The sequence below is a fragment of the Anopheles marshallii genome, chromosome 2 (assembly GCF_943734725.1).
Source record: "Anopheles marshallii chromosome 2, idAnoMarsDA_429_01, whole genome shotgun sequence".
Taxonomy (NCBI): domain Eukaryota; kingdom Metazoa; phylum Arthropoda; class Insecta; order Diptera; family Culicidae; genus Anopheles; species Anopheles marshallii.
In genome coordinates, this window is record NC_071326.1 from 64,405,439 (window position 1) to 64,477,527 (window position 72,089).

General features: G+C 42.8%; 1 protein-coding gene across 1 annotated transcript; it reads right to left on the reverse strand.

The window, feature by feature from the left end:
• Positions 1-994: 994 nt before the first annotated feature.
• LOC128718401 (uncharacterized) lies at positions 995-28,795 on the reverse strand. The gene is made up of 8 exons (XM_053812028.1): positions 28,738-28,795; positions 6,148-6,643; positions 3,221-6,083; positions 2,996-3,124; positions 2,717-2,927; positions 2,542-2,634; positions 1,221-1,364; positions 995-1,143 (listed from the first exon to the last, which is right to left on the reverse strand). The coding sequence occupies exons 1-8, from the start codon at positions 28,793-28,795 to the stop codon at positions 995-997; spliced, it is 4,143 nt and encodes a 1,380-aa protein (XP_053668003.1).
• Positions 28,796-72,089: the final 43,294 nt, after the last annotated feature.

Consider the following 72,089-nt stretch of genomic DNA (forward strand, 5'->3'; position numbering starts at 1 on the left):
ATTAAAACTAACTTCTAGTGCACAACAGTGTGTGTGGACTGTTTTCTTGATAGTACGATGGTTTTTCCTTCATGTTTTACTTCGCTCCATGTATCCCTATGTGTGTTGTGTGTGTATGTGTGTCAGTGTATGTTTGCTAACTATCTTAACAGGAACAGGAAGCGAACGACACTAAAACAAGACACAAAAGTGCAAAAAAATTGGATGGTGCAGACTTATGGTCACCATATGATCTAATCACTTGTTGGAGTTTATGGTTCTCACTGCTATAACCTAACACGATTTAAATAATAATCAGATTAATGTTAATCAGTATGCTCCCCTGTCTTCTTTCGCTGTTTTTGAATTGAATTGAATTTACACTATTATATGGAAACAAAAAATAATACGGCACTTCTATGAACTGTGCTCTCTGGTTAATATGGAAGGGTTTTTCTTTTTTTTATTAGATCCCAACAATGCTACTTTTTGCGATGAAGAAAAACAATTCACAGCATCAAATAGCCCCTTTTCTGGCGCTTTTGAAATACTGCGCGTTCCTTTTGTGTGCGAGTACATTATGCAATTTCCGTATGCGTTCAACCTTCGTTCGATAGGTTACAACCTGCCTTTAAATGCATCATGACGTGGACAATGATTTGCGTTGCCTCTTTGTTCGGTTTCCTAAGCCTGCGTGTGTGTTAGCTCTCCACTATTATTATGATATTATGCGGGTTAAAAAGAAGCAAAGAAAGAGGGAATAAAAACAAAACATAACAAGCATTTCGCTTAAGTTTACAAATAAAATTAAGAGTAATTATATGTATATATGTATATACGTATATGTATGCATATGTATAAGGATATGCGCCGTATGCTACTACAACCAGCGCACGGGTACAGTAAATAAAATAAGCTGTTTACAGGGGTTTAGTTAGCAATCCGCTTGGAGGACACGTCTTCACACACTTCCCATACACTCCCTCATCGCCCGGGGCAGGATGTCTGTTTTTGTTCACTTGAGCGTAATGCGTACGCCTCCGTTCGGGAGCTTCTTCATCATGTTCCACACCTGTATTCGCGTCATCTTCGCGATCGAGATATCATTAATGGCAACAATCTCTTCGCCGGCACGTAACAGGCCGGATTTTTCAGCGGCACCACCTGTAACAAAAATGGACGCAAAAAGACGTTAGTAAGAGAGACCGTACGTTTTCTTTTAACGACTTAAAAACACATACCCATGAAGATTTTCTTGATTATTAACGGCTTGTTGCCGGTCGGTGAATCGTAACCACCCTCGATGGAGAACCCGAGACCGGCACCGTCCTTGTTGATTTCTACCATGCGACAGCCTTCCGGTACATCCGCGGTAGAAAAGGAAGCTGTAGAATACAAAAGAAAAAAATGATCAAATTTTTTTTTCAATTGATACTGGTTTCGGTAAATCCTATACAATGGGACGCTACCGAAAGATATCGACACACGTTATAAAGATGTGCGCTCACCAGAACAAAAAACATCTGCAAGCGACAGGAAACCTTTGACTGCCTATATTAAAACCTATTTGACAGCGGGTATCCTTCAGATACCTGTATAACATTAATTTGGTAATAAGATTAGTTGCTGATTCTGACAAGTGAAAAAAGAACGATTTCGAGAAAACAGCCTGGAGGTATGCAATGTACGTTACAAGAAATTTACTCTTTTCTGTAAAGGAAGAAACTCACATTCTAAAACATTATCTAAAAATATCTATTTAGGTCCTTGTTTTGGAATATGCTATATTCCAGCGGCACAGTCTATAGGACCTATACTAGTTTTTCTTGGCCTAGTACCATCCTGTCAGTACAGCATAAATAGAGGTGTTTATTGCAGTTTATTACTCTATTTGGCAATATTTCAGAATATGCAAGCTCTGCTACTCCCTTTCCCAACCCTTTCCCTGTGTAAGTACTCCCTTGGATAACCACGAGGAGGAGGTACACTCTTTCAGGAGTTGTATGCATTGTTTTCTGCTAGAGGTCGCGTCCGACGAGCTGTCTCGTCACATCCATTGCAGTTATGCCGATATCGATACATATGTACACTTATTTGCAGTGAGTGTCATTTTACGCTCTAACCTGGGTTCAGAAGGTCCCTGAAGAGCCTCCACAGAGGTGAAAGAGTGCAATATTCCACACCCGTCATCCCACCTCCATCTGGAGATCCACGTCGTTCTAACTTACAATCGTTACATACAGAATTGTATTACTCCTCTCGTATGCCTTATCCTTGTCTATTCGAAGATCTGTTACACACTTTAAACCTGACCAGAAAAATATGTGCTATGTAAATTTATAGTTTCATTTACCTTTCGTTTATTTATGTTATTTCATAACATTGTTACCTAATGTCAAATTTCTTTGGGATGATAGTCAATTACGTATTAGAAGAATCTAGCGTTGAAAGGAAATGAAAACATTGCTTCCGCTGAATTTCTTGTGGTTACTGATCATTTTAAACGGCAAACGAAACAGATTCGCAACAGCATGACATGATTTGTGCAAAGTAATTACGTACCATTGTCGGTAGCATTGCTAGAGGAACATTTCGACACATCATCCGCCGACAGCAGACCATCCTCGGATGCGGTACCATCGAATACACTTTCAGCTGAAATTAAATCCATAAAGACGTACAGGGTAAGTGTAGATTGTTGCACCATTACAACCAACCGAATCAGCGCGATGCTTACCTTCATTCGATGCCACATCCAGATGATCGAGATCCAACGAACGGGACGCTTTGTGTTGGATCTTAAGCTTACGCTCGTACTCCGTAGCAAGTTCACTCTTCTCCGCCAGCGAGCTAAGCGATCCCATCGAGGGTCGCTTAAGCTTCGTTAGCGTATCGAGTACGAGCGACTTGGATCGTGTGATAACCATGACCACTTCTGGTCGTGGCGTCTAAAAGAAATGATAAAAAGCTTTGATTAGTCAAGGCTCAACCTTCGTAAATGTGTGTGGTTACTAACCTTAAGTACGCTGAGTGACTCGCGATGGGTGAGGCCTCGCATGCTGAGCCCATTGATCGAAAGGATACGATCGCCCTTCTTCAACCGCCCGTCCCGGTCCGCGGGTGAGTTGGTGAGAATCTTGTGAATCTGAAGAATATATTGAAAGGATATTATTACATGTTAGTGACATTAAGATATATCGCAAGAATATTAAAGATTCAGGGCATCACCATAATTACGTACCGTAATTTCCTTTGCCTCATAGTCGGAACCTCCGGCCAGTGTAATACCGATGCTACTTTCTGGTGTTTCGCGCTGCAGCACAACCACAAAAGCTTCCGGCGTTGCCAACGGTGGATCTGCCTCTTCAATAATTAGTTGCAAGTCTTGCGGTGTGATCAAACTGTGACTGCTGCCAAGTGACGAGAAGCTACCATAATCTGACGGTGTGCTCTGAAGCGTTTGGGACGAGCCGGTACAGTTCGGGGCGACACTACCCAGTCCGAGACTGTTGGTTTGCAGCGAGGACACTCCGGACGACGAGGAAGCCAACGAGTCCCAGGACGAGAACCGATCGTGACCGTTGGTGTGGTGGGTGTTGGTTTTTGGTGTGGCATGTACCGGTGGTGATGTGGCCGTCGGTACGGCAGACGTCACCTGTGCTACCGGTGTCGGTGCAATCGTATGCTCCTTCGGTGTTTGCTTAACCGGCGTCGGGATGACCGTACTGTTGGCGGACTTCGATTCGAATGGTTTACGAATTTCCGCCAAATTTAGCTTCTTCGTTTCAACCGATGAACGTAACTCGCGCCGCACCGGAACGGGCACGGCTGGTTCCGTTGGCACTGTACGGGCTAAACTGAGAGGTGATAGTTTCTTCTCGGCACGCAACCCACGAACCGTGGCGACGCTGACCGTTTCGGGTTCCTTGTGGGAGATGGTACGGGCAGCCTCGTGACGTACCCATTTGGCAAGATCCGACATTGAACCATCGTGAGAGATTTTCTTCGACTGAAGATCGGGTACGACGGTCGGTAAGGGTATTTCCGCCGTTGGGAGCGGTACCGCGGAAGCAACGATCGGTTCCTCAACGACCGCGTTATCCTCCAGATCAGAAACGACCTCCACGTACGATGCAACCTTTATCACCTTATCGACAATGCTATCCACACTGTCTACCACCTTGTAGTGGGTCAGTTCCGGCTTCTTTTCAGGCTCGTAACCAACCGATTTACCGCTGGTGGTAGGTGAACCGTTCATAAGCGAGCTTCGAGGTTTGGATTTAGATTTGCGACGTTCTTCCTCCTCGTACCCGTCGGTACTGTCACCGTCCTCGTACCGCTTCGATTTCGCTCCATTGCCGAACGTACCGACATCTTCAATCTTAAGATCACCACCCCGTCCATTACGACACTTGGCGGAGGCGAGCACATTCTTGCGATTCATAGACGCCTCGGACGAGGAAGATTTGGAGAGCTTTCGACTAATGTCGACGGTCGGTGTACTGCCGACCGAGCTGCAACTAGCCTGCGAACCGGAGCTGGACGTAAGTGTTGAGTTGGAACTTGTGATGGACGTGTTCGTCTCCGAGCTGAGTGTACGGGTGAGTGCGTACTTCTCGACCGGAGCTACCTGTGCGACGGGCGATACCGGTGGTGAAGACACGCGTGAACTCAACACCGAATCACTGTCATCGCTTTCGTCCTCCGTGCTGCGCAAACAATCCGTTGATCCACTTTTAGGTGGATAGACGAGTGACGTCCGGGGTGGCTTCACCGGTGGCATTGGTGGAAGTGGTTTCCGGAACGTTGGCACCATCTCCGACTCCGATTCCGATTGCTTTGAATCGGATGCGGCCTGCAAACGTGTGGTGGACGCACGGAACGTCCCATCCTGACCATTGCCCGATCTAAGTTGAACCGTCGACGATGGACCGGTCACCGAACTGATACTCGATTTCGGTGGCATCGGAAGTGTGTTGGTTTTGCGGCTGTAAGAAAGTGCCACCGCTGGTGGTTCAATAGCCGTTTTAGAAATGACACCGGATGATAGGATAATTTCCGAGTCCTTGCTCTTGATGATCGGCAGCCCGATAATACGCGTTTCGGGCAACACTTCCGTCTCCGGTACCTTCTCCGGGATGACGAGTCCGCGCAGTTTCGACATTGACTTTTTGCGCTGTTCCAGCAGGTTCGAGATGGATGATTTCCATCGCTCGTCCGTACCCGCCGCACCGTTGTTGGCGATGGTTGACGATACGAGCGAGCTGCTGCTACCGAGGTTTCCGGGTGTGTTCGCGATCGTTGCCAGGCTGTGTCCATTCGAGTAGCCCGAGAAGCTTGTCGTGCGGGCGAGAACTTTCGTACCATCCACACCTCCATTGGAACTGAGCGGTTTGACCGATTCGGTTCTATTCATCGGATTCAGATTCTCCACACTGTACGCCTTCCCCAGCACGACCGGTTTCGATGTTTCCAGGCTAAACTTGGCTTTGTACGGTGTTTCACTGGTGGTGGACGTTGTCATCGTGACACCCCGATCTACCTCATCCAGATGCTCGACACTGTGTGCCTTCTTGCGCAGCGTTGCGTACGTTTCGATCGCTTCGACAGCCTTCTTCGCGGTGGAAATGTCCCGCGAAGATCCGAGCAAGTTTTCCGAGCTCTTGGTGAAATCTTTGCTAAACTTCCGTGCGGCCGTTAACAGTGTCGTATGCTGTGGAGGCGGTGGTACGGCACCTTCGGCATCTGCCGCACTCGAGAACATTGCAATCTTGTCCCTTACGCTCTTTTCCGACTTTTCATCCTTACGCCAGTTTGATCCGACCAGGGCTATCCGGCCCGTAGATTGTGGTAGTGGTGGCGGTTTGCCGTGTTGGTGATGATCAGGCACATCCACTGATCGACGGCGCTGCTCGAACACATTCTGCAGCGATTGGTACGCTTGCGGTAGCTCCTTACGGCTGAGCAGCGACTCTGCGATCGAGGAACTGCGGGTTGGGAACGGTGGTGGTTTGCGGAAGCCATCCCCGGTGGATGTGTGTGACATCTTACGGGGCACCGGTGGTGGATGGCTCTTAGGCAAATCGGGTAGATCATCATTAAAACTGAAAAAGAAAAGCGTTCTTTTATCGAAAGGAATCAAGTTTTGTTAAAAATCAATTACCGCACCTGGAATGTTTGTCGTTCGATTTGGCGAGTACCGGCGCCATGATGCCACCGTTCATAATCGTCATCGCGGCTCCCGGTCCCATATTCGGGATGGCAACGTTCCCGTTGACACTGGTGCTGCCGCCGTTGGGTACGGTCGTTGTCGTCGTCGTGTTGGCAGCGGAAGGTTCGGTAAAGTTCGGCGGGAACTCATGCCCATCCGGTGGTAGTCGTGAGAATGCCGGTGGCGCTACTTTGCCACCATTCGTTGCTGCTGTGGAGGCGGCGGCGGACGGTGTGGACGGTGAAGGTAACAGCTGATGCACGGTGCTGGCAATGGCGGTCACGGTGGTAGTCGACGTCACTACATTGTTCATCGAGTCCATGCTCGTGACACTGCCCGGGGCGGCCTGTTTGTCTGCCTCGGGGTTGATTATGGGAAGGTTGTTGGCGTAGGCGGTGCCTTCGCTGCTATCCGTGCCTGCCTTTAGCCCGGACGAAGCGATGTGGCTGGACTCTGGAATGGGCGTGAATAAATGCAAAATGTCATTAGAATGTGACAGGGTGCTCTTAAAATATCTAACATCATTCTAATAAGATTATGCAATCCATTCTCGTATGATGCATTGGTTGTTCCGTCTAAAGCTAACTAGGTAAAGAGGTAAATAGAATGAACATGGAGGCAATGCAATGTGCACTTTAGTTATCAATCATACTCCGTTATCATACTCTTGTAAGTAAGTAAGTAAGTAAGTAAGTAAGTAAGTAAGTAAGTAAGTAAGTAAGGAAGTAAGGAAGTAAGTAAGTAAGTAAGTAAGTAAGTAAGTAAGTAAGTAAGTAAGTAAGTAAGTAAGTAAGTAAGTAAGTAAGTAAGTAAGTAAGTGAGTAAGTAAGTAAGTAAGTAAGTAAGTAAGTAAGTAAGTAAGTAAGTAAGTAAGTAAGTAAGTAAGTAAGTAAGTAAGTAAGTAAGTAAGTAAGTAAGTAAGTAAGTAAGTAAGTAAGTAAGTAAGTAAGTAAGTAAGTAAGTAAGTAAGTAAGTAAGTAAGTAAGTAAGTAAGTAAGTAAGTAAGTAAGTAAGTAAGTAAGTAGTTGAGTAAATAGATATTTGTGCAAATTGTATTTATTTTCGTTTTATTATTTGTTGGATTTTGCTAATGAGAGATTTTAAAAAAATTAAAATTGGTTCTGTATATTTTTGTGTTTGTTTAGTTACTTGTTTATGTTTATATTATGATATAATAATATAACTATATATTAATAAATAGTATCAATATCAAAACATTTCAATTTTTTGTAGTTCCTGATGATTGTTCAATTATTGTTCAATTCATGATTTATACATTTAATAACATTCCAGCAATACTATTACATCTATGACTTTTGCTTTTTTTTCATCCACAAGAACGGCGAGGCCGTATTGCTTATAACTATAGGTAGTTATTTTAAGATACAATTCACATTCGTTTGATGACAATTCCTTCTCAGAACAGTGAAATGTCACCTTTTCCCGAGTGTACTCGGCCGTTTGACTTATACTTTTAACTGCACAAACTAGTTATAAATTATGAACCAAAGCAAGTAGTTACATCGCAATCATTTAGTAATGTTAAAAAATATAAAACTCCATATGTGTTAGAATTAACGAATAAGACTTCATAAGTAAACCCCCAACCCCAGTAAAACATTGACGCTTGTTTAAAGTAGCGACAAATAATATTTTTGATTTGTTCTGTTATTTGTTTTACATTCCATACCGAAAGCTTCCGATATACGCAGAGCAGCACAAATCACGCCAATGATAAATGTCGTCGCTGCGATAAATTATCTGACAAATTGCTGGAACACCCATAAACAATACCGCCACAGGACTAACGGGGCATAGTGGTTCCGCTGTTTATCGCATACACAAATACACCAGACACATTCCTTCCGGAGCAAACAAACAAAATAATCAAAACGTTGTGCTGTGTTGCTTAACTTTTTTTGTATGCCACTGCTGCTGCTTGTTTCAACCCAGCAACTTCACGGTCACCCTTGGGCATTTCGTTCGAATTGCACCCCTCGAGTTGGTAAAGGTTAAGTAGTTCGCGCGCTGTAAATTGTTCATGCATGACTCAAATGTGCCGGCAAATGCGAAGCACGGAATGCGTACCAGCAATGCTGTTTGCCCGACAATCGGCGACTCCGTCGTGGGTGGGTGCGGTAGATACTGCACAACCCAGCACCAATGTAGAATTGGTGGCCCGGATGTCAATTTTCGGTTATAAATTGTTAAACCCAGTCAATCGAACGGGGCGCGTCCTCGAGTAGAAACAGCAAGATGATGATGATCGTTTATTGACAGTTATGCGACGAATGGGGCGGAGAGTGCTGTGTATGGTGAATTATAGCAGATCACATCCGTTCCGGTTATGAGAGGAAGCCGAACACACACCCAAACACACCGAAATACGAGACATAAAGACGCCTTTCCAGTGGAGTTGATTGTAGGGGAAGATCGCCTCAATTCGGTCCTGGTCGATCGGGCCTTTTCGCTTTGATCAATTATCGATGTCTAATAATGGACATCGTCCCCATGCCGACGAGAAGAACTATCGATCTTCTAGCATCTTGGGACCTCTGACTAGAAATCTCCAATAACGGACCGAGTCTCAATGGCAAAGTGTGCGGTCGCTTCTTGCCCACGTTGTCGATAAATAAATCAATAATTGTTTCATTCAACTTCCTCCACTTCTCGACCCAACCCTCCCGCGTGCAGTAGTACTCGATGGAAGAGGCAAAGTAAAGTTTGGGGTTTGGAAGGATGTGGTCTCTTGGGGTGAACATTTTCCCGCTCGGTTCACAAATCACAACTACCGTGCAGATATTTCCTCTCCATCAAGATCAAGGTATTTTTCACCGCTGGAATGTTGGGCCTGTGAGAACTATTATCTCAAGATATCTGCCCTTCCTACTTTGCCCGCCACTAAAACTTCCATTTGTTTCAATCATCTCAATGGCGATAGATCCCGCTTACTTCCGCCATTGTTGCGATCCAGTGAGCCCGAGTTGGAACTAAGTGGGTCATAACGGACGTCACCCTACCGTTCCTAAACGAAACGTGACCCTCGGGCGGGGTCACTCGGTCGGGTTTTATTAATCGTGCGCTCGGGTAAGCGGCATGGCTGCGTCACAGTGTTGGGAGTTAACGGCGACGAAAAGAAGATACCAGTTCCTAGTCCAGTGGATCATCGCTAGAGAGCATTCGGGAGTTGTGTAATATTCATTACGGAACGGATTTAGCGACGGTAATTTTAGACCATGGTCTATGGGACCATTATATGTCTTCCTTCTAATTTTTTTTTCTTTCAAAGTGACTTGTTTTATCGTTTTTCTTGTTTTATTATAATTAATGAGTGTGGGTGCTCATGCGCAACAGCTGTAAACCCACGGCGTACTCATTTGCATGTAACCTAACGAAGAAGTTCGGTACGATGGAGGAAATCAAACATTTCTATGAAAAATACATAATTTTGTTATATACAATGGATGCATTCTGATGATAAATATCATTTGTAAGCATGATTAGTTTAATACGTAAGTATTAGTTAATAATTACAAAATATTAATAAAATATATCAGGATCTCCCTATGGGTAAACGACATCAACAACTAATTATATGTTTATGTATAATAATTTTTAATTAACAATAATTCACATTTGAAAAACAAATATAAAGATAAGAAAATAATATTCATTTTCCAATTATAACAAATTATTAGAATATTTTAGCTATGGAGCAATTTGATAGGTCCAAATTTAGTCGGGCTGCGCCTTCAGTATGTTGTATGTAACTTGATGAAATATATCTAAATATTTGATTTTTCAACCTTGCCAAAATTTTACTTTATAAAACTGAGGGATTTCCACGAATTATGAATATTCTAAGGTTGAAAACATTGACGATCATTAGTAAAACTCAATAGACTACTATGTAGCAGCAATTGCATACTTTTAGGCGTTTTCAAAAAGCGCTGCTGAATTAGCGTAAAGGAGTGTTATGACTTTAGTAACATTGAAAAAAACCAATTCCAGGAATTTAAGTTCCTACAAAAGCACATCCTGCACCTAAAATGTAGTACCGAAAAGTTAAAATGACCCGTTTGGCCAATATTTAGCTCACCGTGTTTGGTGGGCATACAACGGCGACATCGGTGAAGCCAGAATTTTCCAGAACTGTGCACATGTAACGTAACACAACTGCCCTCATAAGGAAAAAATAACCTTTTTTTTTCGGCAGTGCGTTGTAGTTGGAACATGATTTACCACCGCTAGATATGCAAACTGGTTCTTCCGGTCGGGTTCAAGCTTACGCAGTTCAGCGCAAACGAACGAGAGAAGAAACCGAACGGAATAAATCCTACCTAGTGTCCTCAGAATGGTATCGAGACAACAAAAAGAAGCAACAAGACAGAGTGAATGGCAAGCAATGAAAGAAACTTAAATCCGAAACGGTAAAACATATCGGTATGACCCATGTCTCTTCGTTCCACTACCTTTACCGCACGGGCCAATATTAATCCGGGGGATGCATCATTCGAGGTGAGATCCTGGTCCGGTGATTCGATTGTCAAGCGCGACATCCTCCTAAACTGGCACCAGTACACGGGCTGCGATAAATGTCGCGACAGACCTGAGGTGACTTTTTCTTCTTGCACTGTTGATCGTCTCTTGCTGCGCACAACACTACAATAACGTGGCTTGTACTCCTGAATGTGTCGAAGAAAGGGTGAACATGTAAGAATGTTGCAACAGTCTCGTCCACCGTGCAGCAACTGACCAATAAAAGGGCATATCGGGAGACTCAACCACGAAGAGCCTGGCGGGCTTTTCACACTGGTTCCGGCATCACAAGAAACACCTCCGTTACACCATTTCTAGGTGAAGGTGCGACTCCGCGTTCTACGATCCCACTGCTCGATAGCCATTTGTGGTATTGCATCTAATTTCTTCGTCTAGCTTCGGTGTCGGTACCGATGTTTGTGGTTGCGGATGGACTACGTACAGGCACACCAACGAACGCAACTCCTATTTTGGGCTCAGAAGTCACCACCTTCCAAGTGCACCGAAACTTTAACCTCACGCTCACGTGAGCCCCACAGAGGAGACCACGCTCATATGGCAATCCACCGTCTTATGTAATCCGGTTCTGGACCAAGTTTTCCCGCCCTCTCTCTCTCGCTCTGTGTGATGTCTGCTGTTCAGCAACCTATGCCCGCTATTGCAGAAGTCCGCAGGAAAATCTCAACTCACAGAGTCGATGCAATCCGTTTGCGTTGTTTGAGTTACGCTAAGTGGAATGCACATGCGGAAGTTTGTGCAGTGTATCGATCTCCATCCGATGCACGCGCGCACAGCTGTCCCAAAAACCCCTCGCTTCTTGTATATGTGTGCGCTGTAGCCCATTTTCGCTGGAAATATTCTACTCGCGCCGTTCCATCTTGCCATATTTCTAACACAAGCCGGTGGCGGGTTGTGCGGTGCTGTTCTGTTATTTTTAATCTAGAAAATGCAACTTCAACGTGAAACGGCGGTGTGCGCGCGTGTTAACGTGCGCGTGGATTCCGTACGGTCTCCATCTCGTGTGAGTTTTTTTTTGTTTGTTTCAGTGTTGGTTTCCAAAGAGCATAAATATACGACCGATCGGTCGGTTGATTCGCGCGCCCAGCCCGGCAGGAGGCCGAAACCCGCGGAACGGTGTTGGGATTCCACAGCGATTCTGCCACGAGAAGTTCTCGCTACGAAAGGAATGGCGTGTGTGTGCAGAACAGTCCCACCGTTGCCATCTTACACCATTGCTTTCCACCCTGGCATGGCAAGGCGTACGAATCGGGTTCCAAATGTGCCTGCAACCCTCGCTTTCCTCGATACGGTTATGGAAGATCAGAGATCAGGTTGAGGAGGCACGAACAAACAGCGAACAAAACGGATGGGAAAAGCGCTACAAAAAAAAAACGTAAAACCGGGTTCATTGACTCGGTTGTGGTGATGTGTGATGAACACATTTGGCAAATGCGAAACGATTTAATGCTTTCTCGTGAAAGTTGGAAAAAAGTAAATTTTTACTTTCTGTATTTCATCGATGTTTCGGTACAAGAACATTTTCCTTTTTATAATGCAGTAGATTATAGCAAAATGATCATCAGAATTCCTCTTCTTCGGCTAACTATTAGAAAGCAGCTGATTGGAACTTGTTTTCGGATGACGTCCTTAATCGATTTTTTTTCTAACCCATCGTCACGATCAGCAACGGAACCGACACGTCGAGTTATCACTCACGCCGTCCTGCTTCAAGTTTAATCTTCACAGTCCAGGTTAAGCTTAATCTTGCTCAGAACAAGCCGAAATAATAACCAACGTAACGCAGCCTGACGGGACTTTATAAAGAGCAATGGAGCTTAAATGACTATTTCTTGCTGCACTGTTCCATTTACCAGTATGGAAGGACTTTGTAGTAAATGTACGTATTCAAAATGTGGATTGGTAACAACAAAAAAGTATGGCAGTTGCTAGTTGTGTTTTCAGTTCATCACCTAATTCAACAGCCCGTCCGTCATAAGAAGAAGTAGGGCCAAAAGTGGGTCACAAGTGACAATTTGTTCGTTTTCTGCTGATTTATGGGTTCGCTAAAACACAACCCCAGCGCTGGTCACACGAATACCAAATTTGCTGCCGTCGGGAGTAGACGCTGGGAATTTTCTTCTTGTTTTCGGGAATTCAAGAAACAACGTGACAAGAATGGAGGCCATGGAGGTCGCATTGCTGCGTGGGGTTTTTAAAATCATTCCACCCGTATGCAGTAATTCGTCGCGAGAGATTTCTATCCTAATAATGAATGAATATAACCAGTGCGTGTGATGGTGACTGCCACAAGAAACAACCGACACAAAATAAGAGCTTTTGTTTTCGGGGTGATGAACAGGCAAGTTTAATAATTTATAAGTAAAGATGCATCTGTGTGTTAACATAATGGAAAGATAATAGTACGGTGTACGACCGTTAAGATAAAGCTTTGACAACAATGGCCGTAACGATTAAGCGAAGGGCAGTTTTGATAAGTTTTATTGCATTATTTTCCCCCCTTACCGTGAGTGGGTTAATGGTGGGATATTTATTTCTGGAAGAATAAGGCTTCTAGCCATTTTTTCTCCTCTATTAGCAAATGACATGTTTGTTAATGCATTTAATGCATTAGCGAATTGTGATACATCATTTCAGTACTTTTACATGTATTGCTATTTGAGTACTTTGTCGATTATTAAAAGGTTTAATTACAATTACTATTATGGTTGTGTTGAAAAATCGAAATAATAATGAAGTGTATTGTTTGAAAAATAGTGTATCGAAAAACATATGGAATTGTAAGTGAAAGACATTTTAATATCCCATTTCAAAATCAATTTGTTTTAATGTTCCAATGTTTGTTAATAATACTCGTTAATAATGATAATTTTCATTTCTTTTGATTCTATAACGTTTTACGGCTTTGGACCTGCCATGCCATTGGGTTTTGGGTCACTTGATTTAAACGATTTTAGTCTGTACATTACACTTTGTTGAGTTATTATGGATTACGGATTTCAATAGTCAATATGATATAGTCGACAACTTAAGATAAAAATATTAGCAGTGTATCGTTTTTTTTACCGGCACTACATCCTCAAGAAAGCCTGTCCTGTTATTTTTGGCTTTATTTTCTGACTACATTTTCCGGATTTAGTCGGTTAGTTAGTTTAACGCACGGGAGATTAGTCCAGATCTGATTTTTCGGTCCTATTGTGTGCTGTGGCGCCGTTACCAAATGCACCACTGGTTAGCCCAGTATATCGTTTAGGAATATCTAAATTATGATGCCGGCTTGAATCAGAATGTGGCTGGTTAAACTGCTACTCATTAAATCAGATTTATTTGACTAATTGGAGCAATTTTATGTGAATGCAACACATAAACACATTAAGCAAATTTTATACTTTTATAACTATTTATACTGCAATCCTATTCAATAATAAAGTACCGTGCCGAAATTCATATTACTTTATCGGATGTAAACGAACTTTGTTGCAATATTGATCAAATTTGTTAGTGTTTGTTACTGTCTCTTTTAGGTTGATGTCTTTTTGCGCATCTTGTTCCTTACCAGACACTAGTGAATCATATCGAGTTTATCTAACCGAGTTTTAAATAATCCCAAGGTTTTGAAAATTATTTTACCGTAACAATTATTTCAAGAACATAATAAGAGAAAATGAAAGCTAACTAATAAATTGCTTAAATCATGAAAATGGCACGTTTCAAAGTGACGCCCCGATGAAGTAAAATTCCAACACACCGAACACACCATTTGGAAAGTGTTTGCGAACGATAAGACAAAGCTACAAATCTTGCATTTCGCTTTTGGAAATCGTGCAAGGTTTTATGACCCAGTCATGCGATGATCCGCGAACGTTCCGAGCAACTCTTGCTTATCTCGTCGCATATGCACACGACCGCACGCCTTCCGATAATCGATCGAACACACCGCGAACGGAATGGAAATAAGACCAAAATCGTGATTGTTTTGGCACAAATCTACACCAACCGGGCAGAGATGATAGAGATAATTGCGCACACTGATGTCCGATTTCCTGACAATCCATTCCAACCCCAATTTCAGAGCCCTTCCTTCCTTACGAGGATTGGCTTGATTGGCTCAGAAACCGGCTGAGAGTGAACCGAACCGATCGGAACGGAAGCTTTCTTTCCGGGCACGGGTTGACTTTCCGGTCAGGACGCCCTTGAACTTGCCTCGTTCAGCAAAAGCACCTGACGTTTTACAATCCACTCTCCCCGAAGGTGAATATGCCCGGTGGCATTTTTGCTTCCAGCACGAACAAGTTTATTAGCCGGCCTGATTAGGCCGCCTCCTCGGCAATGGACTAATTGGGTTGGAAATTTTCCAAATATTTTACCCATTCTTCGCTTCCTACTACTTGCCGGGTGGGACCATCGTAGGTGCAAATACCTGCCTGCCATGCCATTCTTATGCGCAGCGTCATCCCGTATGCTGCACACATAGTTGGGAGCTGGAAATAACAAATTTCGTTCATTCCATCCGGAGGTGTTTGGTTTGGCTTGTTTGTCTGAAACCAAGAGCTAAAAGCGTGAGTAACACAAATTCTGATCCAAAAAGTGCAGTAAACTCAGGGGAGAATTTTGAAGACAGCTTTAAAGCAAGGGGATCCATTGTATGAATAATCTGTGAGAATATCTCTGAAGCATTTCGAGTTAAATTTGAAAATATGTTTTAAAAACTATCACCCTAAAGGAACACTTTTGCCGGAATGAATTGTTGCATATGTAGTAAGGAAACCATGGTGAGCTAATGCTGGCGGATGATGAGAAATGTTTGCCCCTGTGTGATTAATTAAATTCTAAGTTTGAAATGATGAAACGGACCGTAAGCCATGTAAACCATAGAGCTCTAAACTAGTGATGGTGTGATTGGAATTTGTAAGATTCAAAGATTCGATCCCTTAACGGATTTGAATCAGATCGGATTCCAATGGACGGATTCGGATGGGATTCGAATACGATTCGATCCGATTGTGATTCGATAAGGATTCGATATGATTGCGATTCGCTAGAGATTCAATCCGATAAGGATTCGATAGAGATTGTGCTGGGAATAGATTCCAAATAACAAGACCAACAATCAAATATGTCTAAGCACGAAAACTTGTTATTTGGGATCTATTCCCAACAGAATCCCAATTGAGTCTCAATCGGATCGAGCTACAACATAATCTCGATCAAATTTTACCCATTTCAAATCCTAATCGGATCGAATCCGTAACGAATCCTCATCGAATCCCAATAGGATTGAATTCTATATTAATATCCTGCAATTGGGTTCCAATGTGATTCAAATCCATCCAGTGAGATCGTGTCTTCATATCTTCCGTAATCCAATCTTCCCATCACTACTGCAATGATAGCCTTTTAATCGACATAAGACACAAAGTACACGAATTTAAATAATTAATAGGACTCGGTATGTCTATGTAGAACCCAATATGTTGCTAATGGTCGGCTACATTTTAGTAAAAAACATTCATTGCTTTAACTGTGTGCATTAAATACATCCCACAACAAAATTTTATCTAACACTGCTTCATAAATTGGATTGCATCTTTCAAGTAAGAAAGGTATCCATTACTGCTTTGAAGCGGTACCTTTTTCTGATTGTGCATTCAAAGGCTAAAGCATCATTTAAAATAACACTCGCTTTACTGGTTAAGCGTAGGCAAAATAGTCAATTTTATACGATCACTTCAAAGGTATCTCTTTGATGTAGTTATGTTTGTAGCTTTGTAGGGGGAAAACCAATCAACCGAGGAGCCCCATTAAAAGTGAACTTTCTACTAACCATGTTTGGTGTTCTATTTCCCTTTATCACTTAAAGGCACGTTTGTGTGAGTTTGTGCTCGAAACGAAACCACAAAAAAGGCACATTTTTAAATATAAAGAGCACACATTCTAGTGTAAGTAATTGAATTACCTGTCTGTTCGTTTTACTGCTGTTGCAAACGATTATGATGTTTGTTTGTTTGATTTATGATCAATCAAATTGAATTTGATGTCAAATGATGATTTTGCCGTCTCGGTCAATTAAACACTGTATCAGTAAGTGGTGTTTAATGAGTGTTGTTACTGATGCTACTGCATCACTTTAAATTAATCAGTGACATCTGTTTTTTTTGCCCTCCAACTGCAGGCAGATTTTATTTTCTAATTACCACACCACACCGCACACGCACACACATCAGCAAGTATAGGTTAGCCCCGTTGTCGAAAGTTTTTTTTGCATCTTTTTCAGTGCATTCATAAAGGTCAAAGTGGGTGAAAAATATGTATGCCGCATATGCATTATCCATTACCCGACATACAGAAAGCGCCAGATACACAGATGAGATTGATTTATGCAACCAACTACTCAACACACGTGCTCTGACAACATAATGCAACGTGTCCAGCAAACGTGCGAAATGATTGACCAAACGGAGAGTGGTCGAGCATTGCTCACAAAAAGAATCACCCTTCGCCTCGCGTTTGAAACATCACACAGCGCGTTTCGCAAAGCATAAATCAACCCACCGGCACACACAACCACCGACGGCGCTAATCAAACTTTTAATCGTTCAGTTTGTGACGCATTACACATTTTATGTTTGTATTTTCCGTGCCGAATTTTCCCAACCCTTCGTTTTGGGTGGAAATAAAAGCGTCAAAGGCGCGTCAGTGGTTTGGCGATAACGATCGTTTACCCAACAATCAGACAAACACCTCAGTATTTTTGCTTTGCTGTTTCTTTTACGGGAGTTAAAAAAACCTGACCGAATGTTTTTCCCTCACTAGAGGGGCAAAACAGGAAATAAAATCACTCTAGCACGGTGGAGTAGTGGATGATAATTTGTAAGCTGCCATCCCGTTTCGCACACACTGAAAATGTTAACCCAGAACCTTCCTATTTTGGACGAATGGAAGATTACCAAACTTCGTCTATTTAAAAGCAGGCGAATTGAGGGTGTTGAACCTTTTTTTTGTGTCGAGGACTTTATATTCTCTCGAGCTTTTCACTTATAAAATTCCGATCTTAGCGCTTTGCTTTTTAAGCATGGAAGATGAGCACGATACCGGCCCGATTCTATTGCTAGATGAGGGACTATTTTCATTTTATGGCTAGTCTTGCCCCAGATCACAACTACTCAGACGTTGGAACGTCGCTTGAAAAACAAAGGACACCCACAGTGTGCCAGATGGGATGGACCAAGCGCACGGTACTTTAAAGAAACATTAAAAACCCCCAAAGCTTCGGCTAATAATTGCTGCTGAGCACATTTGTCCACCCGGGGAAAACCCATCTCATCGTGAACGTGTTTTTTGGCTCATTTTGGCATCACTGGCAGCGTATACACACACACACCCACACAACACACACACTAAACCCCTGAAAACCTTGCAGAAGCCCCATGGCGTCGCATCCGGGAGCTTTGATGCACAATCACAACGCAATGGAAAGATGGTGGGGTTTAGCAAAAAAATTGTAAATGTAGCTTCGTTGCATTAGTCGGTAACGATCCGCACAAAAAAGGGACAATGTTGCACTGCCAAAGACGGGCCTCCCCTTCTTGTCTAATGACAGACTCTCGAGGGGGGAAGGTCAAGTACACCGTTGATGGTACAATCGTACTATCAAACCCTGCCCAAGATAACGAAATGAAAGTTTCGTGTCGGATCGTTAAGCAGCGTGGGCAAACACATTAGAGTGTGCCGGATCGAGTCCGTTTCTTTTTCTTGCCCGGAACCTTCCTTAATGGACGCTTGTTACCGTGTGCGGAAGCAGGAAAATGGTAATTCGAAATTGTTTTAAAGTACTTCACTACACCCAAGGGACGCTGGTTGCATTTTCTGTTGATTGTCTACGAAAACTTTGGATCTCATTCTGCTGCGGTTTGGTGCAAAAATTTAAACCCATTTCCTTGCTATTACTCCTTTAAAGGAGCTCTCTTTGTTGGCTGTTGGTAGGTCCGATATAAAGGGAAATTCACTGTAACGCCAGGAACACAAAAAAGTGGATGACTATCAATTTGATTAAAATTGATTATCGACTGATGGAAACGATCGTTACGGTGGTAGAGAGCGCAAACTGCTGCTTTTTGTTTGCTGGCGTTCTGCATCGATCTAAAGATCGAACTTCTAGCGCGTCCGGCACGCCCGGGGTAAGCGAGTGTGCCGCAAACAGCATTAGAGCGGGCGATTGATGCTGATGCTGCCGGGCTTACACCGGGAGCTGACCTATATTTTAATGTGATAAATTTTCTCTTTTCTTCCCGCGATTTTCTGCCCACATTCCGGGGGGCACCCTAAAATGGTTCACCACCATTTGGCCCGGAACCGCAACGAGCGATATCTAACTAACGCTGATTCGGTGCTAGATAGCGTTCTTCGATGAATCGTTCAGGAATTTGCAGCCGTATGTGCGCGTGTGTGCGCTGGTGTGGTGGTGAAAGGGCGATCGACCAATGCCGCGCAGCCGGCAGCCCAGGGCAGCAAAACAAATGGATTAAGAAATCGGCCAAAGATAACGAAGATGTGTGTTAAATTAAATTAAATGAGTGTGTAACTTTGCATCGATTTTCTAGGTCACCCAAAGCAGCAGCAGTCCGACGGTCTGGGCGCCCGCGAGATTTAGCAGCGAAAGCATCGGAGCGGTCGCGATTGAGTGACGCCCGTTGGCCATACCACGGGTAAGGGTGCGCTCGTTCGTTGATCTACCACCTCTCCGGAAGGCAACTGGTTTTCTGTTGTAAGTTTATAGCAGTTCCCCATTCTTTTCCCTATTTTTTATGCTGAATGTTTAAGGTTTCCTCTTGCTCGCCAAGCGCTTCATAATTAGTTGCACTGAGCTGGTACAATGGGGCTGGCAAAAGAAAGTACCACCTTTTATTCGATCGTCCATTGGGGGAGAATGCTTGGAGTAGATATCGCTTAATAGAATTAAGCAACAGAATAGAAATCGTTTGTGTTTGTGGCTCGGTGAGGAATTTGAATTGTTGAGGTACATTGAAGAATTGTTGCGTTTAATGAAATGAACTGCCTAGTCTAGCTAATTATTGAAAGCTTAAAATGATTAGATTGTAACGTCTTGTCACACTTTATCGGTCTAGCTTACATCTACTATTGGTTATTTAATTTATAGGGCGATACGACCAATCTTTTCTTTTTCCAGACGCAAATTTGTACTATTTGGATTTGACGCAGTGTAGTGTCTTAGTCATTTTGATTCCTCTGATCCATTCTAACTCAAGTGCCATGAATTTAACGCAGTTATTCAACGTTACGAAAGTTGCTTCCATGGAATACCCTAAGTTGTATTCGTACTTTCCCGCCAACTTCTTATAAATTAGTAAACTTTTGTTTTTTGTATAAAATTGTAAAAACAAAACGAAAACGACTGAAGGGTACCACATAAGGTCCATTGAATTTAAGTATTATTAACGAATGCTGCCTGCGGTATGATACAGTAAAGGAAAATGACATACATGGCAGATTACAAGTCCAAGTGAGGCAATAATTTTGAAGAAGAAGAAGAAGAAGAAGAAGAAACTTCTATAACATGTATGTGACCCAATTATGGACTTGAGCAGTTTATTTTCGTGATTGCTCATCTGATGTAACTAAACTTCTGAGTTCACTACAATGCTCCATTCTTTGAGACAACTGTTGATCTTGACGCTTCCCATTCATTAAAACCTTTCGTTTTACATACCAACCCAAAGGAAAAATAAATTAAACTATAACCTTGATTTCGCACAGGCCAACGTGTCTTCATCTTGTCAAAGCGTCCAAAGATATGCAATTGCTCAATTAAGAATCAACTCATATCTCCAATAGGACATAAGCAGATGATTTTGGCCACTGCTCTGCTCTTCAAACTTTTTGAAAAAGTATGTTTCCTACCAACAGACACCACCAGTCCCACAATGATGAATCGTCAATGCAAAAAAAAAGTTGCTCCCACTCATTTGTTTATGTACCTAGATCGGGTTTACTAAGTAGATGGTTGAAATTAATTCCGTACAGAAAAAACAGAAAGAATATTCCCAGATGATTATAAAGATATTCGAATAAAATCTCCAATCTGCACGGTTAATGAACCCATATCCTGTCAACCCGCCCCACGGGTCAGTCGGATAGATTCAAAGTAGTGCTTCTTCTAGTTCTAATGAACCTATCAAATCGTACATTTATCAAGCATCTCACCTCCCCAAACGAACCGTTCTCGAAGATCTTTTCTTGTGGGTTTTTTTGTTGGTTACCTGGAGCTTTACGACCGCTGGAGATGGTTCTGAACGTGCGAAAAGTCCCAAACGAAAAACTCGCCAACAGTGTAGCGTAGAATGCTAAACTTCACATAAAGCACTTAAGCGGTGGTCCTAAACGGTCGGGTCGGTCGCAGATTGGTTTGATTGGGTGCGATATCCCGCTCCGTATGGGAGTGGAACACACAACAATGCTGTGCCGTGTCGTCGCCGTTTCTGAACGCTATAATCTGTACAAATTATTTGTGTTGCCACGAAAAAAAAACCCCTCAGCGACCACAACTCGAATTGGCTGTTATGCTGCGTTTCGTATATGGTAATAAACAAAAATAGCTAAGCATCGTCGCATTATTTTCCCCCCGTTAAGTAGCTGCCGAAGATTCCGGACGGGGTTTCGGAGCGTGTATAGGGCTGTGCGTTTCAGACACCGGTAAATGCGCCCATTGTCCCAACGTGCTATTAGTACGCTGTGTGAACATGGTTGAACATCGATAAATTAATTAAGATCTCTTATTCCACATTCGTGAAAATAAAGGGTTTTTTTTTCTTTAGGCGAGCCGGGTGGATTTTTATTTCGTCATATATCACACGACCAGCGGCAGTAGATTCGGCTATCTCCCCTGCTATGCGTGTATACATCTTTTCTCCGCGAGTACCTACCAAAAGAGTATTCTTGGAACGCTTGAAAAAGAAACTCCTTTACCCCGGTCAAACATTCGGCGACCACACCAAGCAAAGATGGAGGGCAAATAAATAAAATAGCCAATAGCCATAAAAAGTTGGAACTAATTTGTACTTGTGGTTTTTTGGGGATCCGATGTGACGACGAAACCATTGGAACATGGGTCGTTGTGCCGAAAAACAAAACCTCCCCGTCGGCTAGGGCTTTTCGGCAAACCGGTAGGACAAACCGGAGTGTGTACGCGCGACGACCTTCGTTAAAGGAGCCCAGGAAGAAACTAACCAAACCCGGCTAGAGGCGAAGGCTCGATTAATGAGGTGATTTCCCGTGTCGTTTTTGCGGTGCAGAAATCTTGAATCTTTCGCTTAATTATCGGTAGCCCCGAAACCATTTGTCTTTTGGGCACATATTTCGACGTGAAATGCCTTTTCTCCATCCAGTGCCGTGTGTTGTGGAGTTTGGTTAGAAATGTGGTGCCGGAACATCACGGGTAGGAAGTGGGCAAACAACCCGGCACACATGGACACGACTCGGTAGCCGGAAAACGGTAACCCCCATTACTTCTAGACCCACCTGGGTCGGTATGTTCCCGCAGGGTTCATTCATCTTTGGTTCGGAATCGCGCCCAGGAGCTTAAGCGGGGAGCCAAATGGGTTGCGTTTTTCGGTTGGTTTTATGTTACAACTGTTAATGTTTGTTACGTTTGGTGAAATAGAACTAATGACCGGAGCGTATGAGTGGATGTTGCGTTTGAATAACATCCTACACGTACGTTCTATTGGAATATTAACCGCAAAGAAGGTTTTTCTATTTGAAACAAAACGCATGCATTTGAAAAATGCACAAAACTCTATGAAATTCGATTGAATCCTTTGTTTAAAACCCTTCAAGAATAATGCGTAATAGCCAATAGTCAGCAAACTCCCGGGAATAAATAGCATAATATAAAATGCATATGGAATGGGTTACATATATCAACACTATGAAATTTGGTAAATAAATATAAATATATAAATAAATTTCAATACTATGGAGCGAAACAACAGCGTATATTGAACATTGTGAAGATGACCACCAAATCAGTACTTGGTGCAAGACTTTGCAACACCGGAGTTGACGAATAATCACATTGGTAAAGTGTAAAACAGCAAGAGCAAGTCCACCAGAATTTAAATCTATTCTTGAGTAGGTCGTACTTTCTTGCTCTCTGCGTCATCTCCTGCACGATAAATGACCAAATAAAGTAATTTGCTTGCTGGTTTCATCCAGGTTCGGTCATTCCTTTATGTTAGAAAGGTTAGCTATTTTTTTTTCTAATTAATTATATAAAGTCAATGAATGGATAGTGGTTCAATATGGTATGAGCTTTACATATAAATTTGCCCGAAAATACGCCGTACATTCGTTTATGATACCATCAAAACAAAAGGTCGGAATTGCCATACCACTTACAGTAAAACGTCGATTATCCGTGCAATTACGGACCGGCCGCATTCCGGCCAATCGAATTCCACGGATAACAGGTCCTTCAGCTTTGTACGTGCTATAAATGAATGTGAAGATGATAGGTCAACGTTACAAGTATTCAGATGTGTATAACATTAGAAGTTATTGTTTGTTGACAATATGAAACATTTTCCAGCGAGTTTGACTTGATCAACTCTTCACAGAAAACTCTCAAGTCTGGGAATGTCTTGTATTCCCAACAATGAATGCATAATTCACTTCTATGCCTCATCAAAGATATCAAATGTGATGCATCAACTGCTCTTACGTAGCATCATTGGCAATGAAACTAAACTGTAATTTAAAATGCCTAGAACAGTGGTCCAAAAGATCTTACCAATTTGCATTACATGAAATCTATTAACATTTAAACTCTGGCGCTAAAAGCTCAACTGAAGGATGGAAGGACTACTCTAAACAAGTTACCAAAAACGGCAAAGAACCATTTTCGCTCGGACGCATTTCTTCCTCCACACCCGGGGATGGATTTGCGACGGCTTCCGATATCGATTTCCATTTGCATAATTAATCCTATTAACGAACAGTTCTTATCTCACGCACCCGTTGACAGCGGTTGGTGGTGGTGGGTAGTGTGGGAAGCTGAGCCGGTGTCAGCTGTTCACTTATTATGGTGATTGGAAACTTATCAGTGGAATGCTTTTCGCGTCTCCAAATGGCCCCAGCAGCGGTTTGTGCCAGTTGAGACGATTTAGTTGAGTGTGCCACCCGGTGGATGAGGCTCGCCTGTGCTCGTGTTTGACGCTGATAATGGTGATACCGATGCCCATCGGATTTTGCGCCCTCCATGCAAGCCGCCGGCGTGATCGATCAACTTTGAACTGGACTGGCACAACAGCAATGATTATTTTGCATATCATTCGCCGGTGCGGTTTGATAGCCCCCCGCTGGTAGCGGATTGGGTCAGGCTTCAGTAGATGATTGCTCGTTTTATGTCCGAATTTTTACAGCAACGCTCTTTCTAGTTCGGGTGCGAACTTGTAACTGTATCACCGGTTTTCTGACCGGCAAAGCCAGGTTTAGCTTTGTTTTTTCTCTTATGTTAGGATTATAATTCATTTTCATTCTCGTTTATCTCGCCACAAAGCAACAAAACCAAACAAAAACAAAAAACACGTTATTTACGATCATCGACCATCGACGTAACAATGTTGATTTTACGGGCACCGCATGAAACGCCACGCGAATCCACCACCGGCCGGGGACCGATAACGGAAGTTTGTAATTAATTATCAATTAAGGGATATCATCGACCGGCTAGTGACCCACCTTTTGCCCTTCTGCCGCCAGCGTCTTCCAGCGAAGGTATAGCAGTCGCGCGTTTTGTTCGACGATCAAACGAAACCACCATAAAATAGTCGTAAGGTTAGGCGCGGCAATGAACGTTTTAAATCATTAATGCTTTTATTTTCTTGTTTAATTTGATTATTAGCCTTTATTTGCATCACGCAACCGACGAATTGGCGGTGAAACCGGTTCCGGGTTCCGTGCGGCCAAAAGGTCATTGAACGGGATTACAGTGAGCATCCGGTGCAGTTCTTTTTCTGGATTAAGAGCGAATACACGATCATGGAGTCAGAACGCGAACAAAAGTGCATTCTTCGTAATGGGGCTTGTCGGGTTTGCTAAATTTGTCTTCTCCCGGTTTTGCAATAAAATGCAGGATTGAGTTTCGGCAATCGGCCATAACATGATTTTTATGATGATCGTGTTTCACAAATGTGCGATCGTACATAACGTGAGACAATCTGGAAGGGAAATGTACATGCCAAAAGGTCAATTTTGCGACGCAAATGTTCCAAGGCGTAGTTGGAAAGCACGGCGATGGCTTAATCAGCCAATTTTCTCAACAGATCACTTCACACACACACACACACACACTCGTCTCGGAATGCAAATGCTGCGGCCCGTTTGCGATCGGATTGGGATTGGACTGACCTAAATTCATTTTGAAAAGTTGTCCTCCAAATCGTGTGCATGCGAAAACCCGTTCCCAATGCAAAAACCCCGAATGCACTCACACAGCCGGTTGGCGCAGTTTTGCTGTAAAACTGTTGATCGAAAATGAGAACTGTCATTAAAATCAGTTGTAACCAGCATCGGAAGATGGAAGAAGAGTTGTAGCTCTGGGGTGCGAAAGAACGAGTGTTTGCAAATAAAACGTAGTCTAATTTCGCTGTTTCGCGACAGTGTGGTAGGTCCTGCTTGGTACAATCGAATGGTGACGGTGTGGCGTTTGGAAAAATACCCCTTCCACGCGGTGAAGAGATGAAGCGCAATGCGTTAAAAATTTACCGACCATAAATATTCACCCTATTTTTCGTCCCTGCTCATGCGAATCAACCTTTCACTTCTGGAGTACCCCAACTACCTGGCAGTAGTGGAGATTTGTGCGTTGTTTTTTTATTTTTCTGCAGCTTTTTATCGCGCGCAGTGGACTTGCGCAGCTGCCAAATAGAGCTTCTCATCGGGCAAAGGTAACGGGGCAAAGCCAAAATCACCCCTTGAAGGTGCAAAAATCGGGCGGAAAAATTGAGCGTGAGAGAGAAACTTCACCGTGCAACTGGATGCACAACTCCCCCGGGACGGTCACGGGTAACTGGAGTGGTCGTCGAAGTTTGTAACGTTCACGTGCATCGCCACGAAACACCCGAATACGCTACGCGAAGTGACCCCTATTTTTCAGCTGCCCGTGTGCGATGTGTTTCATCGTGGAAGTGTACATCTGCACCTTGGGACATTTGGAATTCCAAGATATTCACCAACCCAAATCTGCCTTTTTTTGGGGGAAGATCTTGAAAATACGCGATCAGCATTCGAAGCTTCAATGTAAAACGGAAAAAGCGAATTGGCACAGAGCTGTAGAGTGGAGCAGGAGACGTGGTAAAAATTGTGGTTCGAGATAATATTTTGACAGCATTAATTACAAACCCGCTCCGTAGAATTGTTGTGGCTGTTCCAATTACTAAAAAAAATGTAAAGAGGTGACATTCTTTAAGCCTCTTACTTGTGCTTTTGGAACACACAAATAATTGGCGGGGTGGGGGTGGGGGAATCACATTGATCACAGCATGCATAGCTGCACGTTCCTCTCCGGTCACAGAATGGCATCAGAATGGACGTGCTTTACTGGGCAATCGCGGTAACTTGCCGAAAACTTGATGCACAGTGCAGTGCACCAGTTCTGGATGGGTTGACTGGTGCACAAGGCTTTGATATATGCGCATCCCCTTGCACGATGCCATTCCATTCTCGACGGTATTAAGACGACCAAGAGATAAGTGTACGACGTCCACCATTGGGACGCTCGTTCGTTAGGAAGGTTACAACGATGGTGCAACCATTACATATCCATGCTTCACCGTGCTCTGGCACAGTGTGCCGAAAGCGGCTGTCGATTAAGCCATTGGCCAAAAATGGTAAACCGTGCACCATACGGCAAGGGTCCCCACCAACACCGACCACGTCTGGCGCATCGGAGCTATTCAAACAAATAGAAAATCAATTGGCAAGTTTGCGTACGGGTTTCGAGCAGTTGTCTTACTGAAATGCATGCTCGCTTTTTCGGCTGTATCTGTCTATCCGTTCGAAACGATTAAGCGGGTTTTTTGGTGAAAACATCTTGCGTGAACGTGACCAATTTTAGTGTCTAGTGTTTAATGGCGAACGAGACACCGAGAGACAGGGTGGCGGACAGCTTGAAGGTCACCATTTTGTTGTCTTAATAAACAACCCTATCACCGGTGGGGCATACCGAGTAGAGAGAGGATTCAGATCCAATAGAGAGCAAAGCGTTATGTCGTAACACATAAGCACTGCGAACTCCATTTTGGTGCAATTTGGTGGTGGTTTTGGTGAGTGTGTACTTATTTGGACACTCAACACCCCTAAATAATGTGGGGGCATCGGAAACGAGCATGTCCCCGCTTTTTGTTCGCCAAATAATTGACCGTATCTCGTTTGACCGAGTGCATGTACCAATGTGGGTAAAGATTTGCGATTAAATAAGCATTCCATTAGAAATGGGTATTAAATACATTATTAATTATATTACATTACCAAATGGGTGGCTCGATGTCCGGGGGAGATAGGGTATAATCCATGCGGACATCTTCCTTAATGCACATTTACACTCACCTGTAAAGACAGTAAAAGAGAACAAAAACACAGAAATTATTAACAACCACATAAACCGCACCAAAGTTACCCATTCTCGGGCGAATCGGTCAAACCCTGCAGGAATAGGTGAAGTGTTTTCATTGTTTTTGGGATATAAATTATATTAATGTTACTGTTATGTTAAAATTCCGGGACATTCTTTTGATTAAGGTATGGGGTATCGCCGACGCACAAATGCGGTGAGTGAAATATGGCCCAAAATGTGTGTGTGTGTGTGTGTGTGTATTTGTGTGTCCATCCATGTTTTGCTTAGCTATCGGTACACAGAGCTCCCCCCCCCCCCCACAGACGTTGGCGTGAAAAAACAAGCAGGTATGATTTATTTTGCACGAAATGATTAAAAGTTTGGCTTAATGCGGAACTAAGTGCAAACAGAAACCGGGATATTTTTGGGGAAACAATTTAAAACATAGCCCGCTTAAGCTATGAGTGACGAGGGTTGTGTGTTGAGGGATTAATTAGCCGCACCGGGTAAATGCTCTTTTCCCATCGTAATGTTTGAATGCACGGTAGGATAAATTATTAATGGATGAAGTTTGTAAAAATGGAATAAGAAATATTTAACCCAAACGTTATTGGTTTCGAAAATTTGATTTTATGATAAAAAAGTAAAAATTATGCGAATAATGTTGTACCTTGGGCAGAAAACACCTGAAGGTATGCAATTTAAAAAAAAATACAATTTATATCTCAACTTTAGAAAGCAAATTTAGCATAGTTTCAGGCGTGCACCATAAAAACAATCCTGAATAAGCATACACTAATGAAAGCAAACACTGGCATTTCAAAATAAGCTAGAATAATTAAATGAATCACACGTATAAAAATAAATCCATCAGTTGATTAAATAGTATAATGGAGCAAGTAAGTGGACCATGTTTGTTAGCGCATGCAAATGTGGTTGAGTTATGTTTGTACATTGCGATTTCATGATTGTGTTGTTTTTAAAGTTATTTGAAGTAGTATGAATGAATCAACTTTGTATTTTTTTTTGCTTATAAGACAATCTTCTCAGTAGTTTATGTGTCATTCCATGCTGATGCGGTAAGCTGTACTATACTAGCAGGTGTATTTCATTCCTTGTGCAGATGGTAGAGCATGGGCTTATTATTATGGTGGTGGTGGTGGTAAAGTAATTGACCCTCTCAACCCCCTTGCTCTACCACAACTCTCCACCCTTCATTCCCAAGCAGATGCACGGTAGATGCTGTAAGTGACCAGTGAGCGTTGCAGTGTGAGAACAGTGCGTGTGCGTTGTTGTGCGTTGCGTTCGCGTTCGTCAACGAGAACCATGTGAGTGAGTATTCGAGCTTGGTCCAATTTACCTGGTGCTGTTCCGAGACCAGCGTGCTTCGGCTTGAGGGCTATCACTCTCGGTTCCATCGTGTGGTTACACCACCGAACGTTCCAACCTCCGTGTGAAGAGGCTTTACGGCTTAAAGAACTAAACGACGCGTTTCGATCACTACTGCTTCGACACTGTATCGTCGGAGCATGCCGAGTAAAGGTGAACTGCCCTTGAACGATGGATCACGTTCGAAAGCTGTTCTTTTATCACTGGTAAAACGTTTGTGGAGCTCGTAGGCAAAAAAAAAAAACAATACAGAGTCACCCTAGCGCTTCCGAGCAGACTGAGCCATGTATGATTTGCAAGCCTGGTGCCTGTTTTTTTTTTTTTTTTGGAGACGGAACCTAAGACACCTAAAAACAGTGACTGAAGACAAAGCCGTTAGGCACGTCGGTGATGGTGACCTTCTCCGGTGGGCGCTACGGAACACTATCTATCGTACCGCCTACCGGAGCAGGAGCCTCTCCACACCCTCCAAGAAATGTCAAACGACCGAGCATGTCACAACCGCGTGAGCAATATCACAGCATCCAATGTCTTCGTTGTGCCTCCGGCGAAACTGGGCGAGCGCGCGCTCGCATACCACAGACATCCAACCGAACTAAGCGAGGTTTCAGTTACCGCACCAGGGAAGGTTCCGTCGACGGTGCTATAGACACTTTTGTTTTCATCCCAACACATCCGAAACGCTTCGAAACTACCCTTGGGATGTCATTTTGCGGGGAGGGTGAATGGCGATTGTCACTGCAAAAGTCACTGCACTCTACCTCTGCAGGGTTTCGCAGAATCACCTCACCGCGAGATGAGGCTCGTCACCGAGTCCCGAGCCGAATGTCCACAGCATGATTGTACCTTTGCGATAATGAGAACACCGTGGCGTACAGCGCGCCAAGGTGTCGTTCTAGGAAATTTGGGCAGTTCCATTCCGGTCCGGTCATCTTCCGCGTGTCAGCACCGGCGTCGTGTACAACAACGTTGCCGTTGACATCAGCGATCCAACGTCTTTCCATAACAGGGTGAAAAAGAAGAACAAACCCATGTTGCTTTGATGTTTCGTTACGTCCCCAGGCAGGAAATGCGATTGCCGACGAGGTGTAGTTTTTGAACGAGCGTAAAGGGGGGGGAGGGGTGGGGAGGGGGGGGGGGGGCATTTTTACGAACCGTACCTAAACTGTGTACGGCAAGTAGTTTTGATTAATTTACACCACCACGGTGGCCACTCGTGAGGAGCGAAGAAGGTTTTGATTGGTGGTGTTCGTTGTCATTCTTATTTGCTACATTTGGAGGATCGGTTCCAACGAATTTGTTGGCTGGAAAGCGCCCCCATTGGCAGGTGGAATTTTCTTGCTTTTCTCCGCATAAAAGAAAAAGACAGCAGTGTACGCCGGAGATGCTGCATCAGTTCCAGTTGATAAAACGAGTACAAAGGAATTCGAAGAATTATTTTATTACCTTCAACACGTTTGATACGGCTTTGATTCGGAGTCTAATAAAAAAGTGCTGTCAGTGTCCGGATGACAGAGACCGTTGTCATGAGGAGTTTCCTTTACTTTTCGATTGTTTTAATTTGAGGTTTTTTTTAATTCATATTATTATTATTCACAAATTAATTGCTTCAACGGTTTGAACGGTTGAACGGTTTCGGTTCGTTTGGGTCTCCAAACGGGTTTGTAAACATAAAGGGAATAGCTTTCAAAAATTCCGAAAAAAAATGTTACATTAAAACCATCCGTTTTATCGGGGTTGTTAGTCTAATTTCCGCAATGTGCAGCAGTTACTTAAGACACCGCAATACCATTTGGGATGGAAATATATCAAGTTTTATTATACATTACTTTGTGTGTAAGTAGAATTCCAAGCATTCTTCTACAATTCCAAAGTAGCTCGATAAAATCGAGTTTCATCTTCACCGCACTTAGTGCCCATAAGTTTGACGGTAGTTGATTAGCCCGAACTTAATTTGGCATGAAAATGATCTTGTTTTCATTCGGTTGCTGCGACTTGCTATGAAACGACTACGGAAGTCGAACACACGGATGGTAAATGCGTAATTGAGCATGGCCCTTGGATAACAGTAAATTTTATGGTGAACTCCTGGTGCACGGTAGCATTGTTTTTTTGCGATTCTTCCCCGAGCAAATGGGCACGTGTCGTACGAGAAACAACAGATAGGACAGTTGGACAGATAGGAGAAGCCGAAAAAAATTGACTTTAATAGCTGGCCATTTATTGAAACTGCGTTGGAAATGAATGTCCGGAAGATATTGCAATAGAAAACAGGCATGGTTCTTTGGGCCTTTTATAGTAGGACACGAAAACTTCTTCAAAAGAAGTTGCTTTGAATGGAAACCATTCTCAGCCAACCACTAATCTGATTAGTCACCATGTCGCAATGTCAAGGGCTCTAAAGCGTGCCACTGTACTTTACACTCACGAGTGAAATGCATCATTTGCATTTAGTGGGCAAAGGCTTTGGCCCCATTGACATTCTAACCGACATCCCTTACAACCGATGAGTCTAGTTTTGCTTTCATTTGTATTGTCCTGTGAATGGAAAGTGAAGAATGCCTGACGTTACGAAACTCCTTGGGTACGCAATCCTGCCCGGTGAACATTCTGTTGCGAGTTGTTTACCTTATAAGGTACGTCTCGTTGGTCTGTCTGACCTTCTGCAAACGCGTAACCCGATGTGACCGGTAGTTGCCGGCCGACCAACATCGATCAGGCCCACTGATTAAAACTGGTCCAATTACGCTACGAAAAGTTTTGATTGGTAACGGCCGCTGGAACGGGTGCCAGCAGTTTGCGAGTTTCTTTTCGCACCACAGTCACTGTTGTATTATGACACGATCAATCATACGCATCTGGTGAACTTTTAGCTTTCCTTCCGGGCGTTTCCATATCTAGGTCATGTGTACCAGGGCCGGCACAAAACTGAACGTCAAAATAAGCTTCCAATTGGTTGATGTATAACTTTCCCGTGTAAAAGAAGCAACTCAACCACCGTTGCACACGTGTGCGTCGTGATTACGTTGAAGACATCATTTTCATAACACGATGCACACATTCCATACCATGACCGATGTGTCACGACTTTTCTTCCAGGCGCGATATTAAGTTGTAGGAGGACAATGCAGATACTAGATACTATCGTGCCCATTTCTATAAATGGTTTCTTTTATTAAAATAAATATATTAAGTGGTATATTGAACAAGTATTGTAACTTAATTGTTGTTCATACAAGTTTTTGGAGACATATCCGCTATACTTGAAGAATCTCTTTAGTAGCATTTCAAGCTCTCAAGCTTCAAGAAACTTGAAATTTCGGATTTTATTCGACTATATTTACCCGCAGGCACATGGTCAATACCGAGTCCGGTTCGGGAATTTTCAGATAAGTTCAGATGGGATTCTGTTTGGAAGTTGTGGTGTGGAACGGACCGTCATTTTAAATTTTCTTTATTTAATAACAAACAGACAAGAACAAAGTGGAGAGAATTGTTCGAATAAAGGTACCAAAAACGAGTTTTCTTGGATTTAGGAGAACTAAAAGAAGGTGAAACGAAACGATTTAATATAAAAAATATCTAAAATTATCAAACTTGACGTTATACGTCCAAATTCATGTGAGTGACAACGTGCAACGTACTGGATTTTAGACATAAACGATCTACAACACGATGCTCAAATGTTGGCATATTGCATTTACGGAACTGTTTTTTGCATTCCGTTTGACGAGTGTAACACGCACTAGTGAAGCTTTCTGTCCAATCGAACTATCCAAAGAAATCGTTAATGTTTCCCAATAAAATGCCTATTACCCATGTCCAATCGTACTGCGATTAATTATGGAGTCTCCTTATGCATAAACTAATAGCCAATTTTCGCCCAACAGGAATCGCACATACCGTACTGACATTCTGCAACCTTATTTTAAAATAAAAAATTCCCAGTCCTTTCATTGCCTAGATAATCAAGGTGATCGTACACTTCACATCGCACACGAATGAAGTTTTAGCGTAACACGGCCGATTTAAGAATAAATCTTAAGAAAGTAGCCCACCGGTTGAAATTAGAAGCGTTGCCAACTAAAAGGGCAACGTAACGGTTCGGAAGGTAGTAGGCACAGAGGTACGATGTTACTCGAACCGAAGAAATGGTAAGATGTTCTTGCATCAATCAGATACCAGGAGAATTGACGTACGGGACGTAGTACACAGGATGGTGGTGTCGTCAACCACCTTCCACCAGTCTGGTGGAGGATTTAAGTTACAAGACACATAACGCTTTGTGTGGATGGTATAGAGGGTGTGTTTTCTTCTTTCTGCGGCTAAGTTCTTCCTCTTCTAGTTAGGAGTAGTAAGCCTCATCGATCCTAGATCTGACCTGATTTGATCCGAAGCGTACCACCCATTCGTTGCCGATATCCGCAGCGCTAGGGGTATGTGTTTACATAAATTTATGCTTATGCAGCTTCTTTTCCGGGGTCGGAGGAAGGGAGCTAGCCGGGTGGTAAGAGTGGCTAGGACCGGTAGCTAGGATGACTATTGATTTCATCTGTCATTTTCATCTGGCTCCGTTCGAGCGTAAAAGAACGAGGGTAGAATCTCCAACTGCATGTCTGCTGGTTCCCTTGCAACATGGTCGTGCCAGTGCAGTTTGGTGCTAGCCCCTATCTCCCTATCGACTATCTTCATCCGATACACTGGGAAACGGGAATTCGGGCTGGTCGGCGATATTCTGAGTGGGACTGATGGGACTGAAGAGGGTCTGGTGCATGCATAAGAAATGACAAGCGTCGACCGGAACCGTTTCTCAACCGCAAGTTCGCAATTGACCACCGTTAGAGTTAGCGTGTACCGAAACGGATAATCTTCCAAACATGATCACCTAAAACCGCCCCTTTCCCCACCCACCCACATTGTTTTGAGGAAGGATGGGGGTGGCCGTGATACGGATGGATGTTGCTGACGATTTTCACGAAGTTGACCTTTAATGCCGGCCCGTGTTCTCATTCGCTCATTCGTTTTGATCCATTCCCATTTGCGCGCTAGTAGCCGTAGTGAGCGCTCGCGCGCGTGAATTCTATCGCGAAAATACCGTTTTTGTGTTCCCCGGGCGTAAAGAAAAACGCACTCCCTCCCATCTGTCCTGTCCTTACTGTCAAAATAGAGAAACGTATCACGGAAGTGGGACGTTCTGTTTTTCCCTCCCAGACCGGGTATCTGTCGGCTAAGGTTTGTTCGGATAGCTTGAGAAGAAGGTCAGCAAGCTTACTAACCGACGATCGGGAATGGATAGTTATGAGAGAAATCGTCTGGCACGGTGACTGGTACTGTGAATAGCGCAAAGATAAATTTGCAAAGAGCCCATCAAGATGCAAGAAGACTAGTGAAAGGGTTTTCATAAAAAAAAATCTGGCATTTGTACATTGTGTTATCATAAAGCTTTAAAGCTTTTTCCATCCTCTTTTCGCAAGAAGGGTCCAAATTATTAGCATGTTTTTATACTCTCAATCTAATTGCATTCAACTGTTAAGCTTTCTCGGGTCCACCTCAAAAACAAAACATGCAAATTTTGGACACTCGACAACGGAAGTCATTGCATATGATGATAAATCTCATAACGCATCTACAAAAAAAAAATTAAGTCGACGGAAGAAGCAACTGGTAAAAATAATTTAAATATTGTTCGTGTTTTTTTTTTCTCTTTCCAAAAGAGAAGTTTAAGCTGCAAAGTGATGCAGCATCATCTTCGTTGCGATTGCAATTTCTTTTCAAGCTTTTTTTTCACCCCACAATTTCTGACGAGGTGAGAAAACTCAATGAATATGTTTGTCCAAGACGAAAAAGCCGAAAGGAGAAAGAAAACGACTGGACCCTCTCGCCTAAAGTACCGATGGCCGGTAGCGCTTTCGATTTGCACGATTACTGCCGTCCATTATTGATTATTATGAATAATTTAGTGTTTCATTTTGGGGGTTCCCCCTTCAAAGTTTCTTGAACCGTACGCGCTCCCTGGAAGTGGAACGCATTTTCCACTCACACATCTTTTGCTATGCTGAACCGACCGATCAGATTTGCAAATGAGCTCATCAGGGGTGAGTGATGGTGAGGAGAGCAAAGAAAATTTGAAATATTTGTTTTAAGATGGAAAACTCATGAACTGGTTAGGTTCATATTCTGCTCGATATGATAAAGCACAGCAGCCGGCGTGCATTAACATCTTTGTGGAATAAATTTCGTAAGCTTATCGCAACGACACAGCCACAGGTGAACGGAACAAAAGTTAGAATTTTAAGATAATTAAATACAAACCACCATAAAATTCTCATTCTACGAGTCAATCAAATTTCCACCACGAAAACTCGAGCGAATTTAAAAACCGGATGAGGTGTTAATTTAAATCATTACTCCTATGCTTGCATACCCTGTGGAAAGGGGTCTTTGTGCTTTTAAAAAGCATTCAGAATGAACAGACACGCGACAGGTCTTTTAAGCGGACCAAGTGAAGCAATGGAAAGAAAAAGAGGACAATGCGAGAGGAAAATTATTCCATTCCATAATTCCTTCCCCCCGGGGCCGGAAGATCGATCCGAACGCTAAAGAAGATTGAACGATGACGGTACAGAATTTGTGCGATAGGAATCACACCAAGCACCAGCATCAGATTTTTGCTGCAATCAGCAAGCATTAAACGATGGTCTTAGTGTATGTGTTTTTGTTTTCTTGTGTTTTGTTTCCTCCCTTGGGGAGGAATAGCCTCAAGCTGACTTTTGGGCCTCGTTTTGGTAGCATTCGAGCTGCCTGCTGTTGAACATAATGGATGGAGTGTCTTATTCTGGGCTGACTTTCTTTCTGCTGCGTGGTTGGAAATCTCTTACGTGTCTTTAATCGTCGATGCATTCTAACTGCCCAATATACAACCCAGAGTGCATCATCGTACGCCGTTAACACGATTATTGCCAAACACACATCACATCACGAGCAACAGCATTAGCATCATCATCATCAGCTGCACAGTAAGTGCCTTTACGATTTATTGAGATTTAATGAAGAATGGGTGATGATTTTCGCCTTATTTTTCAGCTCGAGCATCTTCGCGCGTTTTGCGAAATATGTTCCCACGCTCGCTAAATGCTCTCCCCCCAGGCACGAACGGAGCCTGCGTCGTCGAAATCCGCACGCCGGAGGGTTACGCGCAATTTTAAACGATCAAGCCTTGGAGCGTTTGCACACCGAGAGCACGGAGCAGAAGTTGTAAGAAAAACAGGCTCGCATTCTTCACATCCTACAGGAGGGGGGAGGACACTGTTGAAGGGTAATACAAGATGGTGTTAAGACAGAGGCAGCGATAAGGTGGTAATTATCTCATGCTCTGTGTACGAAGCAAAACAAAGCGCTCTCGCGGTAATGGGGGAAATAAAAGAAGGTTCCAATCATGATTCCACCCTTGTGCGGTGGGCTTTTCCGGTGTCCTTGAAAATAATGCAGCAAGTTTTTCGATAGTTAGCCCAGGAAATAAACAGTTCCGGTATTACGAGGCTGAAGTTACATGTTGCTCATACTGTTAACTAACTGTAACTGTTCAATTGTGTTATATTACAACTGTTATATTGTTATAAACATAACTCATTTTGAGCTTGACGATAAGGGGAATTTATCTTGTGGCTGAATCGTGATCGTTCTTACTGTGCATAGTTGTAAAGACAGCAAGATGCTTTTTAGACTGAAGTGTAATTTTTCATCCTTTCCCGAGCTTATAGAAAGCTGAATTTGATTCTACAAAGCGTAACTCAACTGGTTTTTTTTAACATAGATAAAAAAATGTGCTTTGGTACTGAATCAAATTTTATGTTTAATGATAAACAATACATAAAAATACTCAAGTCACATGAAAATCAAGAACTTCACTTTATTCAAGATTTATAAAATCGGCCGAGTTTCTCATTGAGCTGCACTTATTCCAGCTCGTCTTAAAATTAATTCAGCAATAGCTTCAACCTTCCCGCTTCAGCACAAATGCTTTGTACGTATCTCTTCGTTTCCAAAAAAAACCCCTTGAAGCATCGCTCAAGCAAATGTATTTCAACGAGCTTTTGCGGGGGAAAACATCCAACACACTCCATTTTACAGCTGCACGTTCGTATCAACGATGGCAAAATTTGCAATCAGTTGTTGCAATCATGTTATGCGATTTTCCGCCTATCTTTCCTTTGTTTTAAGTTGTCTGTATTTTCAAGCTCCTACAGGTTTTCCTTCCCATCCGAAATAGATGCTTCCACAGGATGCTTTTGGCGCATCGTTTCAATGTAAAATTTACGTTACGAATACTTCATGTCCTGCAGGAATGTGCAATGCATTTCTTTTCCTTCAATACCACAGTTGTGTGCTCTTTTGCCGCGCATCGAGCTGTGTGCTGCTTTTGTTTTACTTATACCTAGTAGGGTGTAGTGTAACAGCGTATTTATGCCATTGCTATTGAAATGGCAAAGTACCAAAAAAATGCATACTACCCTTTTCCTTTCGGTTCTGTTTCCCATACCGATCAGATTATGCACAAGCAAAAGTGGAAGTAAAATACTTGTTGAAAAATCTTTTTGCACCACCTGAACACACGAAGCACCCCGGTTGCATCTGCTGCAGCAAGTAGTTGGTTTCGTACTTTGCGACTGGATGGATTGGGAGTTCTATCAGCAGATGCCTTATTGTCGCTGATAAAAAAAAGTTCCTTCTGGAAAGTTTTATTATTTACTGCACAATTCATTCATTTTTTCATCTCGATTGCTTCATGCTACGTCAGACTTCATTTGAAGGATGATGTGAAAGTATGATACAACAATTTTACGCATTTCAACGGCGTCGCGTTACTGCTGGTTGGCAGAACTTGCGAGGGAAGTTGCTGCTCCATCACAGACGGAAAAGCTTCGTACCGTGCCAGAAGACCCTGAATCATTGCACTGGTTAGCTGGTTTGGATGTGCATTCACATTGAGCCGAGTACTGTGACGAATGCAGCAAATGGAGTGCAAGTACGTGGGAAGAAAATCGCTCGAATGACGTGTGTTGCCCGCTAAACAGCACCACAATGAACGCAACCCGTCATGCTTTTAAGGTGTTCAATGAAAATGCATTTATCGTATAGACAGCAGCACGGTAAGGTATCGCAAATTGATGCACGCAAGGTTCGTTCGTGGTGTGTATCCCTCAGTCTTATGGTAAGCCAACTAAGGGATGGTAGTAAATCGAAACAAACAAATCTCCAACCATGACAAAAGCTTCCCCTAAACATTCCTCAAAAAACGGAATGGAAGGGAGTTGAGTTAAATCTAGATTGATGGCTTATATTATCGGTTAAGCGAGTGTGGCTGCCGATCGGCACGTATTCGACAGTCGAGGGAATCACCTCCCTATGCTTTACACATACACACACGCACACACTCTGGCAATCTCTTATCAACAGGGAAGACGGGAGGTAGGGGTTGGCGAAGTGCGTTCAACCCATCCAAATCCCCAAAACGCTGCCAAAGGAAGCGTACGGCAAGATTTATTATCCCCTAAACACAAGTGCAAGGATGGCAGAGGCACATGGGTATTTCTCTGCCAGAGGGCTAAAATAAATGTAGTCGTTTGCCCTTGTCTTCTTGCAGAAATCTGTTTCGGAATGGTTCGGGAGTATAGAATTTCAATTACGGCTTTGCATGAATGTGTGCATGCGTGTGTGCGCGCATGTCTGGCCGTGCCAAACAAATCAAACTCAACCTCAATTATTCAATCTCATCATGTTGAAGAGAATAGTCGGCGAGTTTGTGGTTTTTGGGGAGGAAGTTCGTCTACAGAATTAATGATGATTTAGGTTACTTTTGCCCCCTGTCAATCGAGCTGTGGAGTAATGGTTCCGGTGGTTTTCTTTGGTTATAGTAAAGTTTTGATTGTGTGAAGTAGTATTCAATTCAAGATACAGTGCGCTTAACGCAAATCCGGACACCCTAAATGTAGAACAATAGCTTATCATTGAGCACGATATAGATGATGATTGGACATTGTGGACATACTTTCACTATTTCTCTATTTTCTTGCAATGTGTCATGAAATGTGTCTTTTTCTATTCTATATCATCTAATATTGAGAGCTTGTTTATTTTTAATTACTCATAAAATTTGTCTTAGCAAATTAAAAACTTAGTTCTTAAAACTTATGGTACTCTTTCATTAGAGGATCGTGATGCATAAAACAACGATGTTTAATGTTGTAATAAAATGTACATGACAAGTCTGTCATAAATATAAATTAACTGATATTGTTTAAATTTCAAATTGAGATGTTCAACACTAGCAAGATTAACCGAAGCGCCTTTTCATCAATGCTCACTTTAAACACAATTCTGATTCTGAATTCTAGTGTTAAACATAGTTCTGGAAGGCAGTGTTTTACATAATTCGTTTTTTACGCTTTTTTGTTGTTAAATATGGCTCGGTAATGTATTTGCCAGAAGATGGTTTATAAGTCTAGATTGTCCGAAATAACAACCTCGTAAGTTCCCTATGCCAAGAAGAGATTTGCAAGGCTATTTTTTCTTATATATTTGAGGTTTGAAAGATCCTTATGTATTATAGTACGATATAAAATAGGAATTTTATAAGAAAGTCAAGAATAATTAAACGTAGATCATAAAAATGACGTCCGGATTTACGTTTGAGACCCTTTCTAAAAATATTGAATGATTTTAATTAATCCAATATAATATCTAGAGTTTTCTTACCAACAAGTAGTTTTTTTTCTTGGAATATTATAACAACTGTATAGATTAAAAAAAATTATTAATGGACAGAAAACTTATTTTACCATAACGAACCATGTATGTTTCAATCGGATTCCGTTTCGTTTCATTTATAATCACAAGCGTGTCATTTGCAGTGCCGGTAGCGCAGCATAATGCATCCCCTGCTCTGGGCATTCTCTAGCACCAATCACCACATCGACGGTGGGTGACAACTTCCGCCCGTGGACCGGATGCTGTCAGGTCGGGGTGCCACGTCCGGAACAAAATTGACAATTATTGTAGAAGAATTTTAATTTAACCTTCGCCAATTACCCCCACAGCAGTTCTGATGCATCCACAGACACACACACACTAGAAGACCCAACGAACAACGATTAGTCACGGCTATGGCAGACCGACAGCAGCTGGCGGGGAGTGCTGAATACCGGTAAAGTTTGTTCTAGTTTTCATTTCTTCAACCATATGCGCGCAATTCTTAACGGCGATTCCGTCCCATCCCTTGCTACTAACACACCAGAACGAGGCATAATCATCATCATCCGCACCAGCAGTGAAGAAGCTAGCGGGATCGATGCCAGTCGTCGTCGGTCTGTCGTCATGGGGACGATCCGTTTTGACATTCCCGGGGAGGAAAGCAAAAGGAAACACGTGATGAGGGGGGAATAAAACGGGAACGCACGAACTGCATTCGACCGCGAACAGCAAAGCGCTATCTTTAGTGACAACAATTTTCCAACGCACTTATACTGTCATCAGGTAGCGCCGGCGATTTGGTGTTGCTCCAAGCAGAACTACAGACGCAGGTTTGCTTGCCCCCTCACCCTCCCCTCCACTTCCCTTAGAAACAACATGCTGGGATTTAACTTTGTGTGGAGCAACTCAAAAAACTAATGCACAGTAACAGTATAGCGTGACGTTTAAAAGAAAAAAAACAACACCTTCTATTCCTGTACCACATCTAACGCTGCTTTATTATGCCCGCTCCCTTCCACAGGATTGGGTTCTCTAGCCGGCGAACCAGAACTGCAGCATCTTTTTCAATTACAGCATTCCCGTAGATTTAATTTTAGATTGGGTCGTTCCCAGATGACAATGTGCAGTGTGCGGGGATGTGCTGCAAGCGTTCCACAAAACTCAACGATCGTCGCGCGGCATTCTTCTTCAATGCGAACGCTTCATTCCTGCTTGATTTTTTTTTGCTCTTCCGTTCTATGTCGCGCAACAACCCATAACAAAAACTTACAGTCCTTCGGACTCAAAGGGCGAGTAGTGACGCAATTTACGCGCGCGATTGTGGGACGTCGCGAGGGGCTAGAGATTCGTTGCTTTTAATTTGATCCCATCGTGATTAATCGTGACCGAATCGTTCCGTTATAGTGCCGAGACCACCGATTATCAACTTTGGAGCGATTAGATAAGGCAAAACAAAACAGGATATAAAGTTACATGCTTTGTGGAGGAATTGAAAAAAAGGAAAGCGGAGTTACTATTGAAGTTCTTAATGTCTAAACCAGTGTTCGGCAAGCTGCTGGCAGCCAAATATCATAAATATTCACATGGAATAAAATTCTAATAGCCAAGATTTATATTTAATACGGTAATTGATGTTATATTTAACGCGGGTAGACCACCAAAAACCGTCCAATGCATGATCTTGGTCCCAGATAAAACAAGCTGGGTATCATTTTAGGACGCAGTGCAGTATGGCACAAACTTCATTAACCCGACGTAAGCGATGGCATCGCATCAAGAAAATTCCCAACTTTTAACTACCAAGTTGACAGTTGGCTTCGCCCGTTTGGCCGTATAGGGCCCCACATCGAGCGGTCAAACCAATCGAGGCTAGGATACCCGAACTAAGAGTGTCAACGACCGGAAGAAGTGGGACTCATAAACCCGGTGAACGAGGACGTCATTATTTAGCTCCGCTAATTGGCCATATTTGAGGCAATCGATTTGGCAAAGAAATATTCCTATAAGAAGTTCTTTTCGTACGTGTTTATTATGTTTGTGCAGTTAATGGTTTGTATACTGCAATGAACGCAGTCACAGTTTCGCAACAGCCACAATTCGCAAATGCCATACTGCCATACTGTGCCGACCATTGGTCTAAAATGAAGCAACCATGCCAATCTCTACGATGATGAAATATGCAAAACCATGGAGTTATTGTTTGTTGTTCATCATCAAAGATTGCATTTGCGATCTTCCATTGTTTTTTTAACTGAAAAAAAGCATTGCACCACGTTTGAAAATAATTTCTGGACGCAATAGCTCCACCAGCATTCCCATAATGTTCCTCTCTGGACAGGCAGCTGGGTATTTTATTATGCTTGCCACAGGCGATTAGCGCGAGATCTTTGAAACATTGAAGTTTCACGCCACCCGGCCACAACTAACCAGAGACCAGAACCAAACCTCAAAACAGCAAACGAAACAGTAACTTCAGTTTCATTTCAGCTCGCAAAAGCTACGGCTACAAAATGTTACACCAAGTGCAAACTATATTAGCGTAGTTATCTTTGAAACCGATTCATCCTTGTACCGGAGTCGTTACGAGAATGGTTTGTTGTTGAGTAAAAAAACACCCCCGGAACAAACCATAACCAAGCTTGTAAAATAAAAACCCATCAAACAAACACACCGATAAAACTTTTCCCTGGGAAAACAAAGAGGGAAACCCCGGGTGCACAACACCGAAATGGGATGCAATTTATTACTTCCTTGCACGAAAGGTGCTGAATGAAACACAAAACGGATGACCACCGGCAGCAAAAACTTTGCACTGGAAGGATAAGAGTCCCTTCAACCCACCTCCAATCGTCCAGTCCCCTAACACAAAGCGAATGGGTAGGTAGCAGTTGGGTGGTAACTGGATTGTGGAGTCAAAAAGTTACAGCAGCAACAACGTGGAATCCTTCCCCGAAGGGACAGACTGGAGGGTGGATAAAAACAGTCCCCGCTGCGAGACACGGAAACAAAGCGAAACATAAATTCTTGACCAAAACGGTAACTTTTCATCGTTTTTTTTTTGTTGGTGTAGTCTACGCTTTTGTTTTCCGTTCATTTTCCGCTTTGTGCAGGTGAAAAAAAATGCAATAAAAAATCATTTTTCCTAATCTTTTCACAAAAGCAATAGCGGATGGGACTTTTTTATCCGGATGTGAGCAGCGCGAATCTACGAATGAATCACACCAACCCACCGTTAGCTTCATCCCGGCCACCATCATGCGTAAAGTTCTCTTCCCGTTATCAATAAGGGTGCAAATTTATTGCACTCAAATTAAAACACTTCTTGCACGTGGCTTTGGACCAGTGGTTTCAGTGGGGTTTCGTGGAACTTTGTGAAATAAATTCCACAGCTTTGGGAGATGACCTCAAGCCCCAAGTTGGCCCCCTCAAAGGCAAGTTGGAGAACGAAACCAATGCAAACGGAAAAAGACAGAGCACGATTGGGAGTAGGAAAGAAAACGCGCTACACCCAAAATAAAAGCCAAACGCTTTTCTGGGACGTGGAGATTAAAATTCTATCCCTCCACCTCAATTTTCCTTTCTCTTTCCTACCCAACCCTCCACCCCAACCCCTCCTTGCACTCACCGAACGTTTCTCCCTTTTCTTACTGGGTGAAATTCCTTTCAAGGTCAGCCATGCCGAAACTCATCCGCGCCTATCCAGCACGCTCCAGTTGTGAGCGTGCAAGGGTGGCATACACAGGCGTGCGTGCATTAGGGAAAGGAAATTAAACCCAAACAATGGATGGCCAGTTTTAAGGTCGATATAAATAAATGAAAAATCAAAAACACCATCGTAGTCATCGCATAAAGCGACCCGCGAGTGATGGCAGCGCTCGACAAGTGAACGCCCGTGTCCCATCCCATGAATGAACGATGGTTTTGGTAGACGCGAAGAAAAACCAACACAACCCAAACAAACAAAACAAAGACCTTAAAAATTGGGCCAAAAAACCGCCCAACCATAAGGTAATTGGTAGCGAGATGAGTTAGAAACAACGAAGCTGAAGCCGCGGGTTCGTTTGCAATAAAAGCGATCGCGATCGTTTCCTTCACAGTTTTTTTTTGGGGAAGAGATTTTCGGTGGTAAACATGACCGGTTACCCTCTTGCTGGCGGTTTTACAAAAATGCCGGCAGCCTGCAATGTGATGCATGAGTTTTCTGTTTTGAAATTTTTCTCATACGATTTCATGTGCATGCATTTGAGTTTTTTGTTATTGTTGTTATGGAATGTTAACAAACGCTACTATGGCGGAGTTTTTTTCGAAAAAGAAGAGAGGATTTAAAATGTGTGATCATTGCTTTGGACGGGTTTTTAGATGGTGGGAAAAATTGTTTAGCCAAGCATACCGCACACTAGAAGTTTGTGCACCGGTTCAATCAATGCATACTGTTATGTTGTATGCAATGGAATGTGTGCACAACGAATGTGTGTTTGGGTTCCAAAAAAGTTCCCTATTTTGCAACATTTTTTTACATATAATTGTGAATTTCTTTTTGGATAGCAAGGAACACAATTTTTGGGAGATAAAAAAAAAAATAAAGTAAAGATGATGGGAAAAACTTGATGATTCTATCGTTGTTCGCAACACGAAAATAAAACCACAACTAACTTATATGAATCGAAACAAGTTAAAAAGAGTTGCGCCACCAATCTTTGATGAAATTGTGCTTAAGATTTTTTAAATCAAGCAATAAGTAGAGTTTAATTGTGTAAAACGTTGATATTTTGTTTTCAATCATAATCAGCATAATAACGCATGGAGTACACCCTGCCTGCATTCATTTCGAATAGCTTTTCAGATAAAAAATTGATGTTTTTTTTACGTTATTGCACTCTAAGGGCAACAAACGCAACATGCTTAACCTGAAAAATATTCCAAACACAAGATACTCTTGGCACATAACCATACCTGGCTGCCTGCATTCCGTTTCCACTACATAGAAGGGGTGGCTTAATTAATTTAGTTCAATACTTTCTTCACCCCTGAGCGTAGTTACAACATCGCGTGTAAAGGTAAACATTGCCCTCTCTATATCTCTCTCTAAAAACCGTCTGCCAGGTTTGGGGAAGTGCACTTCAAACAGAACCGTGCCCCATTTTTCAACGGTTTGCAACTGGAATGCACCGGATGCACCGGGCATCTATCTCGGGCAAGATCACGCGTACAAGAGGGAGAGTAAAAACAAAAACAAAATGCCCCAACACAGCCTCAAGGGATGTTTAGGCAACAGCGAACTACCCGAATGAATCTCGCTGTCTAAACTGTCTGATAACGATCAATCAAGGTGGAAATAGTTTCCTGTGCCTTTGGCAGTGTTGTGTATAACAAAAAAAAATCCTATGCACCCTCCCAACATGTCCATTTTATGTTTTGATCAACAACGGACTGGCCACATATGCGCAACACTATTATGTGGGAAAGTGGACTATACAAGCATTAAACAAATTATAAGCATGAGTTTATCAATTCTAAATCTTTATAGTTGTTTTAGTATTGTTAAATGAACCTTTCGTTGTAATTTTTGTAAAAGAACTTCTTTGTACATAATTTTACTGTTCCCTTATTTGATAGATTCATTTGCGGTGGGCATCTAACAGGAATTAACAACTTGTCAATAATTGCATTTTTCCTTTAATAAAGCATGGCTTTTACACCAAAAAACTATATCTTGTTTGCTTTTTCGTTTCAGTCGTCTCGTACACTTAATATAAGCTACACCAGAAGAAGCATTCTGTAACCATGCAAAAGCTACAAGTTGTATACTCGCTGAATCCTGCACCACAAACCCGATGGCCTTGGTGTTATTTCACCGTCATTCACCAACCTCACCAGGAGCGCAGCGAAGCGAATGTCATTTCTACAGTGTCCAATTTGCAGATGGTCAATACACACTCGTTTGGGTTTATGTTTCATATGCAAAATTTATATTTTTTTCCTAAAGTCTGCACGGGGCCTGACAACTGTAAATGACGTATGGGACGCAGATAATGTAGCAGAAGAAAGCGTAATTGTGGGAGAGCGAAAAACAACAAAAGCAGACACAAATCTGAAACAATTTTCACCTGCAAAAGGTTTTTGTTCCGGGTGGGTGGAATGTGCGGGTACGGCAAAACCGCAACACCACGCTGAGTGCAAATGGAAATTGAACCATTTTTCACGATGAAAAGCGTTACTGCACTTCATTTGCATTGGTAGCGGGAGTTTGCTTTGCACTGCATCAGTGAGTGGGTAAAAGTGGGTTTGAAGTTTGAAGGAAAGAACAAAAAAAAAACAAACAAACGGGAGAGATTATAGTAATAACGCCAAAGTGAACTGGCACACAACTGCTGTGGGACGGTGGAATTCAACTCGCCAAAACCGAGGCCCTTTTAACGCGTGCGATAAGCACCGGCACAGGGATGTGTAACGCGGTGTGGTTGTCATTTGCAGTGACCATAAAAATTAACACACTTGTCGCACCGAACACGTTGCACAATTGAGATAGTGTGTTTAATTAAATCAGTCTGCCAGCGGGGTGTTATTTGATTACGGCCGGAGGATAAAATCAAGCCAAAGTTAATTAAGCTTGAAATGGTGTTTCGTACGTTTAAAAAATATGATGGTAAAGCACAATGGAGCGTAAAGATGATGGGGAAAACATGTTGATTCTATCGTTGTTTGCAAAACAAAAAAAACTCACAACTAACTTACAGGAATCGAAACAAGTTAAGAAGAGTTGCGCCACCAATCTATGATTGAATTGTGCTCACGGTTTAAACGCGGTGATTGACAAGCGTGAACAGTGCGGAGAAGAACGTCATATACGTTTTGCGCCAAACCTGTCAGGCCCGTCCCGTTGACGTATTAGTGCTCAATCTATTCGGCGGTACCATTTGATTACAGCGGCCGCGCTCAGAACCGGGGCTTAGTAGGCGGCGCTGCACCGCAGCCAGTGTGTGCGTGTTGAGGAAAATCGCAACACTTGAAGAAAAAGTGGACAAACGAAACATCAACCTTCATCATATGTCCGCACCGCCAAGCACCTGGACGGAACCTGATAGACCGGCTCCGGGATTGACTGCATGGTGAGACACACACACACAAACAAAAACGGCAAAATCACCCATCCAGCTCTAGAAGTTCGTGTAGGAGTTCACTCTCCTTTTCATCAGCGCGCAACCCCAAGCGTTTGACGTCCGTGGAGGTATGTAAGCACAACAACCGACCCAGGATAGTTGTTTATTCCCGGCTCCCACAACTCAAGCATCTAGCGTAGATATGTGTGCCTGGGCGGTTCGGTGACCATACCTGGCCATCAGCAACAATCAACTGTTGGACGCCTCCCAGTACCAACTCTGCAAGTACCAACCTGCGCATGGAAACGCTAGGGCCCGGTGACTAGATTCTTCTGCGACGAGACGAATCGCCATCGATGCTGCCTGCTGCTGGAACGGTTCCTAGGAAACGAGTGGCTGCATGGCCCGCCCGCGATTGGTGTGGTGTGGGACGAGTTTTGCGCGATCGTAAACCCAATGCCGAACGGTGAACCGCTGCGCTGAACCTGAACCCGCGCGAGAAAGAAAACAAACCCCAAAACCGGTTGTTGTCTGTCATCGGTCGCCGATTCTATGTTGATGGTCGATTCCGTGCATGTGCCTGCCAGCAATTTTCGCCTTTCGCCGATAGGGGTGAGTCACATACACATTCACAGACAACCACGAATGGCAGCAAGGTTCCCGACACCTCGAACGATCTTAAAGTTCCCGTGCATGCGGGATGGGTTCGTCCAGAACTTGGATTCGGACATGTGCTGGGCGTGTGTATCGATATTCTTACGAGCCCTTTTGAATGTTCATGAGCGTGGTGTGTCCCTTTCTCCACATCGCCAGCTCACCGTGCGCACAAACCATTATCATGGAATGTACCGGGTTTGGTTATTATTGAACGCTAAAGAAAGAACAACACCACATAGCTGCTACCGGATGAAAAAAAAGGATTGGGAAGACAGTTTGCAAGATGTGTCTGGAAGGGAAGTACATAAAAAAACTAATGGATTGGCACTCGGCTGCCAATGTGAATAACACGAGAAGCAAACAGCGAAACATCAACGAGACCAGAACACGGATAGCGGGCGATGAGGGTGATTTCTTTGTTTGTGCACCCCAGATGCAGGTTCTGTCCGTTACACATTCCTGTTCTAGAGACCTGCACCGGGAATGGGAGCAGTGCGGTACAGTGGTGAAGGAAGGTGAGCAGAAAGAAAATCATACTTTACGGATGCGCATGGTTCGCATATTCTTCGCCGTCTTGATTTATAGGGTACACTGGCAACAGCAACTACCGCACGCTGTGTATGGGCGAATGGAAAACTTTTCGCCCATGCAATACGTTGCAGTAAAAATGGTTCTGTGTTGTGGACTAGCCAACGGGCAGCGGATACGCGTGCTTTTGTAAGCGCTGCATATTGCACGAATAGCTTTCAATTTGAACTGTCCATTGGAATGTTTTTGAAATGATGTCAAGGCATTTTTTTGAAAGAGGAAATATTTCGATACTACTTTCCGGAATGGCATGAAGATTGTTGTTTTGGACGAAATGTGATCATTCATCAACGTTTGATAAATTCTACTGTTTCATTGTCATCGGATTTGCAAATACGGGTCGATGTCCCGAGATACTAGTGTGAGCTATACATTATTAGGTTAACCAGATTGATCCATCTGAATCTTTCGTTAACAGCAATGAATGATTTTAAATTTCGGTTCTAAAAACACAAGCAGCTCCACGTTGTTCATGAATGTTCATAGATTCTTTAATTCCGTAAGGATTCATGATACTTTAATGGCTGATTAATATCAGCATCTTTAGAGACGAAAGATTCCGCGACTGTGCATTGTTCTGATCGACTGAAGATCAGTCATGATCAACTCAAAATATATAAGGATTTATATAAATAATATGTAAGGACCAAACAGTATAAAAAACTTCTGCAAATATGAAAAAATTGGAAAGAATACTTTCATAATTGCAGTTCGATGTGTTCTCAAGCAGAGTTCTAATCGAATCTCTCAGACCATGTAATTGTGTTATGAACCCCCACTACGTTCGAAAGCTTAGTTTTCCTCACATTCTTTGCCTGGATTTGCACGATGATGTACTAAGTTGTGGCAAACCTTGGCCCAATCTACGTACAAAAGCGTACAAATGCGCAAATTCTGTGAATAGGAGGGTGGGGGGATGCAAATTTTTCCAAAGCAAACTACGGACACAAGAAACAAAAAACTAACTAAAGTGCCCGGTAGGTGAGCCGAAACTAATTGGATTACGCTCTTCGGTTCAGCCATTCTTCGGCGAGTACTCGTAGCTCGAGCGAGGGAAATCTTCCGCGACATGTTGGTGAAAATCCAAATCACATTCTCAACCTCGCCACCAGTACATGGGCACACGATGCCTGAAGGTAATAGTTAGCTAATTGCTTCGAGCCTTTTTTCTATGCTCTTTCTTCGATTCCGATTACACAAACTTCTACTCTAATTTGTGTTGTTGCCGTATGTTTGGCATTGGAGTTTGTTTTTTTTGGCTGGATTTACATTGATTTGTGGATTATCTAACTACCGGTGTTGGGACAGTTACCATAATGAGAAACTTTCAGTGCAATAGTTGTGATGCGGGGTGATGAAAACCAATGTATTTCTCTCCATTTTAAGTCACCCCATGCACGCGGAGTCCTGGGGTTGTCACGATCTACTGAGGGTGTTTTAGACTCATTTTCAACCATCTTTATAAAAGCTCCCCTTTTGTTTGGCCTCGATTTTGGTATTCTCTTACCCCCAAACAACCCTTCAAAGCTACCTTCACACACTCACACACAGACACGATCGTGTGCTGTAGGTCACTGTTTGTCCATCAAAGTCGCACCCATACTCAAATGTAGGCACACAAAACAAAAACGCATGCCAGAAGCACCTGGACAGGATGCCGGGATGGAATGGGAGCGCACTTTCCATTTCCCTTTTTACCCGTGATCGCGAACCCTGTCTGTGACTCTATCCCGACACGACCGACACGCGCGAAAGGAGATTGAAGCAGCAGCGGTGAACCAGGGTGAAGAAAGTTTGCTCATAGTTTTCTCCCGAAGAGATGAGTCTCCCGCAGTCTCGCGCAGATAAGACGGTTTCATTGAGATACGGTCGACAGGGAAACGAAGCAAAACTAACGCAAACCAGCGTTACTTTTACGACCCCTGACGAACAGATCACTCCCCGCAACTTACACGTACATGCCATTCCTCCTATTGGTTTCCGACCATGGGAAGTTGGACAGTGAGAGCGCGGTCCGTGGTCCACCCGGTGCGATAGTTTTCGCGAAACTTGCTCCCCTTTCACGCAAAGACGGCGGCGGCAAACATATCGAAGTTTCGGCATCGGCATCGGCCCGTCGTGTCATGAGGCGAAACCTACACAGCTGTCTGTTACAAGGCTTTTTTCTCCTCTCCCAACGAATTTTGCAGAGGTTGTTCCGCATCTACCAGAGCTAATTGGTGGCCTACCATTTCGAAATGCTTTTCTTAAGCTGTTTCGTATCTAGTTTTGTATGTTCGTTTTTATTTCACTGCCAAGTTCACTGTCTAGCGCAAGCGTTAGTGTCAGAGTAGAACGGGTAAAGTATCAGATCCTACACAACAACACAAAATCTTGAAGGATAATTAGGCCATGAGGAATAAAAAAAAGCAAATATTTAAACGAATCGTACCCGATATCTCGATTAACAATGATGGCCAAATATTGCCATTGACGTATTTATAAATAATTTGTCTTTTCCAAAAGTAGAAATATCAAAGTGTACATCCAAGAAAAATCAGCTATTCGCACATTCTCAGTATATCCAGTATCACAAGCGTATTGTACTAAGGATATAGGACCACAACTTTCTAGGACACCAATTCTACCGGATCTCAATATCTGGGATCAGAATAGTGCCGTAAGCATTGAAGTTGATTCCGTTTCTAATGGATTGCTGCCAACATATAAAATCCCCGTCCATCAATAAATTTCCCGGTGCTGCAAATTTCGAATGACTAGAAAATTGTTCAATTTTCCATACACTCATGGTTTGCAAATATTCATCCCTATGGTATCACCACCAATAATGATGCACCGCATGTTTTCCAAATAATTGTACATTCCAGCCAACACTTCGCTCTATCATCAAATCGACAGCTAATGATTAGCTTAACCGAGTTCAATCGCATGCGAACGCTACATCAACAAGTTCGCTAGAACGTTGCGAATGGGAAAACTGGTAACGAGCTCAGTCACTCGGTGCTTCACATGCTGATCCGATATGTGCTTTGTGCGTAACAACAGCACACCAGATTGATGTTTAGTTGCGGTGATGAAAGTGTAGGATCCATCAGAGTAGAGCGTTGGATTACATGATAAAGGTATGATTAATGTGGGAAAAGTGGGAAAATTCCTTTGCAATCAGATGCAGACATGGCATGGCGATGAATTTGAAGAGCGCTGTAGCCAGTAACTGTATGAGACTATGAGTACATATTTCAATGTTTTGTTTGGTTTTGCAAATTTCCGAGGATTTTCCGGCTCATCACAGACAATTGATCTTCACCAAATTGTGCGATTTTGCGTGGGGCTTAATTAATATGCTGATTAATTAAAACGTTTATGGATTGTTTTGGGGGGAAATACAGTGCCTGATTGATTTGTGAGTGTGAGTGATTTAAGAAAATAACGTTCGAAGGTATTTGTATAATATTTAGACAGAAATTTATTGATTCCAGCAGTCCAAACTTGACGAAGCATTAATTAAGCCTTAGCTTTATTGTAATCTTACGCTTGAAAGATAATCGAACAGCCAAGCAATGTAAACGTAACCATTTGAAAATGAACCCTCACGAATTCACGCAAGAAAAAAAAACGAATTGTTTCACAAATGCCGTCTTTAATTCCACCGCAATGCACGGAAAGGTCAGTAATGAGCGAAAATCGACCATACAGATGTCAATAAAACAGCAAAAATCCCAAACCCCACAGCTACAACACTGCTGTCCCAGTCCACCATACAAATGCACCAAATCATGTTAACTAGCGTGCCGTTCCAACCCTGTCAATGGGGTGGCTTTTTCGCGAAACTGAGCGCTCAATCTAATTTACATGCAACTCCTGCAAACGTCCCGAACCGTCTCGTTTTGGTTGACGGGAATCGCAGGGTAGGAAAGAAATGTATATATCAACCTATTAGTGGTGTGCTCATTTACATTGGCTCGGACAAACGTGACCATCGTGCAGAAGCCACACAGGCCACCGGTGGCCGTATCGGTCGCTTTTTGGTCAGCTGTGATACGGTCCTGTGCCTTCTGTGTGTGTGTGTGTGTGTGTGTGTGTGTCCAAACGTAAGACATCGGCATCAGACGGGTTTACCGAGAGACAAAAGCACCATAACTTTCCGGTTGTCGACTCAGCAGCTTCGCGCAACTCACTTCCTACCGGCTACCGGGCGCAACAACCCATACAGCGGTGCGGTTTCATATTGGGTTGGGCCGTTTCTTGGGGCATGTTTATGCTTTTTTTTTGTTTCAGGCTTTGGCTTTCCGAAGCTTAATCGTTGAAGGCTCATTTCGTTATGCCTTCAGCTCCCATGCTACACCGTTTGCCCAACAGATCCCGCGTGGTACTTGGTGGCTTTGATTTTTCTCTCTCCTTCTCACCTTAAAGAGTCCAAAATTTGCATTTGCATGGTGCAGAACGGCACCGTGGGAAGGGTTGTACGGGAGAGTTTCCAAAGGCCGAGGTGGCGCTTTGTGTGCAGTTTTTTTTTTTTATATTAGTGCCGCCATTAGTTTTTGAGCTCTTGTTTCAAACTCAAACCCAGACACATGAATGCAGACCGGCAGCAGCGCGGTGGAATGTTGATTCACTAAAAATGGTTCAACCAGCCTTCTGAAAACGATGGCAAAAGGGTGTAAGAATCGCTATTTCTTGGCCATTCTTATCTTGCCAACGTGTAGAAAATCATGTTGTTTCGATGAACTTTGCCCCGATTTTGATCCCATACTCCCCGTCGCCTTGCACGGTAGCCTGGGCCTAATGTTTGCATTTTTATTCTTGTTTGTTTCCCGGTTTTGGACTCTCACAGGCGAAGGTCAACAACTGTGTTGCTTTTGCACAACTGGGCTGATACTCAATGCTGGGAGATGCCGTGATGGGGTAGTTTATTCAATTTAAAAGTTCAGCAACACGACATGAACATTGTGGCGCAAAACAAATTTAAAACATAATGCATTAATTTGCGTCAAGTTTACCTTACCGCACTTTTCCAAACATGCCCATTTTGATGAATTAGTTGCTAACTTAACAAATAAAGATTAGGAAAAAAATATGTGAAGTTTTGTAGAAAAAAGGTTTTGAACAGGAAAATCAGTTCATTAGGAGACATAAATTAAACTCATTATACTAAAAAATCCAGCACAAAAATACATTGAAAAAGAAATTGCGAATAGAAAGAGGAAGAAAACTAACTAAAACTGTGTTGATTATGAGCTGGTCGGTTGAAGATGAATTTGCATTCACTTTCTTTCCAGCACATTAATACATTCAACGCTCTACCCCCGCGTACTTGTTTGATTTGGCACTACCGAAAAAAAAAGAATGGGAACTCTACAGAGCGATAGCGATAGAGCAGGTAGGGTAATAAGAAAAAAAAAGTAAAGAGTAAAAGCAAATGGCTAAAAGCACCCACGTTTTACGAGATAATCACGGCCATCATCATCATGAACGACGATCGGCGGTGTTTGCGCGTAAAGTTGCTGCCCGGCCGGTATGGACAGTTGAATGGATGCACTTTTACTTTACGTTTCACTGCTTGGTGCCACTGCCACCCACAAAACTGCAACGTTTTTCGGTGCTGTTTTTCCACACTACAAGGCGCGCCCGGTTTTCATCGCCACTTTTATCTGCATACAGACAAACACGCTGGATAGCATTCACAAACAGCTTTTCACAAACGAATAAATTACTTCATTGACCTTTTTTTCTTTGTGTTTTGCTTAACTTTATCACCACCAAACAGAAAACTGCACAATGTTGCATTAAAGAGTGGGGGTGGAAGGGGGGAGTTTTGGGATGTTTTTTAACGTTGACGGAAGAAGAAGGAATGTTTTACATTTTTCCACGGTTGCAAATGTTGGTACCGATCGCAACACACCGGCACCGGGGGGATGCGACGACAATCGTTTAGGGGGTTGCTTTTGACCTCGCAAACGAAATAATGAACTAAAACGGACACCGTGCCGTGGAGTTAACATTCCTTCTCCTGTCTGCCCTCTCCTCTGGCGTTGTATCGCACACTCGGAAATGGATCGAAATCATAGATCACACGTACACTTGCACGGCCGATGGCACGGCCATAATTGAGACACGAACACGCGCGTTGAACATAAACCCCCGCGAAGGGATTTTCGATCGGATTGCGTACGGACGATCAGCCGAAAATGGGCTCTCGAAACTGCAACTGTGCACTTGCAAACTTCAAAGCGAACAAACCACCCGCGTTAGCAAAGCGCCAGAAGAAAAAAAAGAGCGTTGGTCGGTAGGGTAGTACGTACGCGGCAATTATTAATTAACATTTACTTTCCCATTCACCACTGTTGGCGCCGCCGATCGCTCGTGCGAACAGCATTGCAGAAGGAAAACTTCACTCACTTAGGTTGGACGTTACTTTATAATTTGTGAGTGCCTGTGTGAGCTGCATTTTTTACACACACGACTCCTCCTTTTTTGCATCAGTGTTTTGGATTCACGCTTTTTTCAGTGGCCACACACATAAAATGGGGTTGCCCTAAAGCCTAAGAGAAGCAAAAAAAAATAGCAAACACCCATTCCGCACCGCACTGAAAAAGCTTTAAAAGTTGTGTTTTTGTTGTTGCCGTGCTTCATTCGCTGTGCACTTTTTTTCTCTCTGCGCGCGGGTTTCTATTTTCACTGTCTTCCGCGAGCCAAAACGCGGGGCGGCACACTGCGATTCGCGTGCCTGTTTGATGTTTCGGTGTACACGCGCGGAGTCGCGTTGCGTTGCCGAAAAACTCCGTCACGCAGCGTGCGCTCACAGACAACACGACAGCTGGTGACCGTTAGGACCGGTGTGCGGGTCGTACGGCTGTGTGAAATGCACCACCGCGTCGAACAGTGCAGCAACCTTGCTCGCTGTCGCCGTGTGGCTTAAGCACTTAAAATACTCCCGCGCGTTTACCGTGTGCTGGATGCGCAGCAGCAGTGGATGAGTTATATTAGGCAGCGAAACTCAAACCGTACTGCGCGACTTCTGGACACGACAGATCACTCGCGCACTACCCAAACGGGGGGAAAAAACAACGCTACGTTGCGTTGCGATGGAAACGAAGAGATGAACTGAGGCGTTTCGGTTTGAGCTGGCAAGGTACAAGCTGGTCTGGTATGGGGAGCAACATGGAGCCCACACGCTTTCTCACGCACAACACGTACATTCTCTCGCGCTCACAACAGGCTTGATCTCTCTGCTAAGTCGAGCGACGCAAACAGATCTTTTGTATGGTCCAGTTTGCATGCGTTCTCTCCCTCTCTTTCTCTTTCTCTCTCTTTCTCTCTCTCTCTCTCTCTCCCGAATTGCTCCCTCATGCCACGCACTAAGCCTGTTAAGATTTCGCGAACCTTTCCTGCCCTTTTACTTACAAGAGCGCAAAGGTGTCGAACCTACTCCCGAGGATCTTCAAATTTTAATTAAAAAACTATAGTCAAAACAATTCAAGTAGCGAAGATTAGCTTCATCATTTGAAAACATTACTAACGAACGACATTCGCTGTTTCACTTGCTTAAGTCCCGAGAAAAAACACCACTGCTAATCGGACGCTGATAGGGGTTTTGAGTTTTAGTGAGATATTTGAAACCATTTTTGAACTCCATTCAATTTGCAATGGAAAAATTGATGTATCAGCTATTTTAGCTATTGGAAGTTGAAATTAATTATGTACAAAGCTTTCTCAACAGACATGATATGACGAAATTGAAGGTGTGAGAGCTTCTCGCACATGACAGATGCATAAGTATAGAATCAATTCCAATGGAACTTTAATTATATTGCAGAAATGGTGAAAATTTTACCATTTTTACTCCAAAACACTATTTATCACTGACGTCCAGTAGGACTTAACGTATGAATTAATATAATCAAAAGTTCTTGATGGACCAAAGAGATTGAAAACTTTGGTTGGTATTATTACTAACATACAAAATAAAAAAAAACACACATTTAATTTAAAATATTTTCAAATTCTCTTCAGTCATATTTTTTGGTGGTTTGACGCTCTTCATTTCAAGGTGTTCTGCACCTAACGTTAGCTCCCCTTCTTTTTCGACATACTTTCTACATTTGCGTGGCCCTTTTCGCTGCTACACACTATTGCTCTCTTGTTTCACGTTCGCTCTTTGGTCGCTACGAAAAGCCGCTTAGCGGTTCATCTCTGCACCGTGGCCGCTTTCGTATCAAAGGTTTTTTTTTTGTTTGCCACCCTTATAGTCTGAACATTTCTAAGGTTTCCCTTTCCGACGGGAACGTTGTGCGGTTCTTCGATGCTCTTTCTACCATTCACGCTGTTCTCGTTTCGCGACTGGAGCATAGTAGTGGTAAAATGCTCCAAAGAGTGATCTATAGCGATCGATGCTGGAGATCACCGGTGCATATGCTCTTCTACGCTCGCTACGGCCATTCTCATACGATCGGTTTCGAGCTCTAGCTGGCGGGACAGATCTTTCTTTTCTCTATGTTTTTACACCGGCCACCGCAAAACGGTTGGTGTGTGCCGTTTGGTTTCCTTCGCGGTGCAGCTTAGCGCGAACTGGTTTTTCTCTTCTGATGGATTGTTGCGATCGGAATGGGTGAAGCAAAGTATAAAAAAACACACATTCACACAGCCTCACATGTACGTACAGAAATGTTGTTGGATTGGCGGCGACTTTCGAGCGGTAGAATAAACCGTTTTATGAGCAGTATAAGGGGGATGTGTGCTAGAGTTGTACCATCCTTAAGCAGTCGGCAGGGCACTTATATCAAGTAACAGCGTGTTATGCATACACTATTAGATTTTAAACTTGCAGTTTAAACTCAAAATTATTCAATCTTCAAACTACCATGCCGAACAAAATTATTCATTCTTCAAACTACCATGCCGAACAAAAATACATCTTACAATTGTGAACCACCATCTACGGCGGAAGCGATTTGATTTCGAGCCCTGACTTCAAGTGCACCGAAGATCGATGGCTGGCAAGCAAACATAAGTACATCTGGGGATCAATTTCAAACACACTGTGTAAATAATTTCTGATTTCAATCGTACTGAATCTGGTTCGAATGTGTTGTAAAACTCCAGCACTTGAAACGCTCTCCTCGATATCATGAGAGTTTACTTTGTTAATCAATCGCGGTGTGTTAAGTTAAGCCTTAATCGAGCAGTTCGTTGATGGGTGTGTTATAAAGAAACCGCTGTTACATCTACAAACATATGATGTAACAGTAATTGTGGCTGAATCACTGCAGAATGGTTATGATTGTTTTAATTTATGAGTGCTTTCTTGTGTGATTATTTTGATGAATTGAACGAGAACGGATGAATAGGGCGACGGCTGAGAAAATTGAATTGTTACTTACTTATGTTTGATCAGGATGACTTAATAATATAAAATTGGTAAGCATATCATAGAATTAGTACGAGATTGTTAGTGCAAAATGAAAATACTATAGTTGTTCATTCCTCCCATTTTAGACACTCGAAATGATGGTGCTTAATTAACGATAGCCTGATAGCAAGCCCTCAGACTGATTCATGCATTTTGATTTTGGGACCATAGCAAAAATCATTCCCCAATAAACGTAAATAACCAGTCCAATGTTCCAGGGACATGATAATACTACCTTATCGCACTTCATAATGAGCAAAAAGTGTTCTTGTGTAAGCAATAACCCGGATACAGATGCACAACATTATTCGCCAAATGTCACTAGCAACTTCGGCAAACACGTTGTTTCAGCAAACCCTCGAACCGGTGCATGATTATCGCTTCCTCCACACTTACCTGCGGGAAGAAAAAAGAAAATAAAAATCACATTAATAATGGTTGTGTCACCCCCGTATAACGAAACTATAGCACAGAACAATTTGGTCCATTATGTGCAATCTTGCACACAGTGCGCGATTGCGATAGCTGATATGTAGGCTGGAACACGAAAATTATTACCCCCACCCCAGTACATCCGATCAACAGTGGGACATGACACGGCCATGAATCAAATCCGCACATTCCGGAGGGCAGATGGGAATCGGGGACAGGGAGTAAAACGAAAAATATTCCCCAAAATACCGCAAAGCGACACGACCCTGTCGTTCCCATGACATCGAGGATTGGGGTTGCGTTTGGCAGGCCCGTTAGCAAACCAAACATACAGATGGCGGTGAGTTCGATGGTTTTCGTGTTAATGGCGCTGACAATGTTAATTATTAAAAAAACACGAACAGTTAAGCGTCCCATCCCAACGTTCTGAGGGTTTTTGGAATTACTTTTTACCCTATATACAAGGGTCCTGGAACGGAATGGTTGAACTGACCCCAGGTACTGTAAAAAAAAAAACAAGCAAGTCCGCTGAGGTTTGCTTCACGACCGTTGATGTATCTCACTGATTCGCTAGTGTTTGATGTAATTAAAATTTGTAACATAAATGCACAAAAAGTATGCAGAACATTTACACCGCACCGTGAGGTGCTGAGATAAGGGCTGCAAAAAACCTTTTTGTGATCGTGCCGCTCAACTCGTTGCAATGGAAAGTTCTACCCCTCAAACGGAACTTAACCTGCTTGTAATATTCCTTTTTTCGTTTGATAGATGCCGAGGGCAGAAGAAAAATAAAAGGAATGCCTACGATCCGTTCCCATGGTTTTGTGATGACACGGAAAATGATTTGTATGCGTTGCAGAGACCTGGCGTGCAACGGATGCAGCTAGGCGTTAGCAACTTGTTACAAAATATTCTCGAGCTTTTGTTATCTTCGCAAAGCAGGATCTGCGGAGACTGTAGAAGGGAAGAAAGTTTCTTCTGTGAAGTTCACACGACACCGAAATCGTCTCCGATGGTTTTGCAGGCTGCTGTGTACTCGCATACAGTATCTTCCCCTTATTCGCACTCCCGACACCGTGCCAGATATTCCATCGCCGTACGGCCACAACGAACACAAAACATTAGCAACACCTGACCTAATGACATCGGAGATTTATGGCAGGGGTTCGTTGTTTGCTTTCTCTGAACCAAAGACACCGGGTACCGGGAGCCCTTTGCCATCTTTATGCATTGTTTTGTGGCGGACGGGCAGCGCAAAAATTAGCACGAACAACGCACAGCCGAAAGGGTGTGAGAATGGCGCGTATGTACCGCGGCGCTAGAAGATGGCAGTGACGCGCGTTGGCTTTATGCACACATAACATAAACCCTCCCACCCTCGGGTACCGTTTGGAGATTCCAGCAAAATGTTGGGATGATGTAAACACGGATAATGTTTTAACCGTAGAAGCATAAACAAGGGAGATGAGTGTGTCTGTGTATTTTTTTTTTAAACCTCCATTCCCGTGTAGGGTAAATTGCACAAGGGTATTAGTGAAATTAGCATTGGATTTTTTATAGCATGTGTCAAAGCCTCTGCAGCTGTTAAGCTATCACTGTTGGCCTACATCGTGGAAAGATTATTTCATGTAATTTAGAAGACCATAATCCTACCTAATTTGTCACACATGTAAATTACTTTATCGCAGCAAAATCCGTAAGCTGCAGATGTTAAGCAGTACCATTGATGCCATAAAAGCTGTTTCTTGAAGTCCACAAAGGGCGATTTGATTAACGGTTCAATACCGTGAAATGAACCATATTTCCATAGTCATGCTACTTTAGCTTTCATCGATTACTGAATGATGTTACAACCATTGATGGACAAGTGGTAAAGAATTAACCTTTATTATTATATTAATTATACTTCCAAATGAATCCTCATGTATGACGCAATTGAAGATACGTTTACAGAAAGGATTTAATTTCTGTAACGAAAAGAATCGATTTGGCGTTTACTGGAGAAATTAGTAGAATCATTTAAATATTTTATCTGATCTTGTCTTTTAGTAATCGGAACTTAAATTATGTTTTTGAAATGATTTGCCACTTTCTCGATTGCACTTGCTTAATTGTAAATGTTGAAAAAGACTAACACCAGATGTTATAACATTTATTATTTAACTCCGCTGCTCTCACTTATTTAAATCCACTTTATACTAGGTATGCTTATTTTACTGTAGTACATCTGTGTCTATTTGTGTCCAAATGTTGTTTTTACAGTACATCAAAGGAGCTGCATAAAGAATAGTTCAATCAAAGTATCTTTATTTTTGTTTCAAATTACCTGATATATTGGAAAAGAACACTTTCTACGATACAATTCTCAAATTCAAGCATACACAGGGAACACAATTCATCTGTTATGGCCAAAAAGGCATAATTTAGGACTTTAATTGTATTGTTTTTCTGCAGTATAATGAACAACTTCACTATTGTGGATATGTGGGAAAGAAATTGAACTATTTGTAGATATGAAATTTGCGTCCAATACACCAAAAATCCAAACCATCCAGAAAAACATAACAATAAACATACGATATTTTCAAACATGCTGTCTGTATATTTCCTCAAATTACGGCCGGTCGTAAACTAGTGCATGTAACTGATGCAGCTTCGCTTGAAAACAATAAACCTTTACATTATTTTGTGTATGAAGAATAACATTAAAATACTAATACCAAAGCGTACGGTCTGGAGGACCATTATTGAATACCAGCACGCATTCAGCCTCCACTGCTACTCTACATCATGCAACGGTGCTGTACAATCGATCCGGGCCTATTATTTCAGATGATGGGTCGACAGAGCACGAGCATCCGAGTTGCTGGTTCGTGCCACAGTGTTTGTTCACTAAACAACGCGAGGCTTATTTTTCAACAGCGTCCGCTGGTTACATTGTACGGGGGCCGAGAATGCTGTTGGGTACACGAGTCGGCGTACCCGCCGATGGGCGCACATTCTGAACAGATTAAATTCTTCTCCCGTACGAGAACCGTCCCCAAGGTGCGTTCAACGGCACGGCGGAAGTGGATGGGAATCGTTCTGTGTGCTGGAAAAGGAAGCCCCGGTTCGAGTGCTCGAATTGCGTACCCGTGACCATAGTGCGTGGGGAATGCAAAAATCACTGCATTCCGGCCACGATCTGAACGGGGTGGTAGTAGCTGGCGGTTAGAACAGCGGCGCAACTGTTCTGTTCACTGAGCGTTGACTAAGAAAGGTTCTCATTGCGGTGAAACTTCAAACAGCGCATCAACACACTGGACCGTTGGCGTCGGATTCTTCCGATTGTGCGCAGAAGAGAAAAAAAAACACACACACAAACGCACACTCATAGGACGGAATACACTGTGGCGAGCGCAAAAAATACGATCAGGAGATCGTTCACTCGCTTCATGGCGATCATGTCTCGCTCCCACGGATGAATCTGACTGACCACTGTCCCTTGCCCAGGCCGGAAGCGTAGGGTGAGGTTTGTGAATGATCTTGCTTCAATCATGGCCGATTTTGTGGCGGGCCGGCTCACACCGGACTGGATGCCATGGAAAATGGATGGCATCAGTTTGCGATCTTTGAAAGCGGAGTGCAGTGTGTAAGTGAAAGAGTGAAAGAGGCAAGATCATGAGGCGACGATCGGTATGGAATGAATCATGTCGAGTGCTTAGCCGCCACATTCTAGCACTCTATTCGCCGGCACACCCGACAGCTCTGTGCAGTTTCCCTTTTTCCCCGTTTTACCTAATTAATAACAAACTGCTACACTAATTGATTAGTTTCTAGAATACAATATTTCGAGAATAGTGATATTGATACACTCCTCAACTCGAGAAAAGAGTATTTGCTTTATTTCTAATACAAAAACCTGAATATAGCGTTTAAAATGTTGTCTTGCAACGTAATTAGTGTTGGGTGAATGTGATTCAGATTCTTGAATTAATTCTTGAATTAATAAATTAATGCGTACTTGAATTGGTTTTGAATGAATCTTTGAGCTAAATGATTCAATCTGAAACTGTATTCCAAAGATTAATGATTTCTCAATAATTTATGATGCTCAGGGGATTAATTAATATTTTGACAGTCAACTGAATGAATCAATCCTCACTATATATTCAAACTATAGAGTCATTTCAATGAGTCTACTCAAAAAATCTATTAAACACAACAGTAGCAATAAACGGACATTTGGAAAGTGAATAAAAATACCTGTAAGTAGATTTTCGTCATAAAACTTTAGAAATAATTCGAAATTGTGATTGAATCGAGAACCAAACTGGGGTTTTATAAAAATTTGCCTAGACAGCCACTTTTTTAATGTTTTAAGGATTCATTAATTTAGTACAAGGACGTTACTGTAGGTGTGTAGATACATTTTGTTCTTTCTTCTTCTTTATAGGCACAACAACGTCACGAGGTCTAGGCCTGCCATTTCTGGCTTTCTTTTCGTCTATTTCCCCGTAGCTGGATAATAAGTTCTGCATACCGGGGAATAGTCCGGATAGGATTTTGGGCCGGTCCTGTCACCTCCACCACCACCAAACACCAGCGAGCCGCCCCGATGTCTTTCCTATTGTTTTCCATTTTTTAACATATAACTTTGTTTTTCATTCAAAAACATTCAATTGTTGAAAGTCACTTTTCCACACACGTTTCATTTCACTCAGTAAGCTGATGCGGCCTGTAACACGAAGAAACAAACCTAGCTACCAATCTCGTACTAACACACACGCGGCCAATGTCGCCCGACAGTGATGCATCCAGGGCGACGCCACGACGGCCCATGGCGACGCACACTGGACTGGAATGTCTGTATGACATCGCGCCAACGGCATGCGACAGGAAGGGAAAAATCAAACCGTGAATGCATTTCTTTCTTCCATCGCTGTTGCGATCGTCGCCCGACGAGCTGCTGATATTCGGACGTCTTAGTGCCCAAGTCGCGAGCGTGATCGCAGTGCACATCCCGCACCAAACGTGTGACCGAAAAGTGACAACAATACCCCTTCCGCGCATGTGCGAGCATGATGATGATGCCGTAAAAACTGAACGGGCACGCTGCATAGAAAGATGTGCACAATCAAATAAAAGTACAAGAGCGACACGCCACGCACTCCACCAAGCATTGCCAGGCCGGCGCTCCGTACGATCGAAGGCTACTAAAATGATGATGATGATGTTGAATGATGCGGCGATGAGGCAACTATATACACACCCCAGAGCAGAGCATACGAAATATGACTGAGTTTCGTACCGGTGCCATTGACTTGGCGTGCGATCGTGTGCGCATTATGACTATCCGGTGCTCGATCCGGTGGTGTTTTGTTGTACAAGAGCGTTTGTATTACACTTTGCCTTCGCTCCAACATTCCCAGCACCGCGTTTGGGTATGCGCGGGTTTATGAGGGGGGGGGGGGAGGGGAGGGAGGAGAAAAGTGAGTATGTGTGTGTGTTTTTTTTCTTCGTAGTCACTTTTTGTTTCGCCTCAGCCGAAGATAATTACCCGGCTGAAAATGAGCGCACATATTCTCCAACACACAAATCATTCGACATTTCATCTTCCTTTCCTTAACCACCCACGGTCCCAAACGTCCTGGCGTCTCGTATTGTGGTTCCACCGCACACTCAGGGGTTCAAAAGACTGGCAAAAGCGTATACCCAACAACCACGCGAATACTTCGAATAATACAGGCCCTCGTTTTAGGTGGGTGGAAACCTGAAGGGGTGAGCGATGGTGCGGGAAGCGAAATATCGGAGGACGTAAGAAGTGTCGGTCCGGTCGGTTCATTTTCTAATTATTCAACCCAATGCACTCTCTCGCTTCCCAAGCGTGCGCCTCTGGCTCCCCATAATCTGAGGCACCCCATTTTGAATGGGTGTTACATAAAAGCCAAACGCGTACGAAAAATTAACCACCTCCGGTTTCTATTTTTTTTTTCTTTCTCTTGTTTCTCCGTTTTGGATATGAAAAGTATCCATCCGCACAATCCGGCCGGATCACCAAGGATCACTGCACTTTGTATGGCATTTCGCAGGAAAAATTAAACCGCGTACAGCCAAACCCAAACAAAATGCTTTAATAACAATTCTGCAAATGCAATGGGAACTCTGTGTAAGACGGTTAGCAAACATGCTCTGCTGTTATTTCTCTCTTATGTGCTTCAAGTTACCAGTCCTGTTATTAGAATGGATTGCACATGGGAAATTAGAACCGTCTTACAATAAGTTTCATTCTGAAGTGCCATCTCATTGACGGACTGTAAGGGTGGCTGTTCATGCGAGAATTAACGACCCCTTTTGGCTTTTTTTTCGGATAAAAGGAATCTTCGCCAAACGCATTCAAACTGTCAAGTGGCTTTAATTGCTAATCCGCCTTGAGGCGGAAACATCAAACGGATTCGATTCGAAGCATAGAAAGACGAAACATCAACTTTCCCAGAAACCGAAAATTGGCTTGAATGGGCAGAAGTTGTCAAAGGTTGTACCCGGTTGCGAGATGAAACAAAATCAATTAAACAACGTTCAAGAATCAATTATTAGTTGGACGAAAAAATTGCAAAGCTCATCAATAACGCAACATCTCATATCATTCACCATTGAATATTAAAGTGCATAAAGTGAGAAATGTTCGATCGGTAAAAGAGTAGACCTGATGCACTGACAATTCGCTAGCATGTACATGTAATACCAACAGAATACATGGAAACATTATGAAACGGGAGAAGCACAATGTAAGCCTCGCAAAGGAATATCTTCTTTCTGCACTCCCATTGTTATGCGATCCGTAAATGCGCTTTCATTGTTATCGATTGGGTTGAGAGATGCATCACCGGCTAATTGGATCCCATCGGCACTGCTCGAGCTAATCGGCATATATGCATCCACTTTGAAGAACACCCGCTGCATGTCTGCGGTTCAGTTCCAGACGCCGGGCAAATGGTGCAGTGAGGGTGTTTACGTTCTCAGATAACCCGGCAACACAATGGCCCAATGGCAGGTGCATCTTCACCATCACCATTCTCCAGCACGGGGTGTTATGTTTACATGCGCATTATTGTCGCAGTATTGAGCGACGGGTGCCTTTGGGGAGCTTTCGCTCCGCAAGCAAGGAACGCAACGCATCTACGCAACCGTACTACTGTTGCGAAAGCCGCATACGGGAACCACTCCTTCATAAGTGATCGGTGCGTTGTTTGCTACCAGCGGGCAACGGGGAACAACGTGGAAAAGTTACCATTGCTGGTTGCACAGGTTTTGACTAAGAGGCCAAGAATAATGTGGTACGGGCGCACCATAATCTGCGAGCGGTGATTTATTAGCCGTTACGCTTTTGTTTGCATAATATCTCACCGGGATGGATGAGCATTTGGATGTTTAGCATGTTGAGCAAGGCGCTGCATTATGTCTCCCCGTGCGAACCTGTTACGGAAGCGAGATATTATTTCATGCGATTGAAAAATTGATAGATTGTAAAAAAAAAGCATTTAACCAGTTGCTAACAGTTCGAAGATGGGAACGTTGCAACAGATGGAAGACATTCAATAATCATCATAAATTATATGTACATTCTATGTAATTCTGGTTTCGTAGTTAATGCTGGATTGAGTTTGTAAGTTTTATGGTTCGAGGATTTTATTTTTGATGCTCTTCAGAACTTCCATATATCTGCCATCTTTTATTTTTTTCTATAAACGTTATTATGTTTTACTGAAAGAATTATTGAACATTCTTAGACTTTAACTTTAAACACACCTTTGCAATGACATTTTGATGCATTTTAATTTTTCCATTTTTGACAGTCGATCAGGATTATTAAATATCAGTTTATCAGTTTGTATCGCAATCTAAAAGCGCCTGAGCTGCGATAAAATGCGTAAAAATTTAGCAAAGATCCCTATGTTGGTATATCAGTAACGCATAGATCAAATAATAAAAATATTAGTCTACATATTCTTAAGTGACACCATAACTTTTAGAGGTCTTAACCAGCCATTTCTGGCTCTCTTTGATTTTATTTATTCGTTGTGAGACCTGTGTACACTCGATTGTTTGGAATGGGGTTTTCAAGACTTTATTTCTTCAAAGTTAAAAGTCTTCATTATAAAAAATTATTCCATATTAAAAATTAGAGCGAAAAGTTTATGGAATTTTTTGAAAAATATTATACTCTATTAAGGATTAAACTCTTTGAGTTTAAGTTTAGTAATACCGCTTCAATATGGCCGATCACAATTCTTATCGAGGTCCTTTCTCTCCACGTGCCGGAATAACAATAGTTATAAGAGCTAGGAGTAGTATCAATCTCAGAGCTTCATAGCATCTGCATAGAAATGGTAGACCACAATGAAAAGGTAAAGTACTAAAAGTATAAGTAAAATGAACAAAGCTTTATAGTTAATTGTTGAGTTAACAAAGCCAAATCCAATTCCAATACTATTTTAAGAAAACTAATTCAATTATTAAAAAGCATTAAGTACAAAACACAGCTGCTAATTCGTTTTAGCTCAATGAACTCCTTCTTTTATGTACATCGTTCTAATCTTCCATACAAACGGCACTGTCTCCGCATTCTATCACGGTGAAACGCTAACACCCAAGACTCCTTTCGCAAACAGAACCCATCCTTCGCAACGCAGTCCCAATACATCGGCCAGGTTGTAGCATGTTCAATGGCAACCTAAGCGTAACATAAGACACGAATGTTTCCACCTGCTCGGGTATGAATGAGGATGAATCCTCATTTGGCAAGTGCATGTGGTGTATTTGGAGCAACAGCTGCTGTTTCATCGATACCATCCGGTGCTTAACCACAGTCCATGGCATTCCTGAAGGATAAGCTGACGCGGATAGATTCACGGAGCTGGGGCAGATGGACGTCGACGTCGTCGTCTCTTCCAGTCACGCAATCACCGTTGAGTCCATGCATAGGGGAGATGGAAATGCAATAAAGATAATTGAACGAAGACGAGCTGCACCTGAGTGATGCACGAGTGAGTTCGCTCTTTTTTTTTTGCTTGGTGCAATAAAAACGTTCTGGACGCACTAACGAAGCAGGGATAAAGAAGTTAGATGAATGAACTGCAGCTTGGAAGATAATTTCGCATCGAACGCTCTCGGTGAGATTGGATTTTTTACTTACACCGAAGCGATTCCTTCCCTAGTACGTACCTCCCTTTCGGTGACCTTTGAGCGACCGTCACTTGGACGAATGTGAATGAATGTGGAGAATTTAAAGGATAGAAGAAGAAACCCCCAACATCCGTCCCTCTGCAACGTCCTCCAGACGTCGTACTAAGCCACTAGAGTGCGCTAATTGCTGACCGGTGAAGGGCGAATCCGTTCTTGTGTGCACTTGGGTTGTGTAGTTGCATCAGGAGGGAAATAAGCTTACGGTGGAAATTCCTTATCCACAAACACAAATCAAAGAGTGAACGATGGGAAGCATTCTTTACGCTGCCCGTAGAGTCAGCTCGCTTCCTGTGTGCACCGTGATCGTTCGCGATCCATTGATTGAAAGCGAAATGGTACAGCGCCTTTTTTCCCGCCTGATAAAGTGAGCGAGAGCATGATTAGGGATTTTCTTGTTGGCATCAGCACTTTACGCGTTGGTCGGCACACCACCCGCACATGAAACGCGCTGAGAATGGAAGGAAAACTGCAATCGAAACGTAATGATTCCAGAGTAAATCTGTAAAGAAGAGCGTGGTGTGCTTTGGTGGAAGGCACCGGTGGTTAAGATTTTAGCTCTCGAACATCTTTGCTTTGTTTCGCTGTGAAATGGTCGGAGGAAATCGATAGTTACCGCACAGGAACTTCATTTTGGAAGCGGAATGAGAAAATATGCAGTAATCGTTCGATCGATTACTGCTGTGCTACGGGTACACGTCCGGTTCGCGGTGTGAAGGTCACGGCTCGGCTCGGCCACATTGAATGCGTGGGTGTTTCTGTAAATGTTTGAGGATGCGTCTTCTCAGCAGGCGGATGGATTCCTGCTCACAAGTTTAACCCGGGAGGGAAAGCGGGGTGGATTGATTGCCGGAGCGTAGTAAAGTGGATTAATTACATTGGGATCGGAATGTTAGGATTAGGAAGGCGAGCAGAATGATGATTAGATTACTGAATGATATTTTCCAGAGAAATAAAAACCATAAACACACAAAACCATAAAAATATGCAAAGAAGTACAAAATCTTAGCTATTCTAGCTATTACTCTCCTTGTCTGTATTTAAAATTTGCTACATACCAATTTGCATCTTTCACAGTATTGATTTACCATAGTGCTATTGTGGTTTAGTGCATTACAGTTTACTCACTCGAGTTGAGATGAGAGTTGAGAAAAACAAAGTAAAGAAAAAAATAATTACCAAACTAGTCGATAGCAGACGATATCATACGCGCTCCAACTTAGTTTAGCGACAGAACAATACGGCATTTATCACATTTTCAATAAATGCTTACTTGAGGAATCGATTTAAAAAGTTATATTACAATTCAATTTTTGTTTGAATATCTCACCATAAAATAGGTGAACTACGGTTTAATTGTTTAATCTAAAATTAATTTGATTGGATGCAACCGACTGGATGAAAGATATGATTGATATGTTGGAATGTTTAATAAAATGGTCTTTTTAACAAAATTGCAAAAAACATGCACTTATGGAACGATATATTTAATTTATGCATACCAAAGCAAAAAAAGAGCAGCATAAGAAAAAATACATAACAAAATGGTAATTCCATTGCTATGGATAAACATGTTTAACAATTTGAGCATTTTTTTTCCTATCGAGAGGTATTATAAGATTTAAACGTAAACAAAATTCTTCCAGCTTCCTACTATCTTTACTTTTATGACTACCCGTTCGAATGGAGCGCTTCCTTCTTGATCGTGTGTTGGACATCTAGCAACCAATCTCTTTCCCGGTCTGTCTCTACGCTAATAGATGCCAGATAAACGTCTTAATCTGTTGCTAACATTTACGGCTTTTACGACTTTAGAACTACCTGCACACACGAAACTCAATACACCCTGTCTAGCCTTCGGCAAACTTTTTTTTTTACGAAAATCCCGCGCTAAATCCCCCGCGCGTATTCTAGATTCGAATGGGTCGATCCGTTTCCTTTCCGCTCGATGCCGATGCCACACACGACGATCGGGCTCTGAAAGGCGCAACCCCGAGCGGCTGTACAAAGCCTCCGGAGTTGCAAGGTTTTAGGGTTCTTACGAGCGAAAGCGGATGAGCTTTAAGTGTATTTTCTTCCTCGTTCACTCGCTCTGTATCTCTCGTTATTTCTTCTCGCTTCTTTTCCTAGCGAGGCGGAACATCGATACGATTAATGTACACTAAGTTCTGCGCAGATTTGTAAAGATCAATGATAGCGACGAACGGATCTAAGTTCTTTCATATTTGTTGGTATGCTTATGCTAAAAAAGATTTAGCTTCGAGCCGGAGCGAATCTCGCACCCGGGTGGGGAGCAGGGATGCAATTATTCCATTTCCTGCCACGATCAATGGTGCCTCGCTAAGATTATGTTGTAAAACAAAAAGAATCTTCCATTTTGATGGTGAAAGCGGGGAGAGAGAGAGAGAGAGAGAGAGAGAGAGAGAGAGAGAGATAGAGATAAATCTTCCCCATTTTTTGGATTGTGATTTGCGTGTATCAAACACACATTCTTGGTTCTTACGCAATTGAAACCCTTGCGCTCGACCGATTGAGACCGATCGTTGTGCAATGCGCTAGTCGGGAGAGCTTTCAGCTTTAGTATGTACTTTACTGTACACGTGAACCAAGCTAAATGGAACCGCCAAATTTAATACCAAGAAGATGAAGAATAGCAACAAAAAAAATCCAGGGAAAACAAACCTATTCGATGAGCAAATATCCATCGCAACCACCGGATTGCGCAATCATCGATTTGTGCTTTCAATCTTCATCTGGCTAGCCTAAATTTGCCTACCCAGGCGCATAGTTTGGATTTTTTCTTTCAATAGTTTGGTTGGAAGTATTTTGGTTTCGATTTGGTTCGGCTCCAATTCAACGGGAACTGAACGCGTACGGCCATCGCGACAACGGCTCTTTCTTTTGCACTCACCCACCAGGTAGTGGCAGGCTATAATCGACCCACTTACGGCAGAGTACGCGGATGAATGTTTTAATATTTTTGAGGATATGTTTTACCTTCACCCGCCACCCGTACCACCCACTACAAAAAAAAAACAACTAGGTGGTGTGTATTTATTCCTCGTCGTTTTCCCCCTTTCGATTTGCTACCGAACGCATACAAGATGTAATTAATGCTTGTACACATAGCGGCAAAGGTGAAGGAGGAACGCATAATGCTAAAAGGAAAGTAGTTCTCTAAGTCAGCCGCGGGAAAGTAAGCGTAGCTTGATTGGATAATTGATTCTTTCTACCAAATTTAATTCAAGGAAACTGCAGTGTTACATCATTTGCATGGCTCAGAGTCACGAACTGGCTAGAGTGAGGCAATGGAGATGGTCTAATAATTGAATAATAAGCTCAAAGTTCTATAACATTTGTTTATTGTAATAATTTAAATATACTTTTGGGGTGCCCCGGTGGTGTAAATACACGGCACCAGTTTCACACGACTGGTGTGGGACAAAATCCCGGACAAAACCCCCATATGCAGAACGAACTGAGAGTAAATAAAGTCAAAGAATGCCAGCAATGGCAGGTTTAATCCTCTTGAAGTTGTTGTGATGGTAAAGAAAAAAATAAGAAGAAGCAATGCATAGTGTTTTTAAGTAATTATTAATTAAGACTGCAAAATATCGATGTAACTGCGGAATTTTACTACTTTTTTCAAGCTTTGACAATGTAAAATCAATGCAAAGCTTTCACAACTCACACACCTGAAAAGGTTGCCATCGTAACGTAATCTTCAGTTTAGTGCAGCTTTGTTAGTAACCTTCGCTTTGGTTTGGTTTTCGCATTAAAATTCCGCATCAACGTCCGCCCACTACTTTAAGATGTCTCTTACCCTGCCACCTTTACTTGAAAACCCTGTAAATGATATGACGATCTACTTTCCCACACATAGACAATTTTATTCTGTAACGTGGTTAAAAACAGTACCAGCAAATCACAATAGTATAAAAAATATTTATACATACAATCGTTCAAGCCTTCGGATATCGGTGCGAGACATATATTACAAGTAGAAAAACTGGCCATCGACTACACCCCATCCCAGAATAACACCGTCTGTACACAGAACTCTTACAGACGCACATACTTGCGATATGTCTTCATTTCCTCGGTAAATATTGAACCTCAACCTAATCAAACTGACTGGGATTTAGTGGAATGTATGTAGAAGAAGGTCCTCTTCTCCACTGTTTGCTTGGGTGGGTACCATCGAAACCGTCCCCATGTGCCCATTAAAGGCATCCTTATCGAATTAAGAAACTGTTAATGTCCCATTACCGAGTTGAGCGCGATAGGTTGCCCATTTCCTAGGGGGGTTTTGCGCGGTCTCTTTAAGCCTCTTCAGGTTGAAGAATTAAGATCGTCTTAGCTGACGGGCTTTTGTGCGGGAATGGCAGAGTTGCAGTATCTGACTAAGAGCATTGTATACAAATAAAATGCAACTTCCTTGTTTGCCTGGAGGGAGGTACTTCAACAAGGGGGCAAACAGTGCTCGATGTGTTTGCGGATCAATGCAGGTTCCGCAATCGAAGACATATCCCTCTTAATGTCAGTTGGTTGCAGACTGGCGTGAACTTAGGGCGTCATATCGTCCTGATTTTCTTTTTTTTTGCTGAAGACAAGGTCTGCCAGCAGCTCTAAAAAGAAACCTTACAATGTCGAATGGAATGTAAGTAATGACTCTTCGTCTACCGCTTTGAGATGGTCGACGCTGAGGTGACAGACAGAAGGCAGACCACAACCACCTACCAGCACCAGTCAAATGAGTGTTTCTTAGCCGCTTTCTTTCACTGTTTTCTCCAGACTGGTCTGACGGTTGAATGGTTTGGCTCGTGACAGTTCCGAAACCGATCGTTCGATCAGTGCAAATGCACCATTCCGCAACCAACCATTGTGCGGCAAACGTCATCAGCGCTTGCAGCGGTTCGCACGAACACACCACACCACACGATCGTCGTGCATATGTAATTAAACGAATCACAGACACGAAACCTTTTCCCGAGTGATGGCCACAAATGTTCCACGCCTCATACACTGCCGGCCCACAGCTTCCTCAATGACTCAGGAAGTAAACACTTTGGTCACTCCGTGAAACATAAGTGATTCACCACCGCCAAACCACGGCGGCACGGCGATACTGTGTTTGCAAAGTGTTCCGGCTGCACTCGGAAAGAG

Bases quoted from the DNA above. Each gene is read 5' to 3' on its own strand.
- LOC128718401 (XM_053812028.1), bottom strand. From the start codon at position 28,795: ATGGAACCGAGAGTGATAGCCCTCAAGCCGAAGCACGCTGGTCTCGGA. The intron at 6,644-28,737 runs GTAAATTGGACC...CGCCCATTCCAG, and splicing joins TGGTCTCGGAACAGCACCAG to AGTCCAGCCACATCGCTTCG. The intron at 2,635-2,716 runs GTAAGCATCGCG...ATTTAATTTCAG, and splicing joins GGATGTGGCATCGAATGAAG to CTGAAAGTGTATTCGATGGT.